This window comes from Calypte anna, chromosome 4, assembly GCF_003957555.1.
Source record: "Calypte anna isolate BGI_N300 chromosome 4, bCalAnn1_v1.p, whole genome shotgun sequence".
NCBI classification, from domain to species: domain Eukaryota; kingdom Metazoa; phylum Chordata; class Aves; order Apodiformes; family Trochilidae; genus Calypte; species Calypte anna.
The window spans coordinates 17,860,076-17,929,399 of NC_044247.1; the positions used below are offsets into that span (position 1 = coordinate 17,860,076).

General features: G+C 45.7%; 3 protein-coding genes across 7 annotated transcripts; 2 read left to right on the forward strand and 1 right to left on the reverse strand.

Moving 5' to 3' along the window:
• Window positions 1-14,846: 14,846 nt before the first annotated feature.
• LOC103534149 (ras-like protein family member 11A-like) lies at window positions 14,847-22,154 on the reverse strand. 4 transcript variants are annotated; one of them, XM_030448937.1, is made up of 5 exons: window positions 21,693-21,707; window positions 20,269-20,325; window positions 19,444-19,650; window positions 17,870-17,952; window positions 14,847-15,484 (listed from the first exon to the last, which is right to left on the reverse strand). In XM_030448937.1, exons 3-5 carry the CDS (start codon window positions 19,493-19,495, stop codon window positions 15,017-15,019), a joined length of 603 nt encoding a protein of 200 aa, XP_030304797.1. In that variant the 5' UTR covers window positions 19,496-19,650; window positions 20,269-20,325; window positions 21,693-21,707; the 3' UTR covers window positions 14,847-15,016. The 4 variants fall into 4 exon arrangements, with proteins under 4 accessions (XP_030304797.1, XP_030304798.1, XP_030304796.1 ...); XM_030448938.1 differs by lacking the exon at window positions 21,693-21,707 and adding an exon at window positions 20,438-20,450; XM_008500081.2 differs by lacking the exon at window positions 19,444-19,650 and having other exon boundaries at window positions 14,854-15,484; window positions 21,693-22,149.
• A 5,826-nt stretch (window positions 22,155-27,980) lies between these two features.
• Window positions 27,981-56,498, forward strand: LOC103534193 (ubiquitin carboxyl-terminal hydrolase 12). 2 transcript variants are annotated; one of them, XM_030449104.1, is made up of 9 exons: window positions 27,981-28,132; window positions 41,140-41,220; window positions 43,748-43,961; window positions 44,924-45,150; window positions 46,452-46,528; window positions 47,448-47,531; window positions 48,173-48,370; window positions 50,290-50,368; window positions 54,020-56,498. In XM_030449104.1, exons 1-9 carry the CDS (start codon window positions 28,085-28,087, stop codon window positions 54,119-54,121), a joined length of 1,110 nt encoding a protein of 369 aa, XP_030304964.1. In that variant the 5' UTR covers window positions 27,981-28,084; the 3' UTR covers window positions 54,122-56,498. The 2 variants fall into 2 exon arrangements, with proteins under 2 accessions (XP_030304964.1, XP_030304965.1); XM_030449105.1 differs by lacking the exons at window positions 27,981-28,132; window positions 41,140-41,220 and adding an exon at window positions 43,576-43,613.
• A 6,138-nt stretch (window positions 56,499-62,636) lies between these two features.
• Window positions 62,637-66,988, forward strand: LOC103534194 (G-protein coupled receptor 12). Its single transcript, XM_008500127.2, has 3 exons — window positions 62,637-62,650; window positions 63,252-63,305; window positions 66,112-66,988. The coding sequence occupies exons 1-3, from the start codon at window positions 62,637-62,639 to the stop codon at window positions 66,986-66,988; spliced, it is 945 nt and encodes a 314-aa protein (XP_008498349.2).
• The last annotated feature ends 2,336 nt before the right edge of the window (window positions 66,989-69,324 follow it).

Consider the following 69,324-nt stretch of genomic DNA (forward strand, 5'->3'; position numbering starts at 1 on the left):
TTTTTCCTGATGAGTTTTGCATGAAGGATATTTGTCTCCTCAACCCTGAGAACACCAAATTCAAGGAAATCTAGTAGATCTCTGGGAAGAAAAAACACTTTTCAAGATCTTCAGCTCTGGCTGAAGTGAGGATTTCTTTGCAGCCTCCTGTCCCAGCTGAGCTCCCTCTCATTTCATTCCCATTTATCCACTGATTCCTGAAATGGCAGCAGTGGCTTGTGCAGGTACCTGAGCTGGCTGGAATGCTGACCCACTCCCAGTGGTTATTGCTTCACCCTTCAGGATGCTGTTGTCTTATGTGGCTAGACAAGTTTTAATGATAATGTGCTTTGGGGACAAAAAATAAATCCATCTTTCTTCTGGACAGACTCTGAAATCTGATCAACTTTTTTGGATTTTCAGTGATCCAGAGGACATTGGTTTAGCCTCCTGACTCCTTTTTATTCCGTTGTGGTATTTCAGTGATAGGGAACTGGGGGGAGCCCCATAAGCCTTGTCACTCTGAGCCAAAACTGTTTTCACAAGAAGTGGCTCCTGCTAAAGAATTGGTTCTCTTAAGTTGCAGACTTTGGCCTCAAAATGTTGTGCAATGCCATGAGCAATAAATGCAGGAGGAAAAACATGTTTGCAGGCAGAGTTCTTGTTTGATTCTATCTGTGGGGACACCAAGGAGTATAAACAAATAAATGAACTTCACTAACAGAATCTATTCAGCTCTAATTACAGGCAAATGTCAAAGTTTGCCAAATTAAGTCAATACTATATTAGATCTCTGTCTGTTATAACCATGGACAAACTATTCTGTTTGGAAGCTAAATTGTTTATAAATAATTGTTATAAATAAGACTGAGTGCTATACATTATTTTACCATAGAAACTTTTGGATGAGTAAAATGCTGCTTTTGTCCAAATTAGGGTCCCAAATGATGCTCTGCAGGCTTTGATGGCTTTCTACTCTGGGAAGGAATTGTCTCTAAGTGACTGTAGCTAAAGAGCTCCCAGAAGCACCACGCTTGATCCAAGGAAGAACCTGTAGGAACTGCTGGAGGAAGTCACACCTGCAGCTGATTCTGCTCCTGATGTCTCAGACAAGAGAAAATCTTCACCATGGGGTGAAGTAAAAAGTAAAAAAAAGGAGAAGTTCATATGTTGCAAGAAGATTTGTCTCTTCATGGGAAGGGAGAGGCTGTTCATCTCTCCACTCTAGATGTCTGCCAGGGATTTACCACACCATGGCTGTCCAGGCTCTCCCTAGAGGATCTTTTATACAAGTTTTTTGTATGTATTCTGTAAGGTTGATCTACATATGGAGTCTCCAGATAAGGGAAAATAGATTCTCTTCTGAGGCACTCTTCATCTCACCCCAGCAGAGAGATTTCCAGCTGTCTAGGATGAGGCAAAACGTGCTCTTCAAGTGCTCATTTCTCTGGTGGAGAGAGAAGTTGGAAAACCAGCCCTCAGATGTTTATGTCTACTCTGTAGATATCCCAAGTTAATGAGATTAATCCAGGCTGTGTTCTCCTTGGGGATGCCAACAGATCATCCATCTGCCCAACTCTTTACCTATCTCCAAGTACAGAAATGTTCTTTAATGCAGATGAATAATTTCAACCAGCCCTTACAATCTTGGGGTCCTTTCCTTATTTAGGATTGGCTGTAGTGCCATCCAGCCACATGTTAGGAAAAGACAAACCAGTTAAAATCTGGGACAAATCTGAGGAATTCAGTAGGAAAAGATCATGTGGGATTCTTTGCTGGTATTTTTGCCTGTAATTTATGGCACCTTGTAGAAGTGTGAATCATTCTGCAGTGTTCCAGACGACTGACAGAATACATATTCAGAATATATGCACATTCCCCCTCTCTGCTCCTTCCTTTCTTTCCATGTTATTTCTTCATAATTAGAAAGCCTGATGCTAGCTCTGGGCTGGGGATTGAGACTTTTCACATTTTGGTCACATCTTCTGCCATCCTTCGGTTTGTGAAGAGCTTAGTGTACCCTCAGTCCTCCACAGGTTGGGTGGATTTCTTTTGTCAAAGTCTTCATTTTAAAATAAGGAAACTTTTAGAGGAAATGTACTACCCCTGGCTCTGAAAAACTGTAGTGTTGGGTTCTAAAACATGATTTTTATCAAAGACACTCCCTTTCCCTTGCAGTCTGCAGTGGGGCTGTTTTATTTGAAGTGGTTCTTGCATCATTGCGCTGTGGGTGACCTTCCAGGTGTGGTCACTGACAACTGCAGATAGAGAGGGTCACCTAAGGTCTTCAGAGAGCAAATAACCAGGTGCTGGGTGCCAGTTTAAGGGCAACTCCTGTCCTGTGGGATAACAGAACTGTTAGTGTGGAGGTGTCCAGGAGAGGTCCATGCCAGGAGTGTCCTGGTCAGAGGTGAGCAGAGTGCTGAGGTCCCAATGCTCACCCACTGATGTGTCCCAGCCTGGGAGACAGAAACCTTAAAAGGAGACAGAAACCTTAAAAGTGGGGTTTGTAAATAATCCAGGCTAAACAGAGCCCAGCTGCCTGTTCTAGGATGGACAAAAGCACCCTGGAGAACCTCGATGAAGGAAAGCTGGGATGGAAAAAGAAATGTCTCTAATGTCTGGGGAGATGCAGGCTCACACTGAGTGCTAACAGGAACAGCTTTGACTGGTTACCAGTAGGTGTCATCGCAGGTTTGCAGACAGGAGGACATCCTTGGGGCCCCAGCCCTTGTGACATGCACCCAGGACAGGGCCATGGGTAGGCATGCACTGCAGCAAGCCTCTGCAGCACCCCACCTTTGTGAGGCAGCTTTAGGGTAGTGTAGAAGAAAACCCTGGTTTATTCCTCATTTGTCATTTTGAGTTTTTCTCTGTTCAGGATCAATCCTCCTTATTGCAAGCTTTCAGCCAGAGTGGCCAGCTCCTCTTTCCTGTCTGTTCAAAACTCTGGTGTCTCCAGAATAGAAAGTTTTAACATTTAAGTGAAGAGTGCTGTGGGGATGCACAGTGCAACAGTTCAGCAGAAGTTATCATCCGTATTACCTAGGTGGGTTGGATCCCTTCCAACCTGACAGGTCCCTTCCAACTTGAGGTCCCTTCCAACCTGACATTCTATGAGAATCTAAAAGATTAGGACGTGCCCTTCTTCCACTGCAGGGCATGTTCCTTCCAAGGAGAAAGTCTCTCAAGCTTTGTTCTTGTGTGGTTTGATCTCTCTTGAGTTAACTGAGTGAAAAGTGCTGATAACCAGCAGTGGTGAAATTAGCACTGTACTTCAGAGGGATAAAGTGGAGAGAAATAGCCAGGATTTTTTATTAGTGTTGTAGAATGTGCTTTGCCACACTGTGACACAGACTGTTGGAGGAGGGTACTTCACTTTTGGCTCAGTATGTGCCAGGTCATTGGAAGGGACCTCCTTGGACACTTCCACTGTACAAAGCTGCCTTGTACAGTCTTGAAGAGGCAAACCTCCTCTTAAAACCAGTTTAAGTGTTTGTTCCCCACTGGAAGGCTCTTCCAGAACTTCACCTCCTCCCATGGATAGAAACCAGCTTCTAATTCCCAGACTACTGGGAATTCATGGTCACTTTCTTCAGTAATTCCTGCTCAATGTTGTTCCTTAACTAACAAATTTTTCTTCACTGCTCTAATGGGGGTGTAGTGAGTAACTTTCTCTCATCTCAGTACACTTTCCTCAAGCTCAAATAGGGCACCTTGGTGAAGATCTGTCCCTACAATGAACATGCAGTTTTGCCAATATGCCCAAGTCACCACTAGCTGAGCAAATCTCAGATTTCAAAGAAGCCCAAGCACAGCTGACTGAGTAGAGACTTGGTTTTAGAGAAATGACCTTTTTTTTTTCTTGCCTCATTGCTCTTGGTGTGGATCAATTTTCTGACTTCATTCCCAGGTGACTGCAGAAACACTGGTGTCAGCACAATGGAAGAGAAGCAGCCCAAGGGGCAAGAACAAGAAGAAGGAAGCTCCAGGAGGACACACAGGTAATTTGATATCTTTATTGGGGCAGCTGGACTTACTGGAACACTGCAAGGTAAATTGGGCATTTGATAGTCAGAAGCACACTCCAGGATCTTGATCCATCTTCATCAGAAACAACAGCAAAGCAGGGGGAGGGAAACACACTAAAGAAGAAACATAGCCATAAAACTAAGTTTTCCATGACAGCTTTACTCACTATCTCTTTAATTGCTTTCATGCCCTGCTAAAGAACTGGAAAAGAGAGTCTTGTTTGGTTTTCTGTGACAGCTCTTTCCTTGTCCTGGATTTCTGGGCCTGCACTGCCACGGCACAGCTGCTGCCACCACTGCTGTGAGAAATCGACCTTAGGTGTCCACAGGACACGGTGTCTGTCCCATCTCTAGTTCACAGCACAGCAAGAGTGCAGCAGTTGTAAAGGCTGCTCACAGCACAGAGCATTTCTTGAACACTGGTTGAACTTTAAAGGCAGGGAGGTGCTGGGCTGAATTTAGGCTTTGTTTTTCTGGCTTAATTTTTGGGGCAAAATGATTTTCTTTTTTTGTGTGTGTGTGCTATTGAAAAGCAGTGGGGAGGTAATTCTTTTTCTGTCTGCATCTCCAGTGATGTGGAGCAGTGCTGTGTGATTATATGGCTTGTGCTTTGTTAGTTACGACCACTTGGGAAAAAAAGAAAAATCACAGAGCATTGTTTCTGTGCTGAGTGGGTGAGAGAATGAGCAGTTCCAGAACAAATACCCACTGTGTAACTCCAAGGGCACATCCACATCACACAATAGAGCGTGGGGCAGCGAGTCCTCAGTTAATGCTGACCAAACCAGCTCCAAAGCTGGAAGCAGCAGGGCTGTGTTAGCATAGTGCTACATGTTTTGCAGTTAAGCAGGGATTATTAGCTAGAATGCAGCTTTCTGCTAACGGAGCTTTGCTGCTTTCAGGTCTGGCTCTGGCATGGCTGCAGAGGGAATTGTGCTCTCAGGATGTAGCAGCATGGCCAGGGGTAGCTCATGACCTTCTGTGCTGTGCTAGAGGAACTGGTACATCTATAAATAATCTATTTGTTTATTGCTCTAAGATCATATTTGTTTTATGAAAGTCTGGTAGCCCACAGGTGGAGCAGAACTCCCACGTGCATCGTAGTAGTCTGGTGCTGCACAAGAGGGTAACTGATACCCTAAAGACATTCATCCTAGTCACTAGCAGCTCCTGTGCCAGGGTGAATCTCACTGGGCTATTCCTGGAAAGTGAATGCAAACCATGCAACAGGAGTTTAAAGCACATCAAAGGGGCACAGAACAGGCAGAGCTTCTGTTTGCACAACTCCCCACGATTTTTCCATGCGACCTAATGGAGACAACCAGCAGGCACAAAGCTTTCTCTGCAATTGCAGAGGTGACCTGGGCTTTGAAAAAACTGGTTGCTCTTACTTTGGCTGTGCCACTACCTTCCCAGGCTCAGAAATGGTGGTTTGCTGTGGGGGATTTTCAGGCTGAGCTGAATCCTCAGCCAATAAAAACTGACATCTGGATTTCTTTTGATCCGTAAGACTCTCATGGTGCTAGGGCAATTTACACCACTTGAAAATGTGGCTTTAGCACATATTTAAAAAAAAAAACAAACCACAACAACAAATCCCAGCTCTTGATGTGGAGCCTGCACAGAGCACTCACAACAGGAAACCCTCTGTCAAAACAGTTATTTTCCAGATCCATCCCTTGGAGAATATTCTCAAGGTGAAGAGGAGGCAGGCTGCCAAGCCTGACCTTGTTTTAATTCAGCTCCCTGGGAGACATCAATCTGGATTTCTACTTCTGGGATTCACTTTCCTTAGAAACTGCTGCTCATTCCTGGGTTTACCCAGAAGCTCCAGAGCTCTTGTAGCTTTTGTTTGTAATTAGAGGGCAAAGTTTAAGCCCCATTTCCTGCTCTATTAATAACAAACCATCAGCTCTTCTCTGCACAAGGGAGCAGTGATGGAATATTGAAACCAGCCTGACACCTGCCCTGCACACAGGAGTTCTGATCAATAGATCTCACAACAATGCACAAAGGAAGGATTTAATTATTATTATTTTATTTTATTGGAACTGAAACTCAGGGGTGGGACAACCTGAGCACCACCCTGCTGTGTTCTTGGTCCTTCAGGTTACATTATGTCTTGCTCTATCAGGAAAACGTGCCTGAGAGGCAGGGAGGGTGAAGATCTGGGAGCAGAGAGGAACTGGTAGTGTCCCACAAAGGACATTCCAATATACCCAGGGTAGCATTAAAAGAGAGACTTAAATTAGCATCTCTCTGTTCAGTTGGAAGGCTGAAAGTACAAGCTGGAAACTGGTTTAGAAATAAGATGTTTGGAGCTGTGGGAAGGAGTTTGACCTTTTCCCAACTCAAGAGAAACTGTTTTCCTGTAGAACTCCTAAAAAGAGTCCTGGAGTCCTCCTCCTCAGAGGATCCTGCATCTTTATCCTGAAAGCTTTAGAGCCCACATTTCCCTGGTAGCCTGAAAATCAGATCTGTACCTCTCAGCCCACAGGAAGGTTTGCTGAGCAGCTTTTCTGCCTGTATCGTTCCCCAGGCAAAATCAACTGTTAGCAGCTCCATTATTCAAATCTTTCTGAATCCTGGTGACAAACTGGCCTGAGGATTTCCTGCCATGAAAGGAGTTTTGGGTTTTGTTTTTTTCATGCAGCTTAGGGGTGAGTGGTGTTGAGCAAGAGGATTTGTCAGCTGATTCCCTTCAGACTTCTGTTATCAGTTGGTGGGAAGATGCAGAATTGAGTGCTCTCAGCAGTGGGCTGATCTACCAAACCTCTTTGTGTTCCTGCTGCAGAGGTGACCCACAGAGAAGGTGACCATGAGGTGCCATGTGCCTTGTCACCAGCAGCTCTGACACCCACACAATAAAGACCCCATTGCATGCCAAAACATCAGCCTCCTGAAGGAGCACCTGGTGCCCTTCCTCAGATGTGCTCAAGAGAGAGAAGCAGGGAATTAATTTAAGACTTGATGATCTTAAAGGTCTCTTCCAACCCACATGGTTCTGTGATTCCATGAATTTGGGTGGACAGAGTGTAAGCCAGGATGAAAACAGGGAGGTCAGGACTGTTGTGTTTGGCTGAAGTGGGAGGGATAACAGAGTGTGTTTGCCTAAGTGTTTGTATAGCTGTTTATGTTTTCTTTTTTTCCTCAACCCCTCTATCAATGATTGGAAGTTTACATTAATCTGTGAGAAATTAAACAAGAAAAAATTCCTCCAATGGAAACTTTTGCAGCAGAGTAGGAGGAAGCTAGAAGGAAAACAGACAAACATGGGATGCAGTGGTCTGTAGGAATATATTTTGACATCATGACAGTCATGAACTAGTGACCACTTTGTCCTTGTAGGAAGGCCTGCGAATGAAATCAAACCAGACCAGTCTTTCTCTGTATAAGAAGTGATCTGAGATCAGACTGGTCTGAAAAAATCAGATTCATGTAAAATCTGCTGAGTTTTTAAACTGAAGCTTGCCACTCTGGGTAGAGCCTTTTGGTGTACAAAGGAGATCTGGTAGCAGAGGAGTAGATCCACACAGGCAGGAAAATGAAAGGTAGCAAAAAGGAGGAGTCCCACATCTTAAATTTGCAGGGTGCAGGAAGGATTGAAGCTGCAGTTTGTGTCTGGGCAGAGACACTGTGAGAAACTCAAGGCACATGTTGCAATGTAGCGTGGGAACTGTGCCCAGAGCAGAAGCAGCACACATGGGAGAAGCAGAGGAAGATCAGCAAGTCCTTAAAGTCACAAACATGTTCCTATGGCTCCAGCACAGCCCTTACAGCTGGCTTGAAGCTGCTTGAGAAACCATCCTTTTTATTTCTCTGGGTGTCCCTGGGTTTCTCTGGGTTTACTAGCTCCACACTCCCCCCCTCTCCTGTCTCCCCATCTCTCCCACACTTTGACCCCACACTCTGAAACTGTCAGAGGGAGGAAGCAGTTTGAGCTGAAACATTCATTCCACATTACGTGATCCTAGATTAAAGGCAGGAAACATTTAACCCTTTGGCTCCCCTCATCCTGTGAAGCCTCAGTTGCAAAGCTCCTTGCAAACCACGTGTAAAGAGGTGGTGAGCACCAGTGCTTTTGAGCTGTTCTACCAGCAGCTCTTAGCCAGGAGGCAGAGCAGGGGGATTGAGAGGGGTCTGGGCTGTGCAAACTGGAGGTGTTCTCTCAGCTCTGGTCATGATTCTTGGTTCTTCCACTGCTGAGATTTATTTGCAGCATTGCCCAAGATGTAAGAAGGTGAAGCTTTGGCTCTTTCATTCCCCAGTGAGAGGTTGAGAAGTGCAAATGGCTAAAACTGAACATACAGAAATAGATAAAGTGAAGGGTCTCCATGGTTAGCACACAGGATTTAGAAACAAAACTTCTTGCTTTCTTTAAAGTTGCCTAATAAATAATGCTAGCAGAACAGCACTTACATAGAAAATGTATCATTTCACAGTCCTGACACAAGTATGTAATTCTGGGGTTTAAAAGCTGCTCTTCTGGTAGATGATGGCTCTCCTGAGAGCCAGTTACTGCTCTCCAGCACAGCCTGATGAACACTAGTCAGATAAATTTGGTATTTGGTTCTAGCTTTTAGACTCTGGACTTCATAGGTGGTCTTGGCAGTTAAAAAGGAGGAGAAGAATCACAACTCCAGCCCTCTCCGTTCATTGCTGGAGCTGTACCAACACTACACTGAGACAAGCAATGCTACTGGAGCCCTTTAAGAGAAGTGCCTTTGATACAGGCATAAAGTGACCATGGGAACTGGAATGTGTGGGGGACGTGGGGGACGTGGGCTTTTCCCCCCTGCTCTGACAGGATGGAGATGGGAAACTCTGATGGCTCTCCAAGGCCTGGATTCTCATCTTCTGTTTCAGCAGAGCACCTCCAGATGTGTAGTTCACAGAAATGTCATTATGGTTCTGCCTCAGAGAACCTGTGGTTTCCCCATTAACCCTTTTTGGGCACTTGGGAACGTTCTACACACAAATGTTCCTCTCCCCCACCATCCCCACGTGGGATCAGAGCAGACTGTTGAGCCAAAATTGCCAGCATTGCTTTCTCTCTATTCAGCATTGCTACCAGCCTGGTTTTTTTCTTTTTATTTATTGCCACCTACCTTTCCCAGAGCTCCAGGGACAGTCAGTCTCCCTTGATGAAAATCAAATGCACACAGGAGCATAGCTTGAAGATTTTCCACCTCTCTCTCATCCCCCTACCCCACTGCTCTTCTCTGACAGTCACAGAACTGCTGCCATGTAGGACAATAGCTTTGTTCTGCTGGTTAAATAATGAAGAATGTCATTCATTTGAAGTTATAAATACTTTTTTTTATAAAGGGTGGGTATGAGTTCTAGTCCCCAGCAGATATAAAGCCATAATCTTCATCACAAAATAGAGAGGCAAGAGAATAAGCTGTTGCACTTCAGTGGGTATTTTCCAGTGCACTGGGAAATACTGAGAGCTTGAAATGCAGTGCAGAAGAACACTGTGAAGAGTGATGCTTTGATTCTGTGATGAGTGGTGGCCTCTGCAAGCATCTGGAGACCTGGATCACAGTCAAAGAGTGACCTAATTCAACTCTCTTTGTGAGGGTTCAAAGGCTACATCAGAAAAAGCCCAAGCCCTGCTTATCTGGTGACCTTTCTAAGCAGCAGAGAAGGTACAGAGTGTGTCTGCAGATTCACAAAACAAAATTAATGCCTTTTTAAAATGACCACTTACTGATTGCTAGCATTCTGCATTACTGCCCAGAAAGAAAAAAAACCATTATCCTTAGGAACAGTCTCCACAATCAGCCATAACAACAGCCCAGGGCATGCATATTTTCACCCATCATATTTAGAAAATGTGCAGCTTCCCCCTGGACCTGCTACAGAGGAGACAGTAAGTGTCTGTGTGATGAGATCCAGAGGCTGTGTCTTCAAACCCCTTTGGATGAAAAGGAAAATGTAAAAAATGCAGCTTCTAAAGCAAAGAAGATTGGTATGACAGCTCCCAAATGAATTGGCTCCTAGGGTTTACAGTGCCTATCAGCTCATCTCTGCTTCATGTTTGGTGGCTTTTTCCATCTGTAGGAACCCAGGCTGAAACACCAGCATTTAGGGTAAACTTTGTCCACTTTGTACTGGCTAAAATTATTGTCACCAGAGGAGGCAGACAGATGAAGGGGGACTGGAAGTGGGTTTGCTGCATTGTTCTCCAGGCTCCCATTTATTCCAAACTCCTCAATAATGGGCAAAAATCTGACAGAGCAGAAAATCACCAGCTGTTCTGAGCTCAGCTGCCACTTGTTCTCTTCTTAGAGAACTTGCTTGATTAAAACAGAGATTTCAGAGAAGAACAGCAAAACTTCACAAGAATGAAACAGGTTTAGTAAGCAACACAACAAAAATGAGGTCAACACTGCAAGCACAAAACAAGGAAAGGAAACATTGGGCTAAGCCAGTGAGAGCATTTGAGGAGAAATGGCATGAATTGAAAGGTTTGTCTGAATACAGAGTTGCACAGACTCATTTAGACGGGCTTTAAAAAGCTTTAAGTAAATAAGGTCAAAAGGCTAAGTAGACACTCTGCTTTTGCTGCATACCATGTCTGGAGTTAAAATATTTGGAAATATGTTTTAAACTAAAGAGCAAAAGAATCCATGTTTTTAAGCCCAAGGAAGAAGAACTGCAGTAGTTTTTGCTTGCTAAATTAAACAAGCACAAAGGCGTGAATGGAGAGGGAGAAGGACGGGCAGAGCCAGTGAGAAAAGGGGTGAAAACTTCTCAGTCTTGCTTTGTCTCCAGAGGTGTTAGATTGGAGTTTTTAAACTGGTTTGTAGCTTTTCATTTGCGTGGCTTTACTGTGCTACCCCTAAAGGAGACAGGGGCAGCTCTAAAGAACTCTGAAGACACAAGAACAACTAAATCTTGAAAATATGTTGTGATGTTCTCCTGCTCCAGGGCCATGTGCTGGATCTGCAAACACAGCTCCAGCAGTGTCACTGTGATGTTGCCCCAAAGTCTTCTTGCTTGCCAGTGGGCAGAGGGAAATCCAGCAGTAACAAAAAGCTGTCAGCCTTCTAGAACAGCTGGACAACTGTTTTCTGGTGCAGACCAAGTTTCTTTTCATGTCTCAGAAAGTTTCTCTCTTCATTTGTCCACCTGACAGATGTGCTGGGTACAGGTGTGCTGGATACAAACACTTCTGTCTGAGAAATCCAGATCAGAATCACTGTGTTCCTCTGTTTCAGATGTAAATGTGGGACCTAAACCACTGAGCTGAAGAAACCAGGAATCAAGATCTGAATCCAGATGCTCAGCTTGCAGCCACCCCTGCCAGAAGGGCAGGCAGTTCCCTGCTTTCTCCTTGGTGATTCTCTCCTGTGGATGCTGAAGCACATGGCAATGTTTTTCCTCCTGCTATTGGACACAGTAACTTGGATTAAGAGATCTGGCCAAGATCACCAAGCAAGTCACAGGAGAAGTTAAAAATGGAGCCTGATTTTCCCATCTCCCAAGTCACCCTCTGTTTCCATGGGCAACCACTGGAAATGTGTGGGAAACACAACTGACAGAAAGGCTGCAGAAAATAACCATTTACAAATGTCCTCAACAAGCCAGAAGTCAGCTGCAGTGTTAGCACATGGTGCCAGCATGTCAGGAATACTTTGCTCAGTCAGTTCCCCACACAGCTTGTAATTTAAGTAACTTTTCCTCTGACTTTTAATTACATTCTTGGGTAATACAACTCACTGGGCTTTGTGCATACCTTGAGGGAGGTGGTATGGTCTGGTAGATGTTGTGAAGAGTTGGGAATTAATGACAAGGGACAGAGTTTTGAGTTCAAGTACTTGCTCAGCTGTGTAACCTTGGGGCACATCAAGCCACTGCTTTGTGTCCAAGTAAACCCAGCTGTAAACCATCTTGAAACCCAGCTGGTGCTCAAGATTTAAACTCTTCAGGAGAACTAAAAGGGATGGACTAAAAAAAATAAGTGCTGCAGCTTGTTGCTTTTGCTTCCAGTGGAGTTAATCTGGACTTAGCCAATATGAATGAGAAGAGAATTGAACTATTTATATTTATATGTATATATATATATATATAAAAACAGACACTCCTTTTTCCTTTTCTCTCTTGACTTTATGTCAAGCACCCTCTCTATGGAGGCTTCATTTGAAACACTCAGTAGAATACATGTTTCTCCCTGGCAGCCTGAAGATTCTAATTATGGATCAGGTTGTATCTTTGATATTTTACATGGTTATTTTTAGGCCCATAATTCTATAGCATTCTCCCTGCTTTTTGTGCTCCCAGTCTCCTTCCTCAGCCTCTCTCAGCTCCAGTGGCACAGTGCTGTGTTCTGCTGCTCAAGTGCTGCCTTGCTAATAAAACTGCTGAGCTCTATTGTCTTTTTAGATGCTATGGCCTGGCTTAAAACCAGTATCAAAGCTATTACAGGATTTGTATTGCTGGTCAATGAACAAAGGAAATACTCTACTGGAGTTTCTGGAGCAGAAGAGATGTTTGCCACATGTTAGGATTTAGGAGAAGACTTAAATGTTTCAATATTTTTTGGCCTTAGCTGAAATGTAGACTTTTTTTTTTTTTTTTTTTTTCCCCACCAGTGCCCCAGGAATGTGGGAATAGTTACTTCTGTAGGAACACAAATGTATGAAGAGTTGGGTATATTTCCAAGGCAAGGTTTATTAGATTATGAGAAAGGGAAAAAAATATTTTTAGTCTAGTATAAACAAGGAACATTTCTAAAGACATGAGACATTCTATGCACTACCAGGAAGGAGCCTGTGGGTTTTTATTACTATTGAAAATGAAACATTGACAGGTTTGAGATCTGTTGAACTTTCTTCCCAAATAAGATGGGGTTAGAGCTGAAAGAGTAAGATTCAAACAGATTTAACAAGCTAGAGAACCTATTTCTCCTAGGCTGTTGCAAGAACAAATATTCCCAGCAAATTGCCCTCAGTGTAATGAAGCCCTTTTTGTACAGTACTGGGATGGTAAGGTATTTAATTGTTGTTCCAAGTGGGTGATCACTTTTTTCCAATGGAAACAATTGTCAGTTTGTTTGTCTCTTGCAAACTGTTTTGCTCTGCTTTATGTTACTGAACCTTTACATTCAGTATTTGAGCTAGGCTCTTAATCACTGAAAATACTGAAACTCTGTGCTAATAAATGGCTTCCCAAAGTGCCTGCAAGGAATAATGACACTGCTCAAACACCAAGTTGTTAATTATCCCTCAGCTAAACCAGAAATCCTTTGATATTGGTTGAGCCCCTGTTCCGATGATCTAACTTCCCCCTCCCCTCCTACCACAAACTGATTTTTAAAAAGGTGCAGCTCTTTTCTATCAAGACAAGAAATCAATCAGAGCACAAGACATTCTCAGACAACCAGCTGTGGAAAGCAATAAATAAAACAGAAAGTGAGCTGTGGGTAGATCAAATCCAGGTGACAAGGAAAAGCATGACTAGAGTTCTCTAATGTAGGGAGAAGAGAAATGTAGACTGCATTTTCAAGCCCTGAGCTATATAAATACTCATAAGACTCAATTTACATTTTTGCTGCTCATAATGAGTTGATTTAGCTCAGTATTTCCAGCTGCAACCACAGCTGGGAGTATTTCCCTATATCCATCAAGCTCAGGTTTTTCCTTCTGTGTTCCTGAGTGTAAATCACTGAGCTTTGCTTCATCTCCTGCTCCCCTGAATGGCCCAGCTGCTTCATTTTCAAAGAAAAAAGATGGTTGCATCATGACCTTCCTGTGCTCCAGCCCAGTTTCTTCCTCCTCTCCTGGGGAACAGGATGATGGGTGCTGCAGGGGGGTGTTGTTCCTCCCATAAAATGGGCCAGCTGATGGGATACAACCTCAAATCCCTTTGTGCACGCTGAGACAGGGATGTAAGTATTGAGAGATGGGTGGTTTGGATGCCTTGCACTTGAGCAAAGGCTTCTCTGAAGGCAAACAGCAAAAAGATGAAATCCCAGACCCAGAAATTTCAGGCATCAGAAAACCTTTTCTCCTTAAAAAAATCCCAACTAATTAATTAGATACACTTGATGTGGAAGCCTTGTTTCTTTTTTCCTCCTTTCAAATAGCAACTTGAACTTGAAGTCTAACTAGTCTGGAAAAAAGAAAAAAACCAAAACCAACCTCAGCCTTAAATAGTTCTTGGTCACCTCCTTGCTCTTGTTTAATAAATACCTTTTTTTGCAGGTTTTTTGCACTGCTCTACTTGTTCCTCTCTTATTGCCATGTAGGAAACCTACTGAGAAATGAGAAGTATGCCACTGGGAAACTGACTACTGAATGGTGCTGCAAGGATGTATTTTGCCCATAGAATCCCTTTCAGAAACAACCAATATATGTTTCAAGAAAAAGAACCTGAAAATAATACTGATTTAAAAAGAAAAATAAAAATCTCCCTTTCAAGAGACACTGTAAGACCAAAGCTTCCCTATGAACAGGTTTCTCCCCAAGCTGATGAGAGCACTTTATAAACTGTGATTTAAAAGCTCTCATTTCCTAATTTTCACTCCTTCTGCTCTTACTTTTGCCATTTATTTTCCAGTCTTGTGACTAAGGCAATCAGGTAACTTTTGCTTGCTCAGGGTAACTTCCATCACTCCCCCTGTTGCCTAAGTTTGGGAATCCAACCAACCCCAAGAGAAGCCACTTCTCTTAAAGGTAGGATTTCATTCTGTTTCCTGATAAAACCCACACGTTAAGTCCAAGTTGTTTGACTGTGTCCCTTTCAAAAAGGAGACAGAAGAGGACAACCTGGTTTTTAAATCCCAGTTTCTAAATTCTTGCCCCGAAGAGCAAATCCTGTGAGTTCCTTTGCTGAATGAGCTCAGAAGTTTCAGTGAGGCTGTGAGGAGAGCCTCTTACACAGACTGATGGCTGAATTTCAGCGATAACCTCCCGTTCCTGCCTTCTTTTCTCACTTTTTTTTTTTCCTTTTTTTTTTTTTTTTCGGTGCTGTGGAAACCCATTTCCACGTTGGCTACATCAAAGCGTGGTGGCAGATTTCCCTTTGGAAGTCAGAGCCTGTTTCAAACGTCTCTTCAAGTCCTGCATATTTGGTGATTTGGGTCGGATGAGGTGGAGGCCTCTTCGTTTCTCCCCGTTGCAGCTCCCGATCATCCTGCTGACCTCCTGGCAAAGCTGCTGGAAAGCTTCGTGCACCCCCTCACAGTTCTCCCGAGCTGAGACTTCATAGTAAGTACCTCCCAGCTCGCTGGCCAGCTGGAGTCCTTCTTTGGAGGACACCTGCCTGGCTCTCAGGAGGTCTCCTTTGTTGGCCATCAGGAGCAGGGGGATGTTGGCGTTGGGGTGGATCTTGCGGATGTGCTGGTGGAGGGGCCGGATGACGCGGTAGCTCTCGTAGTCAGTGATGGAGTACACAAAAACAAAACCATCTGCCCAGTAGATGGAACGGTTTATCTGCTCTTGGCAGCAGATGCTGTCAGTGTCATCCTGCCACCAAAACCAAGAGGGGGCAGAGGTTAGAAATTAGGGAGCAGACAGAGCAAACAGCCCCACAGCGCCCTTACTGAGCTTGGTTTTGATCACAGAATCATTCCAGCTGGGAAAGACCTTTTAAGTCCAACCATTAACCTAACTCTACCAACCATTAGCCTTGCTCTACCAACCACTAACCTAGCTCTACTAATTAGCCTATCTCTACCAACCATTAGCCTATCTCTACCAATCACCATCTTGGCTCTACCAACCATTAACCAATTACCTCTACCAAGACCACTGCTTAAACCACAGTCCTAAGCACCACATCTACACAGCTTTTGAACACCTCACCTCTGGCTGTTTCTCAAGGTACAGGCAGGAGCTTCCCTGACTGCCAGGGAGCATCTGGCTCTGTCAGTGATATTTTATAGGTGAGCAGTAGTGTGAAGTGGAGAGGGGTCAGAGCAAATGGATTGAAAATAAGAGATCAGCCAAAATACTGATATGGAAAAACTTGCTCTGTGTTCTGTTGTACTGAACCAGTGTGGTAGAAAACTCTGCTTCTGTTGTGGATAAAATTGTGATGGGCATGGTAAAAGCATCATAAAATTCAGCAGCTTAGTCACACTACTGCAAATGAACAGTTGTCCCCCAAGGTGTTATTTCAGGGCTTTTCCCAATTCTGTTTTCGGTGGCTCCAGGGAACTCCAGTGGTTCTGGAGCCACTCCACTGGTGGCTCCAGTGGTTCTCAATAGCTCTGGTGAAGCCTGACAGATCTTTCTGCCATATAGGTCTCCAAAGGCAAAATTACTTCAAAAAAAGCAATTTGTTACAAATAACCAATTTCTGGAACTGGGAAGGAGGTGACATCTTACTCCTCATTTTGGGGAGCAGCAATGAGTTTGCATTACTGTTCTGCTGGTCACACATTTGTCCAGTCCATCACCACTCCTACCCAGCCAGCCAGAACAATCTCCAGCACTGGGGATATAAAACTGAATGCAGTGCTGTGGGGCTGGAAAAGAGATCAGCTTACTTTTCAAGATGAAGCTATTTGCAGCTAATCCTCTACTCCCTGTGATGTGTGCTGGCATGTAACCCAACCAGCCTGGGAGATCCCTGCTGCAGTTCTTGCCAGTGTGCTTGGTTTGTAAGAACTGACACCCCTGTCAATATTCCAGCCCTTCTGGAACTCTGTAATTTCTTTCACATCCAGCAAGGCACTGAGCATATTCTCTATTCCCCTCTTGATTAAGTTGGTAGGATTAAAAGGCTCAGAGTACAAATTAGGCTTCCAGCTTTCCCCTGGAGTTCTGCTAACTGCCCTTCAGAAATATTTCAGTATTGTTCATAGAGACACTACCTAGCAGTTCTTTGCCCTTGCAGGCTCACAGTAACACTAAATCCTCTGAGCAACCTAATTGTTTAAGCTCCTAACACTCCTCTCCCTCACCCAAAACCCTCAAACCCCAAAACCTAACAGAGCTGCACATGGAATGAAGAAGGATCCTCACTAGCAGCCTTGTTTAAAAATGAGAGTGAACTCAAGCCAGGACAGGGCAGAGTGTGGGAAGGAGGGCAATTGGAGCTGTTGGTATCTGGGTTGTATCCAATATGAAGATAATTAGCCACCTTTCTTGTTCTGCTAGCCTCTTTTCACCAGCAAACTCCTTTCCTGGGGTGGTGGGGAGGGAAGGAACTCATGTCTCTGGCAAGCATTTGAAAATGTTTTTGGAGAAGGTGTAGATTAGAGAGCCCTAATGAGCAGAAATTCTCAGTTACTCCAGCTAGGCCCACCCTGCAGTGAGAAGGGTGGATAATCCCTCCTGGAATGCTTTATTCAGGGAAATCAAAGGCTAATGGGCTACTTTTAAACTTGAAATCTCTGCTCCAGAATGAAGTTTGAAACACGCAGTCATTTGCTCTGCAATGAATCCCCTAACAAAAACCAGTTATCTGTTTGCTTCTCTTTCTCTCTTTAAACATTAACATTTCCTGCACAGCCAGAATCCTGAGAAGTGCCACAGGACTTCCTCCTGAAATGCTGTACTCAGCCCGCAGAGTGCAAGAAACTCTCTTCCTTCAGGATTTTAACAGCAAACCCAACAATGCTCAGTCTCAACAAGTCCTGTTCAGGAACAGTCCCTTCAAATGATTTCAGATGTATCATCTGATACAGCCAGAGATACAGGCTAAGGTAAACCTGTCTGTGGGAGATGCTGAAGCAGTGCAGACCTTTGACTGGGACAAAGGAAATGAAACTCCTTCTTAAACAAGTTAAAACAATTTCTAAGGAACCTCAGCTCTTGGCTTTACTAAGTTTTGGGGAGCTCTGGCTACAGCCACAGAACTTTAGGACACAGTCTGAAGTAAAAGAGGGAAGCCAGATGTTTTACCTCCAAGGAAACAAAGGGAGTGTCCTGCACCTGTAGAGAGATCTGTTCCCCATCTATGGTGAACTTTCTTGAATACAAAGCACCTGGTGGAAAAGTAAGATCATTAAAGTCAGTGGCAGTAACAAAGAAAGATACATCAAGGCAAAATGGGGCTGTTGAAATCAGGATTTTTGAGGCTTATGATATGGAGCTGCTTCTAGAAAAGTGAGCAGCACCAAAGCAGCTGTGTGGCTGTTTAGCTCAATGGTTTTGCATTGCTGTGTGGCTGGATGTTTTGGAGGTTTACCCAGGATGGCACTTTGTGTGGAATCAAGTAGCCAAAGCCATAAATCCCATTCATATTTTCAATCCCCATTGTTAACTTTCTGAAACTGTGGACAGCATGCATGTCTAATCTCAAACCAGGACATCCAGATGTTGCCTGTAAAAGGGGTGAGCTCTTTCCTGTTGAAGGCTTATTAAAAAGGAAAAGATTCTGAATTTTGACACAAAAACTGTACACAAAACACCCAGAAGCTCTTTGGGGTTTGTGTGACCTTAGCAGTCAGAGCTCGGTTGGAATCCCCACAGAGTGGACACTTGCAGCCTGACTGCTGCTTGATCTGCATGAGACATGCTCAGGGCTGAGTGTTAGCTCAAAACATCAAGGGCTGACACAGCTCTAGTAAGACCATCACTGTCCTGGGCTTCAGCTTTGTTTAGTTACTGAGGTGCTGGTTAAGTGACAATGAAAATGTAAGTTTTGAGCTTACAATCTGTCCATGTTGGGGAGAAGGACAGCTTCAGAGATTAATGTCATCATCCTTTTACTTAATTCAAGTCACACTACAGCCACAACTGCTGTGTCCAACCTTTCAGGCTTGTCCAAATACATCTAGCATCTAAAAAGCATAATTAGATTAGCATAATTAGATAATTTAGCATCTAAAAAGCACATTTAGCATCTAAAAAATAAACATCATCTCAACTGAAGAGAAATCCCATCTCTTGGAGCAAGGAATTGGGATTGACAGGGAGGTCAGTTAGTGACAGTAATGCCATCACTTCAGAAAGCCCCCTTTGCTCCAGGAAACAAGTGTTTGTGGGAAAAGAGTCTGAGTTCAAACATTTACAATCTAAAGAAAATTCAGTATGGCAAAGATTGCATCTGAGATTTTTTTTTTTATTTATTGGGCTTTTTTTTTTTTTTTTCAGCTGAAAAGCTGTGTTAGTGTTTTATGGGAAGATCTTGAACCAAGACCAGACAACATATTATTCCTGCTCTGTAATGCACTGCAGAAGCAAGAGCAGGTACTTCCAGCCTCTGACTGTGCTCTGCCTCATGCCCAGCTGAAGGAGAAGCATGGTTGAATGGTCACAAATGCACTGCCACCTGTTTCTTATTGCTGGCATATTTGTTTTCTTCTCCAGCCTGGCTGTGGGGCTGGTAGCTTAATGCAAAAAGCATGTGGCTCTCAGCACTGTGCCTGGCAGCAATCCATCCCACAGCTCAGAACTCTGACTTGATGTACAGTCTCCCATGGAAGAGATGAAGGAAAGGAAAGAGAAACAGTTCAGCCAACCATCAGGGTTACCTCGGGTCAGTGAGAGGGAGCTGTGAGGAGGGGCTTTCAGATTGTCTTTCATCAGACAAGCAGAGATCAAAGGTGTCCTGTACTGCCACCTCCTTTCCTAATGCATCATTCTACTATCAGCATTTGTCTCCAAAAGGAAGCAACCACTGCTTTGAGTCCTATCTTCCTTCAGCCCAAGCCTGTGGGATGGCCTGTGTGTGGGATGTGCTGGTGGGTACAGAGGTATTTTGTACAACACTGCCCCAGGCAGGTGGCACTTTCATGGAGCAGAGACAGTGAATTACATCGTTCACATCAGCACATCCTCTGAGGTGTCAGGATTAAACTAAGAAATGCAGCAGAAGCAGTTTGCACCCTCACTTCCCTTATCTTAGGGAGAGATGACTTCCATTTGGAAGTCTCCCTTGTCATAAAAGCCACTGCAAAAAAGGACCGGGCAGGGAAAGTGCCTTTTGTGCACTTTGGAATTCCTCTGGCTTCCCTGGGGTTGCAGGGAGAGCAGCACTGGCTTTCTGGGGTTTAGTCAATATGCAAGTTGTTCCTCAGATCTACATTTTAGTAGAGATATGTCCCCAAGCAAGTGTTTTACTCTGATCCTTTTCCATCAAGCTGGAAAAACCCAACCAAAACGCAACCAACCCAGACCAGCTAAAAGGGAGATAAATAATGAGCCTTTGATTTATTGCTTTCAGAGCTTGAGGCTATTCACTGAAAATATGCACCTATGGACATCTAACACTGCTTGGCTTGCCTGTAATGTGCAGGGGTCCCAAGCCAGCTGTCTGTGCAAGCAATGAGCAGGACTGGAGGAGAAAGCAGACTCACCAGTGTTGGCTTCGTAGTCCCCAATAAATCTCTTTGTGAGAAATCGCACAACAAGGGCTGTGAAACAATGGAACAAAGAGGGGTCTTGAATGGGAACCAAACCCAATCTTTGCAGAACACATGCAGTATCTCCCTTGGAAGAGTTAGCATAACATGAAACCAAGTTAACCTCTGAATTGCTCACGTATTAGTCTGCAAATCCTTCTCTCAGCACTCACAGAAGAGGAGCTGGGGCCAGGCTGTGATACCTAATACAGAGTTTTTCACAACTGGTGTTGGAAATGACCCCTTGGATTCAGCGTGGCTCTTCAGTGTAGGATCCTGAGGTTGGTTTGTTGTGACTGCAGGTATGACAGTCTGACCTTTGGTTTGAAATCATTGAGAAGCAAGAGGAGCAAGCCAGTCAACTGAAAGCCAACCCCAACAGCACATTAAAGACCTCTGTGTCCCGTAAGAAGTGAGGCTGATGGATGCACAGGTTCTTCCCAGCCTCAGGAATCCTAAGTCCTCCCCAGGAAACCCATTAGTGGTATCTAATCACATCCAGCAAACAAACTGTATGTGCTCTGCACACATGGGTCATGCTGCAGGGCCCTGGGCCTTCTGACTCACCTTAACCTGTGGTGCTTCTTACACTGCTGGGTTATAACATTTGCCTTTTTCTCCACCACTTTAAAACTTTTAAAATGCTCCCATGGCAACAGTAACTTATATTTCTGTAGTGCTTTAATCTCCAATCATTTGCAAAGCCAGGTAGTGCTTTTACTTTGCAAACAACTCCACCGTAGACACAATTTAGTACTTTTCCTCACAGCAGCTTCTGGTTTGCTACTTCTGTATTCTTAAATGAAATGGACTGTGCCTCTGTCTCTAACAAACTACTTAAGAAGTAACATGAAAACGTGTCTGTTTCAAATCCAAGGCAATCAGACGTTTTACTGAGTGCCCTGGAACCTCAGATGCAGTAAACCAGACCTGGCTTTAATGATCTCTGAAATCATGAACCATACATTCAAAAGCAGTGATGCTCATTTTGCCCTCGTCTCTCCTTTGGAGACTGATGCAGGAAGACAGATCCTGTACACTGCTATTTGTCTGCAGAGCATAAAAGAAGAATAAAAATCACTCATCCCCTTTTTGGGGGGAATTTAGAGCCAGAGCACAAGACCCAGGTAGAATCCTTTGTGGGTACAGAGCTCCCAACACAGCTCCCTCTCCTCCCTCCTCCTCCCACCTCCCCTTGGCTGCTTACACAGCCCCACAGCAAACCACAAATCATTCAGTGCATTTCTCAAAAAACCCCAAAAACTAGCTTAAAACCTTCAGGCTCTAACATTTAGAGAGTTTTCCCAGCCTTGGGGGCTGCAAATGAGCTGGGCAGCAGAGCAGCAAGGAGAAGCACAGAGCTCCAGCCATGGACTTACCTGTCTTGCCAACACTGCTGCCTCCCAGCACCACCAGCTTGATGATCTTGTTGGGCACGCAGTCCAGCACGGGGTACTCTGGGATGGGGAGCAGGAGAAAGTTAGTGGAATACTGTGACATAGTATCCTCAGGGATGAGCCGCATGCCAGAGCTGAGAGCTGCTCAGCTCCTGCAGGAGTTGGGGGAAAAAAGAAGGAAAACGGCTTCCCGGAGCCTGCTCCTGGCTGCAGATCCCTGCACAGAGAACCCTTCTCATCTCATCGCAGTTGCGTTCCCGAGGACCGGCAGAGCCACCGGCCTCCTCTTCCCCATGCTTCTGCTCAGACAGCAACTTCGGGAAGCAAAAGGAAAGTTTTTGATCAGCCCCCGTGAAAACTGACTCCTCCATTCCCCAGCCAATCACGAGTGAAACCCTGACATTCCTCCAGCCGGGCACCCGGAGCGTCTGCCCCCATCAGCCACGCTCCCTGCCTTTATCTCCCCGCTGCCTCTTTTATGTGCTGTCCCTTGGCTCTTTGCTAAACCCAGATTCTTCTGTTTCCCACTCATCCCAGTGGTGTTTTCGGCGAGATGCAGACACCCCCATGCTCTGCTCTCCCTCTGCTTTGAATAATCCCCTTCTGCCTGTCTAGTTTCTTTGCATTTTCAATTGGCTTCAACCTCAGGCTCTCTTGTTCTCCCTGCCCTATTGTGTCCTGCAGTCCTTCGGAGCAGGGAAGCTGATTCACTCCTCTTCACAAAAACAAAACACATTTTTTACAGCTCCCTCCCCTCTGGTTCTCAGGCAGCTGTGGGTTATCCCAGAATACCAGCTCACAGCCGGGCCCCCCAGGATACTTCTGATCTGCTGCTTTATCCATGCCCTGAGTCTCAATGTCCCACTGGAATGTGGGTTAGCATTGGGTTGGGACACTGCAGTTTCTCCAAACATGGAAAAGTGAATTTCAGGCTGGTGACAGGGCTGAGGAAGGACTCAGGATCCTTCAGTGGGGTGAGCCAAACGGAGGGAATGAAGAAAGAATGAGTCCTATAGGGAAACTCAGAGCAGTTTTAAGACAGCTGGCAGCTGCAAGGTCTGCAGGGGTGACAGTGTGTAACCATACACCAGCTACAACCAGCTCTCAGTTACCAGGGGTAGTGGGAAGGGAAGAAAAAGGGAAGAGCAGTGGGAAAGGAATCAAACAGATAAAGCAGAACTGCAAACTAAACGCCAGAAAATAGAGTCAGAGCATTCATCTTTGGCAAAACGTCTCACAAGAGGTCTGCAAAGGACAGAAGCAACTTTAGGCATCCTGCCTGGTGCAGGCAGCATGTCTCTGAGATATGTGCTCTGTCACCCTGTGTGGGAGCCCTGGATAGTGATGGAGAGTGGCACTGCAGCTAATCCACAGGTCACAGAGACCCAAGGATGCAGATTTTTCCTGTCTTCTGAAGGCTCCCAGCAGGCAGAGGGCAGGCATGGCCCTGCCACACAGCCACCAAAAGAACTTTCTCTGCCCAGCTGCTTTCACACCACTGCTTTCCACCACAGCATACACGTGAGTTCTCCCCAGCAGGTTTTAGAAGCCAGAGGTATGGCTGTGAGCTAGAACAGGAGGGTGGGAAATCGGGCCAGGTCCCCAGAGCATCCCCCCTTCCCAAAGCACCAGAGTGTCAAACAATCTCCATTTCCACACCAGCATCACAGAGGACAGGCAGAGTGTGAACAGCTCTGGTGTGTAGCAGCCCAGTGAAATAAGCACAAGATTGGTAAGATTTATGATTGTGTCCCATTTCTGAGGCTCAGTTTCCCCTCTAACAACTCCTTCTGAGGCACCAATTGTTTTTACTTGGAGCATCATCAGAGTCAGGGGATGAAGAGCTAGGACAAAATGTCTGGAGGGCTCCCCAGCTCATGGCACTGGGAGGGAGCCACCAGATCATCTGTCTTTTGGGACAGGGCTCCCCTGTGAAGGGTTTTCAGATCTTCCAGTGAAAATTTGCTTCCAGATTCTTGCAAAGACCCAAATGCTGCAAAAACCTTGTCCAGGAAATTTCATTACTGCGGTGCTTTGATCTCACACAAGTTTTGTAAGAACAGGCAAAATGAGAGGAGGAATAGGAAAATGCTCAAAATCTTGTGGTCAGTTAACAGGACACTTTGAAACGAGTTGCAGAGCTGGATGCATTGTGAATTTTGGGCAGCAGTGTGTAACTGTCTGCCTCTCTAAGTGTAGGATGTTGGAACTTTTGTTACCATTTGCTATTAAAAGCATATGTCAGTGAGGACTGGAAAAAATATTCCTCAGAATAGTCCTCCTCTATAAGCAAACAGTAATTTATCTATCAGTCAGCTTCTAGGTGGCCAGAAGAATTTCAGACTTGGAAAAAAAAACCCCAGCCAAATATCATGAAGAATATTCTGTATGAGCAAAGACATTCCTAGGATAGATCTGGCTTGCTCCAAGAGAGGCAGCACAACCAACAGAAACCCCAGTTAAAGGCCTTTTGGGCAGCCAGCTGTGGTGCCAGTGCTGAGGAACCCCAGCAAGATCTGTCAAGGGTAAGTGCACATAAAGTGAGCCTTAGTGTAGATAAATGTAAGGCAATGCCTCCAGAGAAACAGAGTGTAAAAAATGCTGGAATTGTCAGTCTTACATTAGGAAAGAGACCTTGGAGTCATTCCTGGGAGTTCACACTCATCAGCAAAAAAATCCAACAAAAAAGTTGGGTTATCCTCAGGAGGGGAGTGGGAAGGAGCCATAGGGCAACCTCTGGCTGCTTACAGAAACCCTTGGGACATCCCCCCCTCCAGGAGAGCACGGTGGGGGCTGCACAAACACAGAGCAGGGCACCAGCAATGATGACAGGAGTGGAGCAGCTGGTGCAGGAGGAGGGAGTGGGAAAGCTGTTTACCATGTGCCTGTATGGCTGCTGGTGCTGACACGAGAGAGGAGCTGTGTGGGGGGCAGGAACTGAAAGAGCAGTGCTGGAGGAAATGTTGAACTGCTGCTTTTTGGCAGCTGGGATGGCTTCTGGTGGCTTAAAACAAACGTGAAAGCAGTTTTAGGCTGCATCTTGGGAGCAGCCCAATTGATTTCTGGGGCCTTTGCAAATGTGGTTCAATCTCAGTTTCTTACACACTGGCCCAGGCTCCTTGTGCTTCTCAGCAGAACTTCTTTCCACTGCCTGCAGAAACCTTTGTCCAGGGAGAGTGGGATTTAGCAACAAGAAGAAAGCACCACACGTTCTTCAAGGCTTTTCAATCTATTCTCAAACTCCCTTCCCTTGCCCTCAAAATCTTCATTTCTAGGCTCTAGTTCTGAAAGAATCTGAATAAGACGTAGAATGAGAGCCAGAGGCTTTAAAACCTGATCCTTATCTGATTTTCTAGATTGTCAGAATAGTCTTCTCACTGAGTGAAACCACAGAGGATTCACACTGTTTGAGATGGTATAACCCTTGGCGTGTACAATAAGAATTGTATTTAAAAGAGAATGTCATTGTTTGTGCACAATGAGCTTATATTTAGCTAAGAAAGCCATGTTTTAAATTCAGATTCTCTTGGAGAAAAAACAATAGCTTAAATTAGAAGGAGAATGTTTGCAAAACTCAGAGCAACTCTGAAAACATTTGGGTGATTCTGGAGGTTTCTCTGACTGCTCCTTGGGCTGCTCCACACCAAGCTATGTCCCTTTGCATGCTGCACAGAGACTCTGTTAGCTAAAGATTTATTTATTGGTCTGTGTTGCTTTTGGCGATGTTTTTTAATAAGGTTTTCTGGGTTTTTTTATTGTTGTTGGCACTCCTACACATCTTCAGAGATGAAGCAGTCTAAAAATAAGACTATTTGCCACGACCATAGCGTTTTTCACATGAGGATGTCAAAATTGCTTTCAAAACTGGAGGTAATTATTCCCCACGCATTTTACAAAAGGAGTAAGAGATGAGCAGAGCCAGAGCAACCTTGCTAAGATCCCAGCATGGTGGGGAAAGGGTGATCGTTGCTGCTCCTTCTCCCTAGCACTGGTAACAAAGCAGCTTTCTTCTAAAAGTCTGTAACAGTTCCCTTTCCATCTGGGGTGGATTTGCAGAGCAGGCTGATGTCAGGGGACATGGCTGGAGACCTGCAGCTCAGTCCTGAGCAGAAATGTGAGATGTGGTGTTGGGGAAATGTTGGCTGCTTTGGCAGATGCCATCAGAAGACTCACACCTCGTGTACATGTCCCCTGCTCCTGAATCTGCTCCAAAGAATGACCCCAAGGCCACTTCTGACACGGTGCTAAACAGAATCTGAGGTTTAACCCCCATTTTGTGGGAAGTTACTACCCCCGGAGCTGGGAAAGGCAAGTAAAAAGCAGGAGATAAGAAAGGAACAGAAGAGGATGTGATGATGCACACCAAGAACCAACCTTTCCCCTCTTCCCTTGGGATTTCCCATTGCACAGAGCCTGATCACAGGGCAAAGGCCTCCCAGACTGAGGCTTAGGCTTCAGAGGCTGCTGTTTGGGGACAAGACTGCCACCTTAACACCATGATTGTACCCAGCACGAAGCTCTTCTGCTCCTGAGGCCAGAGGGGAAGGAAGTCTCCTCAGATGCTATTGCAACAGCCGTGATAAATCATATTTGGTTCTATTTTGGAAGGTGAACACTGAAATACATACTTCAGTTTGGATAAGCACTGTACAGATTGCCACTATTTCTGTATTTCCTGTCCCTAATTTCCTTGCACTGGAAGCCCTGGAAGGAGCACGTGTCCTTTTTGACTTTTAGCATATTTCGTAAGGATCAGTTATTTATTTATTTGTTTATTTAGGTTGCCAAATACTCTCCCTTGGGAGCCTGTAGTAAGATGACCTGGGAAGCACAATGTGTGTAAGAGAACACCACTGCAGGCAAGCAACCCAAATAGAATGGAAACATCTCTGCTTCATAAAAATAAAAATAATAATAATAAAAAAAGAAGTTGGTGCTTTGGAAACTGAACACTTCCCTGTAGATATTCCCACAAGTTCAGGGCTGGAGCCAGGGGTGGTGTGTGGAAACTCTCACTGCTGATGGGGTGCTCCACACAGAGCCTTGGCCAGGGGCCTTCCAGCCACCTTCCTCAGCACTTTGCAGTTAATATGAAGCAGGAGCTGGGCTCATCCCAGCTTGGACACCATCCTGCAGACTTGAATCAGCCAGGTGACAAACATTGCTGCCCACCCCTGGCCTCAGGAATGGTTTCCTTGTGCCATGCACTGCACCAACAGCTGTGTGGTGACCTGAGGGCGTTTCTCACCCCTTCTCCTCCTGGCTTTACAGTTGTCATTCATCCTGCTGTGCCCTGAAACAAACCATTTCCATAGAATTTTCAGGGTTGGAAGGGACCTTTCTTTAGTTCCAACCCCTCTACCATGTTCAGGGTCACCTCCCACCAGCTCAGGTTGCTCAGAGCCCCATCCAGCCTGCACTTCAAAACTTCCAGGGATGGGGCAGCCTGTGCCAGGGTCTCACCACCCTCATGGGCAACAACTTCTTCCTAACATCCAATCTAAATCTCCCTCCTCCACTTTGAATCCATTCCCCCACTCCTCCCATACCTGACAGCCTAAAAATTCCCTCAGCCCCTTTCCTGGAGCATCCTGCAGATCCTGGAAAGCTCCAATGAGGTCTCCTCGGAGCCTTCTCCTCTCCAGACTGAACAACCCCAACTCTCAGAGGAGCTCTGAGCATCCCCATGGCCCTTCCCTGGACACACTCCAGCACCTCCAGGTCTTGTAATGAGGGCTCCAGAACCGGACTCAGTACTCCAGGTGTTTTTATTTTGGGTTTTTTTGTGGGTTTGTTGACGTGCTGAGGAGCAGCAAAGGTGCTGCCCCGCTCTCTGGTTCTGTCCTAGCAGCCTCCTAACCCCCCCTGTGGCGTGCTCCACCCCTCAGAAGAGTCTCGGGAGTTTCAGCCTCCACCTTCCAGGTGTTTCAGTGGCCGTGGCTCCCCTTTCGGGGGGGTTTTGGAGCCATTCCCAGCTCCAGCCCCGGAGATCCGACACTTCCCACCGGCACCTCCCGTGGCACCGGGGCCGCCAACCCCTTCCCTGGGGGGCTGAGGGAACTGAGGCGCGTATGGACCCCGGGGGGACAATCCTTGGAGCGAGGGGGCCTGCCAGGCGCCGCCTGGGATGGGAGAGCAGCGGGGAAAGGGGATGGATGAGGAGAGGGGGGGACGGAAAAACATAGAGGGGAACCCTTTGGGGTGTTTGTGTGCGTTTGTGGGTGCAGCCGGCGGCATATGGGTGACGCACCGCCGGCGGCACCCGGCCCCGTTTGTCGGTGGCACCGGCGGCTGCCGCTGTCAGTGGGGCGGCTGCGTCCCAAGATGGCGCCGGCGGCAGCAGCGGCCGCGGGGCGCGGGGCCGGGCCGGGCGGATGGAACTGCTGATGACGGTCCGGAGACTCGCCTCCATCTGTACCATGGTGAGAACGGCGGGCAGGACGGCCTCACCCTGCTCGGGCTGTGGGGAGGAGGTGGTTGCTTCTAGGGGCTCCGCGCTGAGGGAGTTGGAGTTGGGGGGGGGGTAGGGGGGGTGGCGGCTCGTAGTGTCCGGACGCGGTAAAAATGAGTAAAAATCGTTCAGAAGCAAAGTTTGTAAGAGGCACCGCTACCTCTGCGGGAAAGGAGGTGGTTGTGGGTGCCTTGGAAGGCCCGGGAGGGTGAGGGGAGCGGCGGTACCTGGGGCAGGGGGGGTGAGGAGGACCGAGCCCGGTTCCCCCGCCCGGGGTTTGGGCCCCCCAAAACTCCCTCACCACATCGGGGCTGAGCCCAGAGCCCCCGTCAGGAAAAGTGGCCGGGGGAGCACAGAGCCCTTGGCAGAAAGGGGAACCGGGAGGTGTGTCAGCTGCCGGCCTCCTGCCTGAGCGATCTCAGGCCAGGTGGATGCTTTCGCTGAGAGAGGAGCTAAAAGGAGTTCTCCAACGTTAATTCCTTTTCTGGCACAGGTGGCAGTAATTTGTTGTGATAGCTGGGCTCGATTTAAAGCTTGTCATACGAGTTTATAAAAGCTCTGTAATCATTTCCCGTGGATGCATGCAGCAGGGTGTCATTGCCCCTGAAAAGGGAGCAAGAAGGAGGCTGATAATTGCATGATTATGCAGAATTTTTAATGAAGTTCCATTGCTGCATAAACAGAGGCCAGCAAGTGGTTTGTCTAGCACTGAAACACAGCTGACTCATAATAAAATATTGCATCTTGGTAATGATATGCCATGTAACCAGCTCACAGAGACTCTTACTGTAAGGAGCTTCTTCATTATAAACAAGGGTAGAGTTGCCAAAATCCCCCTCAGGGGGAGGCTGAGGGTATTCAGTGTTTTGGTGGTTTCAGTCCTATATCCTCTTTTCTCCAGAGGCTCAAGCTTCAGTTTTAGCAAAGCAGAGAGCAGGCTGCAGGGGTAAGAGGGGCTCTTGCAGCACAGGGTTCTGAGGCTGATCTCAGGCGTGTGAAGGGTGCAGGTTTTTCTCTGTTCCTTTCCCAGGTAGGTGCTGTCTCCTGGTTTTGATTAACCTGAGGTCTAATTGAGCTGAACCAGTGGTGCTGTACAAAACCGAGTGTTTGGAGTCCACAGTAATACTGTCAGCAAGAGAGAGAATTCATTTTTATTTCTTTTTAAACTCGTGGCAACAGATGCCTGATCTTCAGGTTTGAAGTGTTGCAGAAAACTTCTCAGGATGTCACTGATCTCACTAGATTATTTTGTTTTTAAGCTCAATTTGTATTTTTAATTGCCCATCACAAACACAGGTGAAATTAAGGTCATGAGAGGTGGCTGCATCATGACTTTGTTGTGGAGCTCTGCACCCCAGAGGCAAGTGATTGTCTCCATCCCATATAATATTTTGGATGCATTCCTGAGATCAGCTGACTGAGCCTCAGATGGAGAGGGCAAATGTAAGGCACTGCATTTTCCTCTGAGTATGTAGCCACCAGACCATCATCCAGCCATTCCAGTGGCTGGGATTTGGTTTTGGAGACTTTAATCCTGGATTTAGTTTTTGCTCCTGCGCTTACCTTGATTTTGGTTGTGATGACAAAAGAAAGTCACACAGGTACTTGGAATTCATTGTCCCTTTTGGGGGACTCTGGGGGTTTTTTTCAAGGGGAGACATTTTGCAGTATTGACTGCTTTTGTTTCAAGTGGAGAACTTACTGTTTAATTTCTCTACAGAAAATGGTGAGCAGTGCTGCTGGCTCTAAAGAATTGTATGAAACTTCCCAATTTTTTATGTAGCTGTTTCATCAAATGCAGTGGAGCTTTACAGCATCAGTGGTTTAGGTCTCCTGGATTTCAGTCTCACTATTTTTTCCTTCAGCTCACCCAGGAAAACTAAGGTCTGGGTGCTTATTTTAAAACTGAATCAGTTTAATTGCATCTGCTGCTCTTAATGCCCAGGAACTTAAAAGTACTGTTTGCTTTGTTGGAATGCAGAGATGAAACCCCTAAGCCTTCTTTATAAAAACATTTGCATTATATTACAGAGCCCCTTTGGGAAACAGCTTTCTTCAGGATGATGCTCATAGGTAGTGACTCTACCCTACTTTACATCTTTTTAGGAAAATACATGGGGTTTTTCCCAGCTTGGGAATAACCTGCTTTTAGGGGAAAAAAAAAATATAAATATATCTATCTATAACTCTTTGCAAACCTGTTAGTAGCCATCAGGAGATGTAAGGCTCTGCAAAACAGCCAGCCAGCTCAGGGGGCATAGTGCACAGGTTTCCTTGGAATGATTTTTAGGATTTTACAGGCATCCTGAGCTACCCCATGGCCAAGTTTTTCTGCTGCTCTGGTGTCTGTTTTGGTCCCAGGCTGTCTGGGAGCCTTAAGGTTTCATGAGTTCAGGGTCCTTGGGAAAAGGAGAGAGGCTCATTGTTACACTGCAGAGTGCTGAGGAAACTGTGGGCACCGTGTTGTTCATTAGCTGAAATTAGATCTTAATTACACAAAAGGACCTCTGCCACAGAGCTGTTAAAGTTAAAAATGAGGTTTAGGCCTTTTCAGGCCCCTCAGTCCATCAGCATTGCAGGGGTTGGTGTTTCTGGCTTTCCATGAGGGACACTTCACTCCTCTGCAGTCTCTCTCTAAAAATTAATTGCAGTTCCTGATCTCCTTAGTGGACAGTGACAAAGTTGTAACTTGGATCCTGTCCCCCTCCTTAAACCAACTTGTGGGATTTTCTCCTGGGGCTCACCTCCTGTGATTGCTGCATTTCCTTGAGGTGAGCAGTCTCCCTTTTCCAGGATTTGCAGAACATTCCTGTGGCACCTGTGGCATTGGAATCTCCTAGGGAAAGTCTTTGTGCACTGGAATATCAGTCATTGCTTGGTGAGGCTGCTGGCACCACCTGCCAGAACACATCCAGAGCCAGGAGCTACCGACTGCAGCTCTGCTTCTCTGCTCTGTCCCTTGGACTTCAGCTTGGTTCCTGGGCCTTATCTTTACAGAGGCTTCTGGGAGTTCTTGTTTTCTTTTTGTAAGCAACCTCAAAATGAGCTGGGGGAGTGAAATACAAAGCACTCCAGAGGCATTTTGTTAGCCCTCATTAAAAGTGTGCAGCTCCTGCTTCAAAAATCCTTTCCAGTGGTGTCTGGGAAGTTGTGTGGCATTCCCCTGGTCACAGCCAGGTCGGAATTCTCTCTGGACTGGGGAGAGAAAGCAAGGAGGGGCTGAACTGCCATGGCTCTGACTGCATCACCTGCTGCACTCTGAGGGACTGAGACAGTTGTAGAACTGAGGTTTTGGGTCAGAAGTTGGGGTTGTTTTGGTGTTTTGGGGGTTGGAAAAGCAAACCAGGACACTGGAGTGGAGCCTGGTGCAAAGCTCAGCTCTGAGCTCTGACAGACAATGTGGTGACAAGCCTGTAGTAAGCTGTTAGCTGAAATCTTGGTGTTTCTTGGAAGGCTCATTAGGAAAACTTCCCCTAGATTCCTGTCTAATAGGCTGCTAACCAGTAAGACATGCCTGAAGACCTCAAATCCAGTGTACAAACCGGTGGCAGTTTTATTCTGCTCCTCTGAATCAGTACAGCATGGACACAATAATTAACTTCAGTGCCAGGGCAGAGCTGAGGAGATCATTTGTAAGTAACACGTTTCCATTTGCCACCTGAATGATTTACACTCTCCAGTTCAAGCAGGTGCTTTTGTGTCAGGGATATATAATGATTACCTGGTTATTGTTTCACCTGTTTTTGCAGAATTTGGTTTGGCTTTATCAAAGAAATGCATTTAGAGCTGAGAAGGGATTGCTGAGGAAGTGGGAAGAAGGGAGGATAAAAGCAGAGCTAGCTCAGCACACTTCCTGCAGTGCTCTGCTCCTTGATTGACCTGTTAAGCTGAAGGAAACAAATGCTCATTTTTTGCACTTAAAACCCAGCTTGGGAATAACCTGCTTTTAGGGGAAAAAAAATAAATATATATCTATAACTCTTTGCAAACCTGTTAGTAGCCATCAGGAGATGTAAGGCTCTGCAAAACAGCCAGCCAGCTCAGGGGGCATAGTGCACAGGTTTCCTTGGAATGATTTTTAGGATTTTACAGGCATCCTGAGCTACCCCATGGCCAAGTTTTTCTGCTGCTCTGGTGTCTGTTTTGGTCCCAGGCTGTCTGGGAGCCTTAAGGTTTCATGAGTTCAGGGTCCTTGGGAAAAGGAGAGAGGCTCATTGTTACACTGCAGAGTGCTGAGGAAACTGTGGGCACCGTGTTGTTCATTAGCTGAAATTAGATCTTAATTACACAAAAGGACCTCTGCCACAGAGCTGTTAAAGTTAAAAATGAGGTGGGAATAGCTGGGAAAAGATACTAAATGTGTGCAGATAGTTCAAGAGGTGCTCCATATTACTCAATCTTGCTTGGTTTTTCCTTTCATAAGGTTTTAGAGCAAATGTATTTAAAAATACATTAAATTGATCTGTGTTGATTTGCTTTTCCAGGTGTCATTTTGGGTGATTTCTTGGCCTGTTGCCAAAGTAGAGGGCTGCCCTGTAGAGTGTTGTTTTGTTTCTCACATCATATTTTATATTTTCTGCTCCTTCCCTAGTGATTTATCCACTTAACCTCTTGTGCACCAAGTAGGGAATGTACACACACACACACTCAGATCTGGTGCTGGGCTCTGTGTCTGGAGTTTTATTGCTATAAAAAGTGCCTATTTAACCTGTCCATGTGTAGTGTCTGAATTTATAAATCCCTGGTGGTACATTTGCCTCCCATCAGCATCCACTTCCTCACTTTTTATGTACCCTTGGGGGTATGAAAGTCACAATAAAAATCTTCTGACCACCTCCCAAAAGAACAGCACCAGTAAACACTGGGCCTTGAGTACCCTGTGCAGTACCTGAGAGCTGTGCAAGCAAGACAGCTCCTCAGGTGTTCCTTTCTAGGTCATGGGAGGGAAACCCAAGGTCAGGAAAAATCTTGCAGAGCTTTCTGGGGACTGACCTGGCTGTGAGCACTTGGTCATCTTGGAGACAGTGGCTAAGAAGGGGGAAATAGGTGGCTCACACTACCACATTGCAAAGGTCAAGCCTCTAAGCACCAGGATCTGTACTTCCTGCCCTCAGCATCCTTTCTGTACTTTCTCTTTCCTGGACTCTAACTTGACTATCCAATTGTGAGCATAAAATTACAGAACTTCACAAGTTCTTATGACTTGTTCTCCCTTTGTGAGGCAGCCATCCTGTAGACCTTGCAAGACCAGCTCCTTATTGAATAAACATTTCTGTGAAACAGTTTACAAAGCATTCTGTAGTAAGGTATTTGTTTTAAAAAAAACACCTCTAGTTAGACTTCAGGTTTTAAATGCTTCATAGTAATAAACTTATTTTGAAATACTGCATCTTCTAATTTGGTTGTGATCCTGGCAGTAGCCAGAGCACTCACTAAGCTTTGCTCCCCAGGGGAGAGTGGGCACTGAGTGATTGTGCAGATTGAGAAGATTCTGTAATACTTGGAAGTGAGGGATCTTGGAGGGTCTGTGACACTGTTCTATACCTGCTCCTTTCAAGATGATCAGTTTGTTTTGCTCCTGTAAGCTTGTGAAGTGCTGGAATCCAGAGCTGAGTTTGCCATGATTTGTTATGCCTGGAGGGGCAGCCTTCCTGGCAAAGGGCTTTTTTCAAACCTTAAATCCCAGTGAGTGACAGCTGAGCTGACACCTCTGCATCTCATTTCAGTGCTACACAACCAGGGAGTTGTAAAAAAATGGGGAAGCAACATCTGATTCTGTGTTCAGAAGACCGTGCCAGGCTGTTTTGTCAACTTTCCAACATGCAGCCCCAGTTCTGCTCCTCTCTGCACCCCCCACGTGGTATTTTAATAAACCTGAACCTGTAATAAAGCTGAAGCTGGAGCTGTTCTTATACAGCAAGGTGCATGCAGGCAGCATGCATCACCTGCATCATCTCAGTTCTGTCCTGGAAGGTTTTGAGTAGCTCTGGCTTGGCTTACTTGGGTTTTTCCCACCCCTTTTTTTGGTTTTTTGTTTCTCTTTAAAAATCCCTCTTCAGTCTCTTTAACCTTTATTTGAGCTTTGCTAATCTTGAGGGCTGCAGGATGGTGTCCCTGGAGCCTTTCTGCACAACTCGAAAGCTGCTTCCCAGCTTTTTCTTTTTTTCAAATGCCAAATCTTTCCCTACTCTGATTTGTTAACAATGACTAATGGGAGACATCAGTGAGATTGGTGTGCCAGCTGTGTGTCTGGCCACTGAAATACCTCAGTGATATTTTTTCCTTTTTTTTTTTTTTTTTGCCACACAGCCATGATAGTCAGCTGAGTGTGCATGCAGCTGGAATAAAAGGGGAGAGATATCCAAAGCTGCAGTGCTTTAATGACTCCATTTAAACTTCATGTCATTAACTGCACTGGGAAAAGGATAAAGTGTAAAAAGCATCTAATTTGGAAATTAATATTTTGCACTGAGCTCAAAGATGAGCAATTTGTCCTTGAGGAAAGGCTGTATCTTCAGATTCCCACAGCCTGTATGGAGAGAGTTCTAAATTAACTGATTCTCTCTAGCTTGTTAACAATAATCTGCTGATGGCTTGAGTCTTGTGTGTGGTTTTGATAGGATTAAAGCAGCTGAGGTTTGTAGGCAAGCATAGGAAGCTCCAGTTCAGACATTATACACTGTCCAAGCAGGAATTTGTCTGAAAGCTTGGGAACATCAGTACAGAAGACATCTGGATTTTAAGAGCCCTCTTCTGAAAATCACCTGCTGTTTACAAATGGAGCATCTGAAGTGGCAGAGGACCCCAAAATAAGCACAGCAAGGACTCACTCAGACTCTCTGTAGGTTTTGTCAGGATCATAACTATTTGAAAAACCCAACCAAACCACCTGCAAGTTTCTGGTTTTCTTTTTTGAATAGATGAGAAGTGCTTCACAGTTCTAGTTCCTTTTCTTGTACTGGAAGCAACTGCTTCATCTTTGTTAGTGTTTTAAAAACTCTGGTAGCATTTATGTGACAAGTGTACTGGCTGCTTGGGTATCTAAATTTCCATCTCCTTCCAAGAAACCAGACAAATCTTGAGTGTATTTCATTATGTTGAGGAAGTGACTGGTTACAGAATGGTTCTGAACCCATTACCAATCTGCTGTGGTGTGGGTTTGCCTGCCTGATTTCCAAAACACTGTATAATTAATTGGAGCATGCCAGAAATGCTGCTTGCTCTTGCACCTTTAATGACTATTTTAGTGGTTATATTTCTTTGTATCTTCACTTGATTTCCCTCCTCTTTCACCATCATTTCTTCTCTTCTAGCTGTTGCCTGTCCCACAAACGTGTCACCCACCCAACTCTACAGTTTGGAAGTGACACCCACTTGCTAATAGCTGGTGGATTGTTCAGATGTGAGACATTCCAGCAGGCAGTCAAAGCAGATGTGCAACCACCACCCTCCAAAACCTGCAGGACAGCTGCCTGAGCCCTCCTCTGCTGCTTTAATCCTTGATAGAATTGCACCTTAGCAACAGTAAATGTCAGAAAGTGCTTCATTTGCCTTCCCCCCCCGACCCCAAAGGGTTTTGCACAGGGGACAGTGGGATCTGCCCACTCATAACTCTCATCATTATTTCTGTGGGGTTTTTCCCACCCTCATTTTACAGCTTCAGTGCCTCTCTGCTTCCTCCAGCAGCAGTGTCCTTGACCTGGTTAGTTCTGACAAGAGCTCTGGATAACAGCAAGGATACTGCCCCAACATTGTGCTACTTTTGATCCTTTTCTTACTGAAGCTTCAGCAGCAGCTTCTTAATGCTCATGAAGTCTCTTTTGCTTATCCAGGTAAGGCAACATTGCTTTTAGAACCATTCCCAAGCCTGCAAAGTTACCTTCAGACAGCAGAACAGAGGTGCTTGTACATGAAGTGTGAATTCCTTCCATGTCTGGAAGTGTTAGTTCAGAATAAAAAAAAAAAATGATCAGTAATGTTGGTTATTCTATAACAATATTCTACTTATTCACAGCCAGGTTTTGCAGAGGATCAGGATTTCACTGAAACTTTGTAAAATACATAGTACTAAAAAGAGAAGAAGTTAACAACATGAAGCAAAAAGCATGTAGGTGCCCCAGGTGTGGATTTCTCTCATCAGTGGCCCCTTGTTTAGGTTCAGATCTATGTAGTTGTTATTAAAAACAACTTCCAGATCTTCTTGGGTTCATCAGTGGCTTTAGAAGAACTATTCAGATCTGGGCCTTATTATAATTTCTGCTGGAAAACTCTTTATGTATAATGAATAGACAAGTGATCATTTTTCTTCAGCTCCAAAAGTACTTTCTTCTTGTCATTCCTGTCAGATGAGTGAGTGCAGTCTAAAAGCCATTTCTCTATATGAATAATTACAAATTCAAACAAACCTAACAGCAGATATGTATTTAAGCCCTTGAAAATTGTTGATACGTTTCCAGTTTCTGAAATTAATTAACCTAGAGCAGGCAAAATACTAATTTTCTTTGCAAGACTGGTCACAAGCTGTTTGCAGAGCTTTTAAGAGCCCATCCTACCTAAGCTTACTTCCTTTTTATCTCATTTTAGTGATGCAGTGAGTTAGCAGCAATATCTGGAAAAGAAACAAAAGTCTACCAGTATTTTTTCTTCTTACATAGTGCATTAAACTGGCAATAAACCTTCTCTGGACTTCTCTAGTGAGCAGAAAGGACTCACAACTTAGAAGACTTGCTAGATCTCTGGTTCCATGTTTCTATTTAACTGGTAGTGCTGGAGCTGCTCTCCAGATTCAGTTCTGCTGGCAGGGCTGTGAACAGGGAGCTCCTGAAAAAGTGCAGCCTGCCTCCCAGACAACATTTTAAGTCACAGGAATTTCTAGAAGGTTCCAAATCCTGCTTACAAGTTGCTGAGACTTTAGTTGTCACATCCCTCACCAACATGGGAGTGTTAAATTTGTGTCTCTGGGAGAGTCTAATTATCCAAGTAAATCAGCATTACCACTTTAGTCAAACTAAGGGGTTGTTTTCCTTCTTGGGTAATTATGTGTTGCCTGTAGAAATTTGTGTGTTGTTCCTGCCCATAGAGCTGTGTACAGAAAGTTTGATCATCTGCTCCTGAACTGGAGAAGCAGATTGTTTCCTTGAGAGTGTTTTCTTGGACCAGCTGGAAATCTCAAGGGTAGACTTCTGGGTTTTGGTTTTTTTTTTTAAAGAAAGATCTATTTGTCTTGCACTAGCAAAGAGAAATCAATTCAAATCTCATCCATTATATTTTATATTTAGCTGTATTTTAGTGCACATTAATTGCTTCATTTTTACATGCCACACAAACTCAGTTAGTATGCATTAGTGATTTTCTTCATGGCATTTTTTATTGCTCCCACAATGTATCTCATAGTTTAGCATAACAGTACTGATTTTTCATCTGTAAGATGCAGAACAGTTTGTCTGTGGTTCCCCAGAAGAGATGAATCTCAGTTCCCCAAATCATAGAATCAGAGTTGGCTGGGTTGGAAGGGACCTCAGAGCTCATCAAGTCCAACCCTTGATCCACTCCCCCCGTGGTTCCCAGCCCATGGCACTCAGTGCCACATCCAGGCTCTTTGGAAAGATCTCCAGACACGGAGAATCCACTACTTCCCTGGGCAGCCCATTCCAATGCCTGATCACCCTCTCCAGAAAGAAATTCTTTCTCATCTCCAACCTAAACCTCCCCTGGCACAACTTGAGACCCTGCCCTCTTGTCTTGCTGAGAGTTGCCTGGGAAAAGAGCCCAACCCCCCCCTGGCTCCAACCTCCTTTCAGGGAGTTGCAGAGAGTGATGAGGTCTCCCCTGAGCCTCCTCTTCTCCAGCCTCAACACCCCCAGCTCCCTCAGCCCTTCCTCACAGCAATTCTGCTGGATCCCTTCACAGCCTCCTTGCTCTTCTCTGGACCTGCTCCAGCACCTCAATCTCCTTCCTGAGCTGAGGGGCCCAGAACTGGACACAGGACTCAAGCTGTGGCCTCCCCAGAGCTGAGCACAGGGGCAGAATCCCTTCCCTGGACCTGCTGGCCACGCTGTTCCTGAGCCAGCCCAGGATGCCATTGGCCTTCTTGGCCACCTGGGCACACTGCTGCCTCCTCTTCAGCTTCCTAAATATCCCCAGATATCAATTTTCCTGCCTTGGATACGTACCCCTGTGGTTAGAATTTATTTCTAGATGAGAAAAGTGACTTCTATGTTTCCAAAATGATGAAATGTGTATTATTTCTTACAAACAAATATTCATCTGATCTGAGGCAGAAGGACTTACCCAGATGGGAGAAGCTTTTAATGGGGGAGGGAGGTTGTGTGTAGCACCTTTCAGTCTGAAAACCAAGCTGTTTCTTGGGCTTCATGGCAGGGTTCATGCTGCAGGAGATTTCCTCTCCAGTTGGTTCATTTGCAAGTTTAGTTGCAAAGATCACAGGTTGGGAATAGCTGAACTTTGACTGCAGTTAAGCAGCTTTACTCACACCCTTGTCACTTATTGCCACTGTGGAACATGACCAGGGACAATTTGTGCTGTCACCATAAAATGATTTTTTTTTTTTTTTTGTGAAGTCTCCTGGAGGTTGACTCCCACCATAAATCAGTCTGTGCTATCTGCAACATACTTATTTTCTCCTGGTGTGCCAGGCATGTGCATTTTCTAGAGCTTCCTCATTATGTTACATAGTATTTCATTTTCAATATTCCATATATTTCATGTGCATCTTCAGAACTGTTCCTGACTGGCTGGGGATTTTCTCACCTCCCACAGTTACTTGTGACTTTGTTTTTATGCCTCTGGGATGCTAATTCAAGATTTCTCCACCAAGAAACTTTAGAAACATTGCAACTAAATTCAGGTTCATTAAGCATCTGGGGCTGATTAACTTTCAAATTGAATTTTATTAAGGAAACCTTAATTTTTATCTGCCCCAGCAGTTAATTTACCCGAATTTACAAAGTTTGGGCAGTAGATAGAAGGAAGCACTTGGAAGAAAGGCTCTTGGGACTTGTTAGATTACATGGGGAGATACATGTGGGATACAGGTTGGTTGTTCAGTTGATCTGCAGCACTGCTTTATGCTAAGTTGTTCAATTCTTTGTAGCAAGGTTTTATTTAAATACCCTTTTATTTCTTCCTTGAGGTTTTTCTTCCATCTGTTGCTTTAGAGACTGGAGAATTGGGGCTGTCTGGTATCACTGGTTGTATAAGTTGTGGCACCTGCTTTGGTTGCCTGTTTCTCTAATCCAATATTGGAGATCACAAAGGAGGTGTGAAAGCCCTTCAGAAAAATGAAACTGAAGGTGAGCAGGTTGCAGAGCTGCTTTACAGGGCAGGGAGGTTGTAAAAGCTGATGACACCATTACCCAAATCAGCACTGAGCACCACAGCCTAAGGGAGGGGCTGAAGTCTTGTTTGGAGACTCAGTTCTTGGAGGCAGCTTTCCTTATTTCTAGGGTTAGTCTGGGTTTTGGGGGGGATGTAGAGGAGGAAAGAAGAGGTGATGGAAGCAGGGAAGGGGTGTGGGGAGACAGAGGAGAGGAGCTGCTTGAACTGGCACTGATGCCTCAGAAAATATCTGTGTAATTGCTGTTTGTGAAGAGTTTTGCTTGTAAATCTGTCAGCACCTAGTGAATGTTTGGGGGTTTTTTTGGGTCTTTTACTGTATCCAGTTTTGAGCCTTTCTTGTTTTCTGTCTGTGATATGTGATTTTCTGTAAATCTGATATAGGAGACCCAACTAGGGAATTTCTATTCCCTCTGCTAAATCAAACTTAATTTCTTAGAAAATTTTTGGTTCTTTCTTTCTTGAAGACCATTTACTTGAATCTTTACTTGTCTGTGGTTTATACTAATAGCAGGATGCTGGGGGAAATGGTTGAAATATTTGCTCAGCACTTAAAAACCCTGACTTGAGGGGAATAGGCAAATTTAATTTTGTGGACTGTAATTTTTGTTTGCTTTGTGCTTTTCTGAGGCATTTTAAGATAGCTCACCTGTTTCTGTTTATTTTTTTCAGAAGGTCACAGGTGGGGTTACTTGGATATTTAAAAGAGAAGAATCCAAAGTGCTTGGATTCTGCATTAAATGATGGTAACTCCATAGAGAGCAGCCCAGGTGCAGCTGAGGGCTTTATTTAAACTAAAAAGCTGGTATGCTTGAGTTTTGCTTTGATGTGACAAGTAAGACCATATGGATGTCAAGTGGCACTTTTCTTTTTTATGTTAAATAGTAAATTCTGTCCTCATTGTATTGCTGGAGACTCAAAGATAGATCAGAATGTTTCCAAATGGATCAAAATGTAAGTTTCATTCATTAATTCAGGGCAGAAAAGCACTTCCAGTTGATCTGAGTTTGAGGGATGCCTGACAACATTTTCCTTCTCGTTCTTTTTGGGTTTTGTAATCATGCTTCACTGCACACTTTCCAGGAGCTGGGAAAATTACAGCAGTTCTAATGGAAAGTATTAAATTTTTCAATAATTCTTTGTATGAGATGCAAATAATGAACAGCAACACCAAACCTTTTGTGCAGTCTGCATCATAAACAAAAAATAAATTCTCATGGGATTTGTAGCCCATATGGTTTCTGTCCTCTAGATTTAGAAGATCTCTCTGTGTTACAAGTTTCTTTATTTTTACAGTGCATTCTTGGCTAAATTTAAATTGGTGTTTCTAGGTTGTGACTAACCTGTCATGAGAACACATTTCTTGTTAACTTTCAAATAAATTCAATTGCTAAGCCCACTTCTGTTAAATCAGGTTGAATTCCAGCTGATAAGGTTTTCTGGTGAAACCATTGTACCTTTTATAATAATAAAGCATAGTATTGATTTCATTTTGGAGAACACAGGAGACACAGGATGCTGTAACTTATTTTCTTAGCTGCTTTGTTTTTACTCTGGGAATTCTGTTGGAATTCTTTAGGAAGTTGTTTTCCTCTCTAACATACACATACTGCTTCTTTGTAGGGCACCAATGCCTCTGCTTTGGAGAAAGAGATTGGTCCTGAACAGTTCCCTGTGAATGAACATTATTTTGGCTTGGTCAATGTAAGTGAATGTTTGGTGGCTGAAAGGCTGTTTTTTTGATTTATATCTTCCCTTTAAATTTAACTGGATTCTCTGTTAAAACTTTGAGCTCTTCTGTCTTAAAGCTGAACTCTGTGTAGCCACCCCATCCTGCAATATGGTGCCTCATTACTAACCAAGATACAATTTAATCTTAAATACAAAAAAATAAGTATATTTCTAATACGGCCTTGGAGAGAAACCTTCCTATTCAGGTTGGATTATACACTTTGAAATATTTACTAAGAAAAGACTTTGAAATATTTACTAAGAAAAGACTTTTAATAAAGTCTGTACATTGTTCATATGCTCTTTTAGAGAAGAGAGATCTGGTTTTACCCTGATGCTGCAATGTGTGGGAGCCTTGAGGTTTTAAAATAAAAATGTATTACTTCTCTGAAATTGTATTACTGGTGGGATTAGTGAGGACATAGCCAGGAGATGAATGACATTGACTTGGTTAATAATTTTCTTACACATAATAATGCTCTTTTCTTTGGTTTTTTGACAGCCTTGTGTAACAATGAGTCCTTTTGTAAAAAATGGGGGGGTTTTGTATCTGAGCTGTTGGGTAATAATAATTGTCTGCCTAAATAAACCATGGAGAGAATGAAGCATTGCTGAGGGTCTTGTCCAGTGCTTCTGGAGGAGGAAAGCAGCTCTTGAGCTTGTAACATCTACTAATGAAAATAAGATGTTAGTTAATAGAAACAGTGATTCTGTGGCATCATATTCATGATGTGAAAATACAATTTTGACAGAACTCTCTAGGAACATAATACTTTGTTTGCTGGTCATCCAGGTACATTTTGTTGAAAGCTGAAAGATGTTCTGTCTTTTGAAACCTCAGATAAGGTGAACATTACTGCAGTGCTGCTTGTTGCAGCTCATTACCAACTCAATTAATTGACTTACGTGTGGGTCTCTAGCAGTTTGTGTTCTTGGCCACCAAACTATCTGAAGACAGCAGTGATATTCCTGAAGTATGGTGCTAATGGCCATTCCAGAGCTGCTGAGGTTTGCACCATAATGCAAAAAATGGAAGGCATCTCCAGTTGTGCCAGGAATAGCAGAGCACTGGCTGGTGTGAAGAGGAAAAACAGCATTCTAAAAATAAGCAGGATGATTATAACCACATCCACTCTCTGTTTGGAAGGACAAAATATCACTAATGCTGTTGTGCTTTATTCCTTGCAACTTCTTTCTTTAGGATGATCATTTTCCTGCTGCTCTTCTGCAGAGCTTTTTCTGAACTTGTTTTCCTTGTGTCCGTAAGTTCTGGTGTTCCGTGCTGCTTGCATATGGTATAAGTTAATGTAACTGTAATGTTGGAACCTTTTTAGCTATATGAATCAAGCTCTTAATTTTTTGTTTCAGTTGGCAAACTGATTATTAACTTGAAATCATTCTGCTGCAGTAAGCACACCAAATTTTTGTGAGCAGCAGTGGCCACGTTCCCTGAGTCCCACTTCCCAAAACAGTCTGTGTCCTGCACTCACATTTGGAGGCTCGTTTTCTTTATTTAAAATATTTTGCTCTCAATACATCATCCATACCTCTCAGTACACTCGAGATGCAAAATCTCATTGCCAGGCTATCTGAGGACTGGCAAACCCAGAATTTTTCTCATTTTTGAAGCAGCAGCATTGTCCAACACCCTTGCACAATAAATTGCAAAGAAACAACTCAGAACCCCATGATGTGTTTATTCTGGGTGATAAGCTAACATCTCAGCAGTCTTGAGGGTTTCTTTTTGTTAAGCATCATGGAGCCCTGCTCCTGGGAGTTACCACTCTCCTCCTTTCTCTAAAATGACCCTCACTGCCTTCATGTAACCCAGCTGCTCTTTGGCTTTGCCTTGCATGTTCTTCTCATATTATTCCACCATAAACAGGGAATATTGAACATGCACCTCACTGCCTCTCTCTGAGAAGCACTTTGTGTATCTGACACCAGCAGATCTACCCCCAGTTCATGCCTGGAGCTCTTGTTGCTGTAATCCAGCTGAGATGCAGTGATGCTGATGGATGCTCTCGTCCCTTTTGCTGCTTTCCTGTCCCCCTGTGTTTTTGTCACCCCTCTGCATCACATCAGCAGGATCTCCCCAAGCAGGAGCAGCAGTGTGCTGCATCTCCACGAGTTTTCATTTTGTGATGAGCCCTCAAATGGAAGTTTTTTTTCTGTTAGTGATTTCCTGGTGGGATTTCTTTTGCTGGTTTTTTTGATGGTTTTTGTTTGTTTGTTTGTTTGTTTTTGTGGTATTGGGAAGTTTTTTTGGTGTTTTTTGTTTGGGTTTTTCCTTCCTTTTCCTGCTGATACCAACTCTGATGATACAAGGAGGAGCCTATTACACCATGCCTCCCGTTTCTTCCCCAGTAAGTGAACCCTGACAGACGACTCTCCCGCTTTCGCTCTGTGAGATTCTTCACCAGCAACCTCTTACTCCTTTTTACCAGACCTAATTAATATGCAAACATTTTGTTTCCCTTTTTTGTTCTCTTTTAACCAGTTTGGCAATACCTGCTACTGCAACTCAGTCTTACAGGCACTTTATTTTTGTCGTCCGTTTCGGGAAAAAGTTTTGGCGTACAAAGTGCAGCCTCGGAAGAAGGAAAGCCTCCTGACCTGCCTCTCTGATCTCTTCAACAGTATTGCTACACAAAAGAAGAAGGTGGGAGTCATCCCACCCAAGAAATTTATTTCCCGATTGAGGAAAGAAAATGGTAAATGAAGAAATGAAATTTGGTTTTGCAGATTGAAGCCTTGGAGGTGTGAGCAGATCAAATGTTAACAGGGCTTCCTTTTTAAGTGAGTCCAAGCTCTCAGGTTTTAACAGATGTCAGGAAAGGTTTTGAACTTTTGTGCTGTGAATTTCACCACCTCTCTAGGGTAGGAACAGAGATCAGAGCAGAATTGTGTTCTGTCACTAGAGGATTGTTTGGCTGTCTCTGGTCCTGTACATGCTCAGACCAAGTACAGAGCCTGTCCCCAAGCCTCAGTGCTCCATCACGTTGGTGTTGTCCTCTGTGGAGCTCTGCTGCAAGTCAGCACACTTCAGGTCCTTCCTAGAAATTGTCAGGAGCCAAACCAACCTCATGGAGTTGGTCAGAGTAGAGTTCTCTGAGGAGATTTAACCTCTCTTAGCCTGCTTTCTCACAGCTGTGGTAGGATAAATTCCTTCTGATGAAAAGTAGTGGTTATTTCCCAGGGCTGCTTTATGAAGGAAGAGTTCTGTATGTTGATTTATCATCTCTGCTTGAACTTCAAAAGATAAGAGACTTCTAACAGGGGATTTTTGGCCCTTAATGCTGGACTTAATGAATTAATGGCCCCAGGCAACAAATCTGAATTTCTTTTTTTCTCTCCCTCCCCAAAGTAAAAAAGAACCAACCAAAAAAAAACCCCCTAAGCCAATAATGGTTTTCTTAGTTCCAAAAAATGGTCAAAATAAGTTTCCTTTGTTATTTTGTAGCTGCCTGTTTCTTGCAGCCTGAGGAATAGCTGAGGGTAACCTCATGTCCCTTGTGAGAACAACAAAATCCAATTCTTCAAAGACTCTTTAACCCACAGTTTTCTAAAAAGGTTGAGAAGGGGAAGGGTGCATGCTGATTGCTAGAAGCATGGTGACTTGATACTATGAATCCATCTGTATTTTTTTCACTCTCCTTGATCTCTTTCTTTCCAGAATTATTTGATAATTACATGCAGCAGGATGCACACGAATTCCTAAACTACCTACTTAACACTATTGCTGACTTACTCCAAGAAGAGAAAAAACAGGAGAAGCAGAATGGCAAACTCCAGAATGGCAGCATTGAGAGTGAGGAAGGAGGCAAGAGTGATCTGACGTGGGTCCATGAAATCTTCCAAGGAACACTAACCAATGAAACCAGATGTCTTAACTGTGAGGCTGTACGTTCAAACCAAAACCAAACCTCTTATTAGATTTTTCACAGGTTCTGGATCATTTTCCCTAACACTAAGCACACTTTTTCATTTATTAGGATAGATGAAATTGCACTCTCTCTATTAAAATATGGAGCATAGCCTATTTTAGGACTGTATCACCTCTCTGTTCAAACCAATACTCATTAAGGTATGTTTCTGAGAAAAAGCATAGTGTTTTTCCTGTTCCTCCTCCCTTTTCCATCAAGGCAGTCTGCACCTGATGATACAAGCTGCCTTTTTGTCTCCATGTTATTTCCTGTGTCAGTGATTGACAGTTTATGTTGTGTTTCTCCATGAGAGTTGCTCAGTTTCACTTGGGTTTTAACTGAATTTCTTGAGCTGGAAGTCTGTGCTTCTCCATGCTGGTCCATGGTCACTTTCTTTGAGAGCAAAAGAAGTGTCATAAAGTCTAAAATGAGAAGAACCACACCAGCTTCAGACCAGGAATTTGTAGTTAGCCACGTGCTATGTCTGATTTAATATTTCTAAAAAAAAACAAACCAAACCAAAAACCTGGATAGGGAGAGAGAAAAAAAAAAAAAGAAGTGATTACAACTGAAATGGTTGTTCTTGGCATTTTATTCCTAAAATTATGGCTATGTGGTGAATAGAAGCTCTAAGAATGACATGAACAAGATTCTGCCTCTAGAATTTTGAAATTAAATGTGACTGTTCCACAAATGAAAAGATGGTTTTCCCAACTGCTACCCCATTTCATTGAAAACCCCATCTGCCTTTCTCTGTGTTGCCTCTAAGTATTTACTGCTAAACCCTGAAATGCAGCAGAAAGCTATGTCAGTCTGCATAGCAGAGAGGAATAGAGGTAAAGCTTTTCCAGCTCTGAGAGCTCTGTGTGGTTAAAAACTTGGCTTTGCCAGTGAAGAGAGTAGATATGGCTTGAAACCTCAAGGGGAAGAGATGTTTTGCAGGAAAGGTTTTAGGGGTTATTTTTGTTGTTTTGGATTTTTTTAATGGGTATTGTTGTGTTTGTTTTTCTGTGGTGGTTTTTTTTTTTAGTGTTCCTTTTTTTTTTTTTTTCCTAATATTCCATATTCCTCTCTGGATTGTAACAACACATCAAATGATTTCTTCAGTTTTAATTTCCCTCAGTAAAGGGCCTCTGTGTGTGTGTGTGTGTGTGTATTTTTTTTTTATCACAAAGCTTTCCTCTTGTAACCAGGACTTTGCACTGTTGCAGAAATGGTTAAAAGAAATCTGCCAGTTCAAAACTGTTATGAAATATTTCTTCTCATTTTTTTTTCAAGGTTAGTAGCAAAGATGAGGACTTTCTGGATCTGTCGGTTGATGTGGAACAAAATACATCTATTACACACTGTCTGAGGTAAATGAAAATATTTGGAGATGGAAAATAAACCCCAGCTCTTGCTCAGAAGGCAAGAGCCTAACTTAATGTCTCTGTTGTGCAGCAGTTGGAGGCTTTGGCTTCAGGTAAAAGGTGTTGTGTTCACGGTACTGTTCATTTTATCTTGGTTTTTGGAGCTGCTGGGTTCTTTTAGTAGTTACTGAGTAGAGTGATTTAGTGGTAGGTGAGATTGATTTTCACTTTCTTCTGTGGGGATTTTAATTTGTTGCATCATATAGTGAGATTTTATCAAAACTAAACATGGTGTGTGTTGTTTCAGAATAAAATCCTGTTTATTTTAAGATCTTTTATTGTACTTCAGGTGTCCTGATGTTTGTGGTGAGGTGGTTTTTTATCTTTTTCTTAATTTTTTTTTCCAGGTAGAAATTTGCTCCATGTATTTGACTCCTAGATCCAAGGCTTATCAGCTGCTAGGATACTGGAAAAGCTGCATGTAGCATCTGGCTTTTTAATAGCTGATAATGGATGTATAATTGCCAGGAGCTGAAAGATCATCTGGGCTTTGGCTAGTCAGTGGCTAATGGTGATAGTTCTTAGCATTTACTGGCTGCCACCTAAGAAAACACAGGGTGACTACCTCTGGAAACAAAATACAATCACCTTGTTGCTGTTTTGGGCAAACATGCTGGGTAATAAAGCATGCAGTTAATACTTGAGGGTGTTATTTCTGAATTTTTCCATTGATGTTGCACCCCAAGACCAGGGCAGATACACCCAAAATGTGATTGGGAGGGTATAAGCAATATAAATAAGAGGAATTTCATCTTCTGTGTGTTGTTTTGTTGGGGTTTTTTCCCCCGTGATTATGAGCAGTAACCTTTAACTGGATGCTCTGATAAATGTTCCTGCTTCTCTGACTTTTCTTTCATTTCTGCAGAGGATTTAGTAATACAGAAACTCTGTGCAGTGAATATAAATACTATTGTGAGCAGTGCCGGAGTAAGCAGGAAGCACAGAAGAGGTAAGGTTCCAAAATATAAATATTCTCTTAAAATGGGCAACTGCTGGAAAAATGCACCTTGTGAACCCATTTAAGAGAAACCTAAGTCTCTCTTTAGGGCTGTGTGTGGTGAGGAAACGTAGAGAGACCACGGAATGTTGTGGCAACCTTATCAGAGAGAAATGAAGAGCTTAATTTTGTATTCCTCCCAGAAGAATTTATATCTGGTACTTCCAGGCATTCACATTTTCCCCACTTAGAATTAATCAGCTTAAACCCACTGAAAACCACCCCATCTGCTTTCACTGTGAATGCTGCAGACAAAAATATAATTTCTCACCATATAATTGGTCACAGCCCGAGCAGCAAGACAGATTTAGTCCATCCATTTCTTCCCATGGACGTGGCAAAAAAATGGCTGTTTTCAACATAAACAGCTTCCCTGCATTCAGATGTCAGCTGTTTACTTAATAGTTCAGAATAAATATTGCCTGTTCTCACTGGAATATAGATGAGCAAAAAGCAGCCTTTTGAAAGCCTTCATCAACACTTTGGATGCCTTTTAAGAAGTTCCATCCTATTAAAAGTCTTCTTGAGCAAAGCTTTGGTTTGGGTGATCTGCTAACCTCTTGTTCTTTGTTTAATATATTTTTCTGCTTCAGAATGAGAGTGAAAAAGTTGCCCATGATTTTAGCTCTGCACTTAAAAAGGTTCAAATACATGGACCAGCTGCACCGCTACACCAAACTCTCCTACCGTGTAGTCTTTCCCTTGGAGCTCAGGCTCTTCAACACCTCAGGAGATGCTACAAACCCTGACAGAATGTATGACCTGGTGGCTGTGGTTGTTCACTGTGGCAGGTATGTTGGGTTTATGCTTTCTGGACCTTAAATCCCTTTCTTTGAAGTTTAAAATGAGTCCATCATCCCTGCACCGTTATTGGTTTTTTTTTCCACAGAGGAGCATGTTAAGCAGTGTCAGAGCTAGTTGACCAAAAGCATTATTTCTTTTTCTTTTGGGAAGAAAAAAAAAAAGTGTTTTGGTCTTTTGTTGCTTTTGTACTCATGTAAATTTTGCTTTCTGAAGACATAGTCTAAGGTTTTTCACTTTTATCAGCTTTGCAATACCGTGGCAAGGCAGACAAGTCATTTCTTCAAGCAGCAAAGTAAGAATCATAGAATCATAGAATCCTAGAATCCTAGGGGTTAGAAGGGACCTCGAAAGATCATCTAGTCCAACCCCCCCTGCCAGAGCAGGGCCACCTAGAGTACATCGTGCAGGAACGTGTCCAAGCGGGTTTTGAATGTCTCCAGTGAAGGAGACTCCACGACCCCCCTGGGCAGCCTGTTCCAGGGCTCTGTCACCCTTACAGGAAAAAAATGTTTCCAGATATTCAACTTGAACCTCCTGTGCTCCAATTTACACCCATTACCCCTTGTCCTATCACTGGTCACCACTGAGAAGAGCCTAACTCCATCTCCCTGACACTCACCCCTTACATATTTGAAAACATTGATGAGGTCACCCCTCAGTCTCCTTTTCTCCAAACTAAAGAGACCCAGCTCCCTCAGCCTTTCCTCATAAGGGAGATGTTCCACTCCCTTCATCATCTTAGTAGCTCTGCGCTGGACTCTTTCAAGCACTTCCCTGTCCTTCTTGAACTGAGGGGCCCAAAGAGTTGGAGAAAAAAATCAACAAATAAAAGCCCCACCCCTAATCCTGCTTCCCAGGAAAGCTAAATGAAATAAAAACAAATCTTGAAAAGACACTTACTAAAATAGTGTTAATTTTCCTCTTCTCATGTTAAACCACAGAAGGTTTTTTGGAAGCTGGTGCCACCCTGTGGAGCAACCCCTGTACTGCTGAGTATTCCAAATACCCTTCTTCTCTTCATTAGTTTTTCTGTTGTTCTTGTAGCTTTACTTTTGTTTTTGAAAGCAAAGAGGCGAAAGTTTTAAGAAGAAAGCAGTCCTGGAAAGCAAAATAAAATCTATAATTGCCCTCTGGGAGTGTGAGTTTTAAAGCTGTAAGTTGTTGCAGCAAGACAATATAATCACAGTTTTGTGGAATAAGTTGAGTATAAACAAACGACACTCCAGGTGATTTCTGTTGTGGTACAGTTGTTACATTTCAAACTTATTTTTATAGTTTTAAGCTCTCATCCTCTGCATTTTCTTCTGTGGATTGTTAAGTGGCTTTACCTGCTACTACACTTGTGCATTTTAACAACAGTGAGAATTCAGAGGTGTTAAATGGCTTTTTCTTCTCAACCCATTGTTCTTACACAGAGGTCTGTGACTTCTGGTTTCATTTCAGAAAAGTGGGAACAAGAGTCACAGGAAATGCAGCCAGCTTCAGGCTGAACCACACCAGGAATTTTTTTTAAAAATCAAGTATTTCAGGCAGTTATTAATATTTCTCAACAGTGGTAGAAAAACTCAGAAGTGGTAAATGCAGCAACACAGAGGCTGCAATAACTGCCTTTTAACTTGGGGTTTTTTTGGAATATATGGCTGACTCTCTGAAATATATACCAAAATACATATTTGGAATAGATTATATTTGGCAAGTAGCAAAGACTAATTCTAATTCAAGCAATTTGTCAAAAACTGAGAACCTAAACAATGTTTTTGGGTAGTAGTGGACAAAGTTAAGAGCCAGGAAGTCTGACTTTACCAGTACCACCAAGGATAGTGCAGAGAGCAGTGGCCCTGCCTTTGGAAGGCACTAGAGAAAGAAGTTTTAAATCCTTTTTCTTTGTTTGTTTTTCCCTTGGCAGTGGTCCAAATCGTGGACATTATATCACCATTGTGAAGAGCCATGGCTTCTGGCTGCTGTTTGATGATGACATTGTGGAGGTAGGTGTGCTTTCACATGGTGAAAATGAGGGAGGGGGCTTTTTAGGTTTTTTTGGCAGTTTTCCCTGAAAAATTCCAAGTGTAGAATACCTGTAAAAAAAAATATTTGGGAGACTGTAGTAAGATCCTAAGGTACACAAAGATGTTGGGGCTGTTTGCAATGATGTTTAAAGAGTTCAAGCAAATATTTCCTTAAGTTTTCTACTAACATACCTGTAAAGATTAACATCCAAAATATTTTGGATATTCTTTATATTTTATTTCTATTTTGGATATTCTGGAGCTGCTTTTTTATACAGCCAAAAATGTCCTGTTTGCCTCCGAGATCTCATGGTGATGCTGAGTGTTTAAATAAGGGCAGCAAAATCCTTGTTTGTGCTGCAATGATGATGATGTTCATCCTCAGATGTTATTTTTTTAGAATCTTTGCCTGGCTTTGAGCATCAAGGTGATTTCCTGGTGAGTTAGATAGCCTGCATGACCACAAACAGTTGCTTTCTCCCATTATTATCTTCTGAGGGCTACTTTCCTGTCATTACACACTTCATGACTCAAGTATGTAATTGTGGCAGCTAATTTTGGAAGCAGTGTTTGATTAATGCTTTTAAGTGCAAGTATTCACTGTCTGTCTCATCCAGGAATTAAACTGTACATTTTTAAAGTAGATGCAGAATAACCACCTTGTTCTATATTTGTTTTCTCTCAGTCACTTCTGTGTTGTATCTTAGCTTTTAGGTCAAACCAGATTTTTTATTTTTTTGTCTCCAGGCTCTGTTGGCACTTTTATAGGTGTGCCAAAACACAGCTTTTAAATACATGCTGCCTGTTATTGGACAACAAATTCAAGGAGCTGTCACAAGTGAGCTAGAATGCAGTTCCTCTCCCCTGGAGGAATGCTTTTTTTCCCTTTAAATTGCTTTTCTAACTTCAATCATGGCTTTCTTTTTTAAAATTCATCTTCTTTCACAGAGTTTACCTGAAAGGCTGTAAAAATAAAGCTCTTTGATCTGAAATTTTTTTTTTTTTTGTATTTTCCATGATTCTTTGAGCTGTCACTATCTCGACTAGGATTGGCAATGGAGTCCTGTCCTGTAGCACCACCTCTGCCACCCCTAATGATCTGGAAGTTTAAGGTTCCTTTTCCTGCTAGAAGGCTCTCTCTGGCTGCTGTTTGCTTTCTGTGAAATTTAGGCTTTTTTTTCCCCCACCAGTGGAGGGCATGAAAAACTGCACCAGTCACATCCTTGGCCCCCCCTGGTGAACATTTGCTCCTCCTCACCCTGCTTTGAAGAGCCCAGCACAAGGATTCCTGCTGGCTCTGTCCCAGAGGAGCTCTTCACTTCCTACCCGTTGTACCTGTTTGTGGGAAACATCAAGCTCAGCTCCTGCCTCCCTCTCCCTTTCCTTGACCTTCTAGAATTCACCTGAATTTTCAGTAGAAGAGACTTTTCTCTCTGATGCTACAGGCTGATGGAAAAGAAGTAGCTGCAGTTTTATTCCTCTGTCTTCTCTCCCTGCTTACTCATCAGCTCCTGAGGATTAGTTCCTTACTACTGCTGTTAGCTAAGTCACTCAGGAAGTGAAGGAAAGCCCCAAGGGCTTTTGTCAGTTCCATCTGCTGCCTGAAGGGATGTGACCATCTATTCCAAACTTGGCCACGTGCCACCACCCTGTGTGAGATTGGTCCTAAGGTGGCACCACAGAATAGGAGTTGCTGTGCATGGAATTACAGAGGTTGTCCTCAAAAGTGAAGTGGTGTAAAACCCAAAGTCCCTAAAACATGAGTTCTGCATGAATTTGTGGGTTTGGGGCTAACCACAGGAGCCTTCTGCTCTTCAGAGACTCTTAAGAACATGCAAGTAGGAGATTTTTTTTTTGTAGTTTTGATTTTTTGATGTTTTGGAGATTGAACATTCTAGGTGTGAACTGGCTACATAAAGCAGGTGTGGGTCAGCAGGCTCCAGAAGATGAGTCCTCTACCTGTATACAGATTTTTTCAAATGAAAGAAAACACAGGAGGAAACTTCTTTCCCCTCTTAAATCCAGTTAAAAATCATTGTTGCAGTTTTGGCAAGGGATGTGAATGAATAGCTCTGGATTGTCAAGAGGAAGTAGTTTATCCTTATTACCCTCTAAATGCCAGAAGTGGTGAAATCATATTCATTTATCTGTTTGGATTTGGTTGGAAGGCCAGCCTTCAATTAAATGGAAGATAGATGGTAATCAGACATACAACAGCATATATGAGAAGCAACTGCATCAAATCCAGGAGACAGATCAGTCCAGATGGGATAATTAATAATAATAATAATAAAGAAAAATTAATTGAGAAACCTGAGGAAATGATCTCTGGCTTGTTTGATGTGTTGTCATTAGAGCAGCTAAGTGGTACCTCACAGGGACAATGTTTTTCTGAACCAGAGAGGGGTAAGTGTCCATCCAGGGGGTTCTCTGAATTGAGACAAGGGGGAGAATGATTAAATGTCTTCACATTTTTAAGCACAGTTAACAGGAAAAGTCATCTTCATGGCAGGTGAGGCTGCAGAATCCTAAAAGCAGTTGTGAAGCCATCAAAAGGTTTTCACTCTGAAGCTGCAGACTGGGTAAAACTTTGCTGTCTCCAAAAATGGGATCAACTAAGAATGGGAAGGATAGAGTCCACTTTCAGTTCCACTCTGTTTTCTGTGGATAGTGGAATTAAAAAAGGAAGTCAGTTTTGGCATGATAAAGCTAAAAATATCTGCAGGAGGAATGAATCTCTATCAAATGGCTGAGATGCATTCAAAATGAGTAGAGGAAATAGACTTAATTTCATGGCAAGTTAGTTGACACTTAAAATAAAACATTTGAGTTGTCTGCTAAATATATTGCAAGGACTGGAGGATGTTCTTTTGCTGCTTTTCTGGTAAAATATGGATCTAAGAGTGTGTAGTAGAGGTTATGTTAATAAATTGTGTGAAAATGCAAAACCTTCTCTGACATCCCTGAATGGAGAAGAGAGGAAGGGGAAACATCTGGGTGGGGGTTTTTTGGGGTTTTTTTCTTTTTCCCTATATTTTAACAAAAACTATTTAACAAAACATGCTTAACAAACCCATTCAGGGGAGAAGTTTTGCAGCTCTGTCCTGCAGGCAGTGCAGGTCAGGCATGGGAAAATGCCTTGGAGGAGCACTTGGAGGACTTCTGTAAGGGTCAGAAGAACTTGAAAATCTGGAATTACTTTCTCCTGGTATTAAATCTCCTCAGGATTGTCCTTTTCTACTCCCAACTATACGAAAACCTTCTTAGCTGACCAAAGCCAGCTTTTCTATTTGCATGCCAAACCTGTAGTCAGGAAAGGTACCACCAGGTACTCTTTTAAGGATGCATTTTCATAGATCCTAATTTTTAAAGTCCCCCTGAAGACTGCAGCACTCTTGAGAGGTTTAGTATTTCATTTTAATTGCCTTTTTTTTTTTCCAGTAGTGGATAAGGTGGGAAAAAATGTTTTGTTCCATTTGGGGGGATTCAGTGATACCAAAATGTCACTTTATTGATCCTGAGTGGCTTTCCAGCATCCCCCCTGAGAACTGGAAATAATTTTTGTCTGGGGAGGGGGATTCTAGGGTGGTGTTTTGACTGAGACTAATTCTCATTCTCATTAATTTTCAGAAAATTGATGCCCAAGCCATTGAAGAATTCTATGGGTTAACATCAGACATTTCCAAAAACTCAGAATCTGGATATATCCTCTTCTACCAGTCGAGAGACTAAAGATAATGTGTACAGATAAAAAAGGGATCAAGATATGTCCAAATGGAACGTATTTGTGGCAGCAGCAGCAGCAGTTCCTCCTTGTTGCTGTAGGACCAGGAGAGATCCAGGGGGGAACAAAAGTTTCTCCCTGCCATTTTGTGGGGGATTAGTGCTGACTGCTGCAACAAGAAGAGCTCTTGTTCCAGTTTTCTTTCTGGGCTTTTTTTTTTTTAAAGTGCTATCTTCCAAAATCTGTGTTACCTCTACTTGAAACCTGGCTGCTTATTTGTTTGTGGACTGAAGAAGAGATTTAAAAGTAGCATTGTAGGATTTTTGACCATTTAATGTTGGCCTGAGGCTATACCTTGGTTTCTGCCATCCTGGTTTTTCTGTATTTTAGCAGAATGATTTCAATATTCAGTGTCAGCTGAAGGCATATTTTAGGATATGAGCAGCAGCTGGTTGCTGGATATTTTTGGTGACTCAGACTTGAGAAGCAGTACAAAGCTAAGACATATTGGAAATGTCAAGTCTGTAATTTTTATAAAAAAAAAAAAAAAAAAAAAAAAGATACAAAAAACCCCAAAACAAACACCAGACAAAAAGCCTCCCTGCAGCATTGTAAGTTTCCCTGTTATGCATTATCTGGGGCTTAGACAACACGAGCAGCACTGCTTCTTTTTTCTATTTTTATTTTTATTTTTACTGTTGTGTTTCTTCTCCAGAAGGTACAGGGCTTCACCCACACGCAGCTTTATCGACTGTGCATTTTTCTTTGGAAGTTGTGACTCAAAGCCACCTTGCTGCAGACCCCAGGGGAGCAGAGCAGCAGTTCTCCCTTTGGAAGAACCTGTCTGGCAACCAGTTGCTGCAGAAGGTTGGGAGCTGCAGCTTTTCTTGGAGCTCTTGCATAAACCAAAAGTGCCCTCATTCTGAAGCAGGATCTGCTCCACACTTGGTGTCATCTGCAGTGAAACTGATGCAACTCTCCTTCTGAATCTATGCTAATCCACAGGAAGCACCACTAACTGGGAAGGGTTAACCAAGGGAAAGCATTAGTGGTGGAACTAATCCAGTTGGTTTTGTAGCCTTCAAGATAACCAACAAGTAAGAAGGAAACCAAACAAACCAACCCAGGCATTGCCTTGCTGAGTGTTCCTCATCTGGTAGTACTGTTTGTGTCCATCTGGGAATCACAACACCCCCTTAAAAATGCTTTTGATTGTTTTACCTCTCTAGGCCTTGCTTACCAAGGGAAATGGGGAGACTTGTGAAGACTGAAATATGACATAATTATCCATTACGTGTGTGTGTGTGATAACCTCAAGGATAACTCAAAGAAAAAGACTTGGGGAATTTTGTGAGGAATCTCAGAAAAAACCTTCTGTTAATTTTCTCTCTGACAAGTCCTGTTGCTGTGCCAAAGCTTCTTGTAGCTGGCTTTAAACTCCCCTTGGAAATGGGGATTTTTTTTTTCTTCCTTCATCTTGTGAGGTGACAGGAGAGCTGTTCCCTCTGTGTGCTTGTTCCCAGCACAGCCCTTCATGGTACCAACCAGTGGTGGTTCTTCTTGAGGACATTTAACTTATGCAATTCTGGGGCTTGTACAGGACATAAAAATATTTTTACCAAAATATTGTCCTCAGGAAAAAAAACCCCAACATTTCACAAAGAGTTTCTTGGCGTGGCTGTTGTGTGTCTTTTCTTCATGGCCAGAAATGTCATGTTAGCAGTTAACTCCTGTCTTCAAAATGCAAGTTAATCATTACCATTGTATTCCAGCTGGCTTACAGGTTCCAGTCTCCTGGCACATCACCTCTTCCAGAAGATAAAATACAGAGATAGGGTTTTTTAATGATTTTTTTTTTTTATCCAGAGTACTGTCATTTAAAGAGACACATTCAGTGGCAGCAAACATTCTTGTCATCTTGTTCCTACTGTGTGAATATTGTTCCTGGCTAAGAGTCTTCTCTTGTTCACACACCAAGCTGTGAGTCCTCTCCAGAGGACTGTCATCACTAAGGCTTGCAAAAAAAAAACCCAACAAACCAACAAAACACAAAAAAATAAAAAAAAACAAACCAGAGGGGGAAAAAAAAAAAAAGAGAGCACTGAGTAAAAAATCATCTAAACAGTAAATACAAAAATTAATGTAGTCCACTAGACATGTATTTTGTATATCTGGTGAGAAGTTTTTACAAATAAAATACCTGACTTGAGAGAGAATATGAAAAGATATATACTATAGATTAAAAGCTGTTCAAAGTGCACTTTTGCTACAGATGTATAAGGAGACTCAAAGGAATTAAAATCAGAAGAGAATGGTGTGATGGTACTTCTGTGTAATAAATGACCCCACCTGTCTCCAATAAAGGTCGTGGATGATCAAATGCAAGTGGCCCAAAGGCTTTTCCTTTCATTTCAACCCCAGGCAGGAATAAAAGGGATTGGTTTGGAGCTTCTCCCTCTGTCCTGGTGAGCTGAGGGGTCCTGACCCCTCTTGGCATGTGTACAGCCTGTGTATAAGGTGCTTAAAACAAGAGAACCCAATAATCCAGTGTCCCAGCTGACAATTGTTGGTGCTGGCAAAGCAAGGAGAGGTTCCTCAGGGCCTTTTCCCCTGGACACCCATCCCACTCCTGCTGTTCCTTAATCTCTCCAGCATCCCTGGAGCTCCACTGGTGCCTTTCCCTGTGATTTCCTTCTCCCTCTTTCACCCCTTGCTGTCAAACTCCATAAGGCCTGGTTGCAAATCTTCTCAGATCGAGGTGGAACAGGGACATTTGAAAGCAAAAATAATACCCTGGGCTTGGAGCTGTTCAGGTTCCTTGGGGGGCAGGTCTGTGTGGTTCACTGGAGTTCACTTTGATAGGAGGAAAATTGGATGAAAATGAGATTTGAAAATGACAGCTGCTCTGTAAAAACACATTTTAAATCCAGAATACTGCCCGGGTCACACACCAGCAGTGAATAACTGGAGGTAATGTTGAACTGCAGTGAATGTGAGTCTTGAAGTTCAGTCCCTTTAGAAAGAGGATTAATCAGAATTAATTTTGTTAAGGGCCAACAACCAAACTCAGACCATCTGAGAGCAGTGTGGTTGCTGAGGTTCAAAGCTAATTTGAGCAGCAGGAAGACAGGATGGATATTAGGGTGTGAGGGCTGCTCTTGTCCCTTCAGATCTCCAGAACCTGGCACTGGAGTGGAAGTGAAGACCATCCCGTGGTTATTATTTGTTTCTGGAGGAAAACAGTTGCTCTTTTGCCCCTAATTCAGCAGATGCTGCAGTTGATTTGTGGAGAAGTTCTGCCCTGAAGCCTTGAGGAGCAGAGGTTGTTTATGAGTTGGTGTTGGGGCTGGGGATGGGCTGGTTACCAGCAGGAGCTTTTCAGGGCACCGTGCCAGCTTGGTTTAGGATATGTTTCAAACAAATCGTAGTTGATGGGTACAAGAAAGGAAATAGACCAACAAAGGCCCCTGAGACAAGGAAAACCTTCCCATTGTAGTCCTTGGTGCTCATCAGAAGGAAAGAATCCCCTGCAACACCATTAATCCTCAACATGTGAGGTCCTGCTGCTGCTGCTCTAATTAACCCCGGGGCTCCTGTCTGCTTCCCTCTGCTCCTGCAAAATCAGAATTTGCTTCCATTTACCCAGCCAGGCTGGGTTTGGGTCCTGCGAGCAGCCACCAGATGGACTTGAGATGTCTCCAGGTGCTGGTTCAGAGCACGGGGAGGGATTCAAACCAAAGCAATAGCACTGGGGTGGCACGAGGGTCACCTTGTCCTTGTGTTCTGAGCAGAACAATCTGGATTTTTGTTCTAGAAACTGCTCTGGGATGATGAAAATCTGACTTGAGGGCCTTGGTGGAGCTGGGCATGTTTGGGGAGGTGGACCTGGGACATGGGAGGCAGTGACTGTAGGAACAGAAGATGCTCTTAGAGCCCCACGTGGTGTGAGAGGTCATGGACCCGTGGGTGAAGCACAGGGGCCTTGAAGCTTAAAAACCCTGAGAGGAGGAGTTGGAGCTAAAGGGCCAAGCCAGGGAAGGGTTTGTGAAGGTCTGAAAATGCCAAGAGCCCCTGAAGTATTACTCCAGATAGGTTGGCCCAGATTTATTGAGGGCAAAAATGCTTTTGGTGCCGTGCTGCTGGGAAGTGTCCTCTGCACCTGAATCCAGCCCCAGGGAGCTGCACCAAAGCCAGGACAGACAGGGGAGGTCCAGATCACACTGTGACTGGGACCAAAAATATTCAGATAGTCCCAGCTGTGGCTTCCTCGGTGATTTCCAGCTCATGGGCAACCTGCAGAGGAAAACCCTGCAAAGGGAGGGGAGAAGGCAAAGGATGGATGTTGTGTTTGGAGCTGGGAAGGGCCCCAGATCCACCCCAGGGCTCATTTCTTTCTCAAGATGGTTTTCAGCTGGAGTGTGGCTGCTTTGGCAAAATGTGAGAGGAACACAGAGGTGGGAAGAGACATTTCCTGAGCCTTAAAGCTTGGATTTAGAAGGGAAAAGCTGGCAGGAGCTCCCAATTACACTGAACCTCCAACTGCTACTGAGCACCAGGCCAAGGGCTGGTATCCCACAGGTCTGTGATGTGGGGGGGTGAGAGAGCCTTCAGGAGGGGCCTTTAGGGGATGTGTGAAGATCCCCTAGCCAGGCAGGAGAAAATGGCCATATTCTCATCAATTCACTCCTAAGGTGCAGTTAAGTGAAGTCAGATGGGGATTTTAACCTTTTTTACCTGGTTTCTCATGGCTGGTATGAAACTAAACCTAGGTTTGGGTTTTTGGGGGGCCTCTGATTTTCTGGAGCCTCAGGCCCAGCAGAAAGGCCAAGCTTTGGTTTTGCCAAAGTTTCCCATTCCTCCTCCAGCAGGATTTAGGAAACCAGTTTCTCCATGCTGTTTCTCCAGGGGTTGAGCCAAGAGTTTCACCTGCCATGGCTCAGGGACAGGATTCCCAGGAGACTTGGCAACCACGTCCTTTTCTACTAAAAATACCTTCTAGAAAAACACAAAACCTCTCCAAAAAAATAAGCCATCCAGAGGAGCAGAACCTGGTTTTGGGCTCTTCTGGAGGTGCAAGCAATGGGGGGAAAGAGCTGGCAAGAAGGTGGCTGGGCTTTTCCTGTGTCCCTGCGGAGGTTCCATCAGCATCTTGGTGATTCCCACCATCCCTCCTCGACTGCTCTCCAAGTTTATTCCAGGTCTGCAAAGTGGCTCCTGAAATCAGTTGGGTTTCTTTTCTTCCTGGGGCTTTTTTAATTCCCAGGAGTTAAAAACCAAAACAAAACACTTCTAATAATTCACTTCCCCCTCCTCCTTCCCCAAGCACGTTTCTCCATTTGCTGGTTAGTCATCTTCCTAAGAAAAGCAAACCTTGGTGAGTGACAGCTCCTGGAGAACTGGCACTAACTATAGCTCAGCACTCAAAAAAACCCCACCTTGGGCTGGGCAGTCTTGCTGGGATGGAGCTGGGTTCCCTGCAAGCCCCTGAGGTATCCCCAAGGCTCTGCTTGGGGAGATGTTTCCCCTCCTGTCCCCTGTGGCTGGGCATGGGGGGGAGGCAGGGGCTGGGAGGGCACAGGGTGCTGCCAAAACCCAGGATCAGGGCTGGGGGGTTGTTTGGGGTTTTTTCTGGTATCTCAGCGGAGTTTTTTTCCTGGATGGGGTTTGATTTTCTTAAAAAGCCAAAGGGCTAAAAATAGGCTGGAGCCAGTGCGGGGCTGACCTTGGGAGCCACAGCAGGGCTGCTCCTGCTGCCACCTCTGCCAGCTGCCTCCTGCTATTTAAAGAACCTGGTTTGCTTCTTGGCTGGCTCCAGAAATACCTGGTGGGCAAAGAAAGGGGATTTTTATTTATTTTTTTTTTAATTTATTTTTGTTGTATTTCAATTACACCCATTTTTGTATTGAATTAATTCTTATTATTTTTAATTTTTATGCCTTTCTCTTTTTATTTAGTCTCATTTTCTTTATCTGGAGTCTATTTTCAATTTTTATTTATTTTTATTTTCATCCTTTTTTTTTTTTTCCCTTGCTGGCCACAGATGATCCCAAACTCAGGGATTTTTGGATCAGTTTTAACCCCACACTGAGGTTCTGATCATTTCATTACATGCCCACAGAGCATCTCCCACTGCAGCCCCTGCACCTCCCACTCCCTCCCAGGTCCCCACCACCTCCCAGCTCTTCCCTGTCCCCAAACTCCAGCTTGTCCCCTGCTCAAGGACATCTGTCCGGGCACCCTGCAGGTGAGGAAAGAGCCCAAAATATCAAACCTTCAAACAAAAAATTCTGATGCAAGAGATTTATTTTTTGGTTTGTTTGTTTTTCTGCAAAGGGTCAGGAGTGCTCAGGATAAGGATGGGATCCTCTCCCCTCTGCTGCCATCCCTATAGCAACCAGCAGCTTCTTCCCGTGAAACAAGTGACTCATCCAACACGATTACAGGGATAGCAGGGGAGATGTTCGTGACTTCCAGCTCTGACAAGAGAGCTGACCTTTGGGAGACCACAAAAGAAAAAAGAAAAAAAAACAAAAGAAAAGATAAATAGAAAGCTTAAAGCTGGACTGGAAGCTCTTCCACTCAGCCCTCCCCAGTCCACTCAAATTGGGAAGATTTAAGGGGTTTGGGATTTCTTTCCCTCACTGCTGGTTTTTCCTGTTCTCACTCCCTCTGCCAAGTGTCTTCTTCACAGAAATTTGGTCAAAACTTTGGCTCGGGGAGGTCGAGGGAGGAGGGAGGGGGGATGGGGGTGATGATGTTTCCCAGCCAAGTCACCTCCAGCATCGCTGCGGGGAGGGGAAGGGCTCTGGGGGAGATCCCCGGGGTAGAGATGAATCAATCCATTGGGGATTTTCTGCTTCCAAGCCCACTGCAGAGGATGGAGAAGGCAGGTTCCTGTGTATTTAGCAGCCCTTGGCTCCAGATGGGTGTGTTCATTCCTGGAAAGCTCTCTTCCCCTGGGGATATTGCCCCTCATGGAGACGGGGCTGAAGGAGAAAACAGAATTCCCAGAGGGGGAAAAGCACCTCCCTACACCAAGAGCCCGGGCTGGGATGAGCCCCAGGTTGCAAACACCTCCAGCTCCTGGGGAAAACCCGGAACCCTTCAGCCTGCAACAACTCCAGCTGATTTTTTAAAATTTCCTCTGAGCCAAGCCTTTGCTTCCCATGAATGATTTCACTGCCCAGCAAGCAGCCCTGACCTGTTCCTAACCAAGTCCTTAACCCACCCCTCCCACCCTACCCCCCTTAATTTCAGCCCAGGGCTCCAGATCTGGGCGATTCAATCCACAGCCCGAACTCCAGGAATGATGCTCAGAGGGGAGCCCGGCACAGGATCCTGTTTAAATGTCAAAAAGCCAGCATTAAAATCAATAAATAAGAGAGAACCGGCTGTGCTTGGGCGAGAGGGTGTTGGAGCTGCCTTTTGCTTGACTTCAAAGCTGAGAACTTGTTCTATCCCCCCCCCCCCTGGTTTTAGGAAACCCGGCGTCCTTCCTGCCCAGTGGGAAAGGAACTGGGGATGCTGGGGAGGCTTTGAGGGCTGCCCTGGGGGGCTTCTCCCCCCCAGGTGGGCTGCAGGACCCCCCCTGAGCTGGAGCATCGGGAGGGATGAGCGGGAGGGGTTTGGTGCTTGCAATAGAGCAAGAAATCCATCCCCCCCCTGCGGGTTTCTTTGGGTGCTGCTGGTGTCTCCCTGGGGCTGGGGGAGCTGGGGGCTTCCCCGCCAGGAGCTGGGACCTTCCCGGGGCTCGGGGTGGTCCTGAGGTTTTCCTCTGGAGCTGCTTTGGAAAGCTCAAGCCCGTGGCAGGTGCCCAGCTGGGAACAACTCGAGATTTTTACCATTTCCCTCAAAGAATCTTTCTTATTTTGCCCCTTCCAAACCCCCCAAAAAAAAAAAAAAAAAAAAAAAAAAAAAAAAAAAAAATCTCCCTCTGTGCCACCTCAGGTAAATTAGGTTATGGTTAATTATTAATTACCACCCTCATTGGCCCTCATATTTTGCCTGGCATCCTGCACGCTCCCCAGGTTCCCAGTGGCTTGAGGAACAGGGGTGGGAGGGATACACTGCCTCCTGCTGCCCCAGCAGGAAACACAGCCTGGGAAAAAGAGGAAAAGAGGGAGCAAAATCCCTTTTTCTTCCAGCAAACCCCTCGCCCCCGAAGCCCTTCTTGCCAGGGCTGTGCCACAAACCTCCTGCCCCTGGCACAGGCAAGTGGCGGAGCTGGAGGGCTGGGAGAAAAATCCTCCTGGTGGGAAGGATGGAAAGGAAGGAAGGAAGGAAGGGAAAATGGGGGTGAGGCTTCAAACCCCACAGGGCAGCTCCTGCCTTCCTGGCACTGCTCGGTGTGGCCCCCGTTATCCATACTCGGGTGGTGCCATTCAGGTCCTGGCTCCTGCTGGTGCCAGTGGGATGCAGGAGTGCAGGGATGGAGGGATGGAGGGATGGAGGGATACAGGAATGTGGGTATGCAGGGATACAGGGGTATGGGATGCAGGGATGTAGGGATACAGAAGTACAGGGATGCAGGGAACCAGGTATGGAGGGATGGAGGGCTACAGGGATGCAGGGATATGGGGATGCAGGGATATGGGGATGCAGGGAATCAGGGATGCAGGGATGCAGAGGTACAGGGAGACTGTCCTCAGACAGGGGTGGCCCTGGAAGTCCAAACCTGGTGCCAGCACGTGGATGAGCCCAGCCCCAGCACTGGGAGCCCCAGTTCTGGGAACCTCAACAATGGGATGTCCAGTACTGAGAACCCCAACAATGAGAGCCCTAACCCGGAGAACCCCAGTGCTGGGAACCCCAAGAGCCTCCTGGACCAAAGCCCCTGATGCAGAGGGTCTGTGCCCTCAGTGGAAGGGTCAATATGGGAATGAATTTTTTGGACGTCTCGAGGCACTGGGTTTGCTGGCTCAGCACTGGGATGCTGTGGCAGGAGTGGAAGCTGGAATGGGGAAAGAGATTCAGCATCCCCAAGTCCATCTCCTGCCCCTCCAGGCCAGGAGTCACTTGGGTTTTAAGAAGAAGAAGAAAGAAAAAAAAAAAAAAAAAAAAAAGGTGTGATTTCTAAGGCAGGACGAGGGCTGGGTGAAAGGCTGCTGTGGGTGGGCAGGTGACTTGGTGACCCCACAGATCTGGTGGGACCAGCAGGACCATTGCTGCTCAGCCCCCTGGTCCTGGCCTCCAGCTCTCATCTCAGCCCAGGGTGGGCTCTGTCCCCACCGAGGTGACAACCATCACATCCCCTCCGTCCCAGGGGCTCCATCCAGCACCCATCCCCCGGCAGAGGCAGCTGCTGCTGGGTGCCAAGCAGAGCTCCTCTCCCCCTCCTCTCCCCCCTCCTTCTTTCCCGAGCGGTGCGTAATTCCAGGGAGCGGGAGCGAATTCATTCAGCGCTTCGCTCCCTGTTCCCTCCGCCCCTTTCCGCGCTGCTCTTGTCACTCGGCACACGACAAGGCTCAGTCACGCGGCCGGTGGCCCCAGGTAGATGACGCTTCGGGTCCCCTGGGATGGGGTTTGGCCTGATTAAGAACCCAGATGCTCCTAACTGGGGCGATGGGGTTCAACCAAACCCCACCCCCTATTCACCGGGATGGGTTTTGTATTACCAGGAGCTGGAAATCCTTCCCGGCATCACGGAAAGAGAGGAAGGTGAAGGAGTAAAGCTGGAGTGTTATGAAACCGGTCGGGAAAGGAGGAGGTGGGGAGGGAAGAGAAGGTGTAGCTGAGAAATCGCCGACCGGGGAGCTGAGCATCCCTGCTTGGGTGGTCCCGGTCCCCCTCTGAGCCAGGGAAAATAACTGTTTGGGGGGTTGTTCTTTTTCCTCCCAAATAGTCATGGAGGAAGCTTTGGGAGTGGGTGGGGGTCTGTTCCCGGAGAGGTCCCCTTGCTCAGGAGGACTGGGAAGCCCGGCTGAAGCTCCCAGGGGTTGATCCCCCACATCTCAGCTCTTCTGCTGGGTGATGGCTCCAGGAGTGGGACTTTTTTTCCCCATGGTGGTGGTGCTGGGGGGGATGCATCCATTTTCAACCTGTTCGCACTCCCCTGGGGTGCAGGGGGACGGAGGACATTGCTGTCCCTGGGCATTGTCCTTGAGGAGCAGGACAACCAAACACCCCCCCCCCCAGTGCTGGATCATCCCCTCACTTCCCATCCCCACATCGCCACGAGAGGTAAAAATAAACCTTGCCCCAGCCTGGCAGGTGCCCAAACTCCATCAGCAAAAGGCGGGTGCGGGGGGCCCCGACCTTGGTGGGTGGGTGGGTGACATTATTACGTGAAAGCTCATGAATGAAAACGGGGACGAGCGCGTGGGAAGGCGCGGGAACGCGCGTCCCTTGGTCCCTGTGGGGAGGGAGGAAGGGAGGGAGGGGATGGGGCTACGGTAGAGCTGGGAACCAGCAGCCCCTGGTTGTTATTCCGATCACGGCGCCTCTGATTCACAGCCTTGGATCATGAATATAAGTGAAGACTTTGACGTCAGAGTTGAGATTTATCAGCAGATCCAATGGGGCAGGAATATTAAGTGCAAGGCGATGCCAGCTCCCTGCCAACGGGGTTATTAGCGATGCTCGCCGAGGAATGAGCCTCAGCACCCAGGACTGGGAGGACTGGGAAGGAGAAAAAATCAAAACGAGGGGAAACCAGCTGCCCCTCGAGCATTAAAGCCAGGTAAAAAGCCAAACAACCCCCGGGGGTGGGCTGCGTGTGGGAAGGGGGGATCTTATTGGGGTGGGGGGTTGCTGGCAGAACCCCCCTCACCACCAACCCCCCCAACCTTCCCACCTCGGCTGGGAGGGGGATTTACCCTGCAAGGCGGATGGCGGTGAGGAGGGCAGCATCTTGCAGCAGCTGGGAGCATCTTGCAGCAGCTTTCTCCAAAGGAAACGAAAGGGAGGGAGAAAGGAGAAAGTTACCGCAGGCTGCCCCTGCCCGCTGCCTCCTCGGCGGCTCCGCATCCATGCGAGGACCGGCCTATTAATAGTATTTATTTTTACTCGCCGCACGCAAAGAAGAAAGGGCTGCGGAGGGAGGGTGGGAGGGGAGGGGGTAGAAGCTGAGCTATAAATAGGCAGCAAAAAGGTAGCGGTGCCCCGGGGAAGGGAGGAGGTACCGGCCGGGGTGCGCAGAGCCTTGCGGATCTTGCGCGGGGCAGCGCGCATGGAGGCTGCTGGCGGCAGCGGTGCGCTGAGTTGTGCTCGGCCTCAGCCCGCGGAGGGGAGCGGGAGCAAACGGCGAGGCTGCCCCCCGGCCAGGGGTGTGTGTGGGGCAGAAAGGAGCATCCCGGGCAGGGCTCTGGGGGGTGGGTGTGGGGGGTGGCTTTCTGCTTTTCGGGAAAGCTGAGAGGGGGATGGGGGACGGCGGATGGAGGGGAGCGGTGTCCTGCGGGGGCGGCCCGGGACGACGGGGCCGGAACCCCGGGAGGGGCTCGGGCCGGGATCTGTGGGGCGATGGTGCGGAGGTGCCGGGGCTGGGTGCCGGGGTCAGTGAGGGTGTCGCGGGGCTGAGTGCGGGGGGTCTGTAGGGAGCGTCGGTGCGAAGCTCCCGGGGCTCAGTGCGGGGTTTGGTGGCGGGGGTCCCGAGGCTCGGTGCGGAGCCCCCGGGGCTCAATGGGGGTTCGGTGGAGTCCTCCCGGGTCTCGGTACGGGGGTAAGGGCTCGGTGCGGGGGTACGGGGCTGCTGGGGCTGAACGTAGGGGGACTAGGAGCGGGTGTCCCCGGGTTGGGTGCGGGGCTCGCCGCTTCCCCCCGCATCCCGGTGCCCCCCTTCTCCCTCCTTCAGCGCGCCCTCTCCTCTCTCCCCAGCGATGCTGCAGGCCCCCCCCGCCATGGGGGAGCCGTGGCAGCCGCAGCCGCAGCAGCAGCGGCTCCCGGGGCCGGGCAACGCCTCCGAGCCCAGCGCTTGGCCACCGGAGACGGCGGCGGCGGGGCCGGGAACGGCGGCGACACCGGGAGGACCCGGGGGCCCCGGGGGGGCTGTGGGGACCGTCAGCCCTTGGGACATCGCGCTGTGCGCTACCGGGACTGCGGTGGCGGGGGAAAACGCTTTGGTGCTGGCCGTCCTCTTCTACACCCCCAGCCTGCGGGCTCCCATGTTCCTGCTGATCGGCAGCCTGGCCCTGGCCGATCTCCTGGCGGGTTTGGGGCTCGTGGTGAATTTCGCCGTGCGGTACCTCCTGCGGCCGCCCAGCGAGGCGGCGGAGTTGGGAGCGGCGGGGCTGCTCTTGGCCGCCTTCTCCGCCTCGGTCTGCAGCTTGTTGGCCATCACGGTGGACCGGTACCTGTCCTTGTACAACGCTTTGACCTACCACAGCGAGCGCACGCTGGGCTTCACCTGCGCCATGGTGCTGCTGATGTGGGTGCTGTGCCTGGGCGTGGGGCTGCTGCCCATCCTGGGCTGGAACTGCCTGAGGGACCAAAGCTCCTGCAGCATCCTGCAGCCCGTCACCAAGGACAACGCGGCGGTGCTGGCCGTCACTTTCCTCCTCCTCTTCGCCCTCATGCTGCAGCTCTACCTACAGATCTGCAAAATCGCCTTCCGGCACGCCCAGCAGATCGCCGTGCAGCATCAGTTCATCGCCACGGCCCAGGCCACCTCCACCCGCAAAGGGCTCTCCACCCTCTCCTTCATCCTCGGCACCTTCGCCCTTTGCTGGATCCCTTTCGCCATCTACTCCTTGGTGGCCGATTCCACCTACCCCGTGGTCTACACCTACTCCTTGGCCCTGCCGGCCACCTGCAACTCCCTGATCAACCCCATCATCTACGCCTTCAGGAACCCGGACATCCAGAAGTCGCTGTGGTTGGCGTGCTGCGGGTGCATCCCTTCCACCTTCTCCTCCAGACCAAGGACATCCAGCGATGTGTGAGGACCGAGCGCCGAGCCAGACGAGCTCCCTTGCTCTCCTCCTCCTCCTCCTCCTCTTTTTCCTCTCCGCTGTTGTCGTTTCCTACCTGGGAGAAACACCCCCTCCTCACCTCCCCGCCCCCCGGCTGCCAGCACATCTTGTTCCATGGAAAGAGGGGAAAAAAAAGGGAAAAAAAAGAGAAAAAAAAACAAAAAACGGGGGGAAAGAAAGAGAGAAAGGATAGAATGAGAATGGTTTCCTTTAGAAATGTTATTTTCTTACACATTTTATTTTTTATTTAAAAACACAAAACACAAAAAAAAAAAAAAAAGGAAAGAAAAAAAAAAAAAACAGAGGATCTCCATCCGATGGCGTTTGTCTCCTCTCGGGGTAAGGAGCCAGGGGAAGGCCAAAGAAGCTGGGGGTGGGTGGGTAGTGGGTGTCAGGTCCCCCCCCCGCGGGGCTGGTCCTCACGAGTGGGGTGGTTGTGTGGGGCGGGCCCCCCCAAACCTCCTCAAATCAGGTCTTGCGATGCTATGCAATAATTTATGGGGGGGGGGACCAGCTCAGCGGGAGGAGGTGGCAGAGCTCTGGGAGCTGGAGGAGGGGTAGAGGGGACCTGGGGAGGGAGGACACGTAGGTGATGCCTCTTTGTTATTCTGGTGTTTGTGAAGCACTTTGAGATCCCCCCCGCGGGGCAAAAAGCACTTTAGGGCACAGCTGCTCTTTGGGGCTGTGTAGGGATAGGGGGGGGAACCTGGGAAATCCATCCCACCACCCTCAAAAGTTAAAAAAATAAGATGGTTGGGGTGAGGGTGGGGGCTCAGGGTGTGCAAGTGGTGTCCTGCACCCAGAGGTTTCGGGAGGCTGAGGAAGGGCCATGGGGTGATGTGCTCCCCCAGCCATAGTTGACTTGGGGATGGGGTTCGTCCTGGGGTCCCCAGGAAAGAAGTCTTGGTGTTCTTCTGGATGTTCCGAGTTTAATTTGCTTCATTAGAGAAGCTCTGGTACCTTCACATTCTTCTCCTGTGTGATGTGGTTGTTGGTGTTGGCCAGGCCGAGATGAAGTGTCCTTTATCTTGTGGTTTGGTGGGGTTGGGTTTTTTGGCCAAGAATGGATCAGTGAATTCACTTAAAAAGCAAACAGGAAAAAAAGGAACCTTCTGAGAGATGGCAGGGCTGGGGGTGAAACACCTCTGCTGGGCACTGCTCTGGGGCCAGGCATGGGAACAGCTCAGTGGCTGCAGCAAACCTCCTATCATCTGAGTCTGGGGTCCTAAACACATTGTTCTGCTTTAGAGGAAGATGCTGTGGTCCCCAGCATCCAAAATGCCCCTCTTCAAGGCAGGAGAAGGCTGCACAAGAGGCCCAGGTTGCTTCAAGCCCCATCCAACCTGTCCTTCAACACTTCCAGGGATGGGGCAGCCACAGCTTAAACCTGGGCCAGTGTGGTGGAAGACAGAAATGTTCTTGCTTTGGGAAGCTGCAGTGGGCACAAAGCCACTTGGTGGCTGGGTCCTTGATCTCTGGGTCAGTGCAATGAGTTTCTGACCCAGAGAATGAGTGCAATGAGTTTTCCTCAGTGCTCAGGAGTGCCAATGTTTGCCTAGGCCTTGAGCTGCTGCTCTGTCTTTGAACCCAACCCTGGTCAGCCTCTCTTTTTTTTTTTTTTTTTTTTCTTTTTTTTTTTTTGCATTTCCATTCTCTTTTGAATGCCTTGAGCAGGGGGTGGTGGGCACAGGGTTGTCTCAGCACAAAGTGACAAATACTGAATGTATTGGTGAGCCTCCTCTGCCTGGGATTCCTGTGTCCCAAATCCTTAGAGAAGGCGGGGTCTCTAAAAGCCACTGATGTCATTCCTGAGCTTTCCAGATGGTGATAACTTTGCAAAGCACAAGGTGGGAATTTGAGGATGTCCTCCAATTCCCTCGGTGGCCACTCCAGGTGGATGCTGGAGCTGCTTGGAGAGGGCTGCTTGGTGTTTAGCTGGAGAGATTTTTGTGTCCTCCCAGCAGAAGGTAGGTCTGGACTTCTGCCTGTGGTGGTGGTTGACTTGTTTAGCTGAGGGGATGAGGAAAGGGAAGGAAAGGAGGAGAAAAGAGAAAACATCCCTCAAATACCCTGTGGGAAGGCCAGGGACAGGGTGGGGTGGGACAGAACTGCAGCTGCACCAAGGCTTGGAGTTGTGTGGAGATGTTGTAGGGATGGGGAGGAGCTTGTGCAGCTCCTGGTCCAGCAGGTTCCAACTCAGAAATTTAAAAAATAAATCTAATATAATATAGAGTCTACCAACAGAGTTGCTTAGGGTTCTTGGTTTTTTTCCTTTCCATTTTGTCCAGTTTGGGACTCTGAGCAGT

Bases quoted from the DNA above. Each gene is read 5' to 3' on its own strand.
- LOC103534149 (XM_008500081.2), bottom strand. From the start codon at position 21,837: ATGCGGCTCATCCCTGAGGATACTATGTCACAGTATTCCACTAACTTT. The intron at 17,953-20,268 runs GTGAGTCTGCTT...CTTTTCCACCAG, and splicing joins GGACTACGAAGCCAACACTG to GTGCTTTGTATTCAAGAAAG. The intron at 15,485-17,869 runs GTAAAACATCTG...TTTTGGTGGCAG, and splicing joins CTCCCTTTGTTTCCTTGGAG to GATGACACTGACAGCATCTG.
- LOC103534193 (XM_030449104.1), top strand. From the start codon at position 28,085: ATGGAACTGCTGATGACGGTCCGGAGACTCGCCTCCATCTGTACCATG. The intron at 43,962-44,923 runs GTAAATGAAGAA...CTTTCTTTCCAG, and splicing joins CCGATTGAGGAAAGAAAATG to AATTATTTGATAATTACATG. The intron at 46,529-47,447 runs GTAAATGAAAAT...TCATTTCTGCAG, and splicing joins TCTATTACACACTGTCTGAG to AGGATTTAGTAATACAGAAA.
- LOC103534194 (XM_008500127.2), top strand. The intron at 63,306-66,111 runs GCTCTCATCTCA...GGGGACCGTCAG, and splicing joins CCCCCTGGTCCTGGCCTCCA to CCCTTGGGACATCGCGCTGT.